Genomic DNA, 55,551 nt, shown 5'->3' on the forward strand with positions numbered 1-55,551 from the left:
TAATCTGTCCCTTTTGGTTTTTTTTTTTTTTTTTTTTTTTTTTGGTTAGTTATTTATGTTAGGTAGGTACGTAATAGATCAGTTGCGCTAACTTGGGTGATGATTCACAGTCATAGAGCAGGAAAAATGAGGACCAACGAAATTTTTCTTTTTCTTCTATGACTTCTAGATCCCGAGATAAATCGATTTAAAAAATACCGGTAAATCGTGAACTTTGACGTCACGGCATACGCTCCCGTAGGCGAAGACGTCACATCAAATGTCCCGAGCAAAGCTCTCTCGCAGGCAACGCATTAATATGTTTGTGCGCAGTTCTTTCTGCTCCTCCGCTAGAGCGCTTGCATAGTGGCGCTACCTAACAGACGAAAAAAAAAAACAACTGCGTAAAGTCTGACGTCACACATATTTGAACTCTTTCATTAGAACGGAAAATAAAAATTGAAATTTTCCACCTTTTACAGTTATTTTTTCGGAGTTTTGACCTCGGATTTGGATTTTTCCCAACTTTTTACATAAGAATTGACCATTTATTTATAATTTTTAGTTATTTTTTCGAAGTTTTGACCTCAGATTTGGATTTTTCCCAACTTTTTACTAAGGAATCGACTAAGTATTTATTTATAATTTTTACCCATTTGCAACGGCTCCATTTTTAGTCCGTCCTTCCTTTATTATTACAATAGTAATAAAAAGGTATAGTGGACGGACTATTGTATTCGCTTCGGTGTCTGTCTGTCTGTCTCCATAGAAGGACTTATCCAAACCTGGTCGACCTATAAATCAAATTAAAGGTCTTTTTACCAGGATCACGAAAATGGTGGTGCAAATTTTGTCCAGAGAACCATAAAGCCAATTTTTTTCACATTTTCTCACACAAATGAGCTCTGATCTTGAAATTTGTCGCGACAACCTATGAACTCAAAGCGAGAAAGTTTTAGATCATAATGTTCGTTCTCGGAACGGCTGGCTTTCTCCTATCCTGTCTTCCTTCTCTCTTCGATTTGGGGACGATAAGACCTTGGCTGCCTTAGTCGTGACAGTTCCCTCTATCAAGCTGTGGTTATGTACTGGGTTGAGATAGGCCATTCCCGTCCTTTCTTGGCGTGTGGAAAATGATGTGGTAACACAGCCTTCATGAGCGTGTAAAGTTGGCGGGAAATTCGAAATTTTGATTTTTTTCCGCAACTTGTACAATCTGAATTCATTTTTTACTTTTTATCTCGAGTTTGCACGTTTATATTATACTTTTCATTTATATTAGATATTACAAACAAGCAAATTACAAAGCAAACAAAAATAAATATAAAATAAATTTTAAACATGGCCGCCGGGACAGAGGGTTAGAAAAAATACCCAACACTCCCACGCTATCCTTGCTTAAGTTACCACTCCAATGCAAAATTGTAGAAACAATATCCTATCTCACCTCGTCCGAGCTCATCTCAACCCGGTACAAAACCACAGCCACAAACCTCTTTTTTTTTAAGAGGTTTGACAGAGGGAACCGTAACTGCTATGGTCTTATCGTCCTGAAATCGAAGAGAGAAGGAAGACAGGATAGGAGAAAGCCAGCCGTTCCGAGAACGAACATTATCCCATCAGGATAAACCCGCCCCGGGCGGGAATCGAACCCGCGGCCTAGCGCTTACAAGGCAGACGCACTACCAACTAAGCTAACTAGGCTGGCAAAGAGAGAAGGAAGACAGGATAGGAGAAAGCCAGCCGTTCCGAGAACAAACATTATCCCATCAGGATAAAATCCGCCCCGGGCGGGAAGACAGGATAGGTGAACCCGCGGCCTAGCGCTTACAAGGCAGACGCACTACCAACTAAGCTAACTAGGCTGGCTACACAAACCTCTTATCTCGCTCTCAAGTCAGATTTGGGTCAATTTTGGCCAATCAGATGTTTGGAATTTATGTTTCAAGTGCGACTTGAGAGCTAGTATTTTGTGTCATAAATATGGGTGTAAAAGCAGACTTGTTTCTGGTGAGGGACGTGGAGCACAATACTGAACGAACTAGAGTTACTAGTTACTACGGAGTGTAGAGTCAAGTTACCAATCAGTTAGTAACTAGTTACTAACGGGTTGAGTTTCTTCTCAGTAGCCTCGTGTGTACATACTGTACATGTACTAAAGGCCCGTTCCCACTTCTCGTGACTTTCATCCGATGTTTTTCCGAATATCCTTGCAGGTAGTGTGTAATTTAAATGGGAGTGTTCCCACTACACACGACACGATTTTTTTTTTTTTTTTTTTTTTTTCAAAAAACTCGAACATCGCACCCAAATCTGACTTGAGAGCGAGATAAGAGGTTTGTGTAGCCAGCCTAGTTAGCTTAGTTGGTAGTACAGAGGGAACTGTAACTGCTATGGTCTTATCGTCCTGAAATCGAAGAGAGAAGGAAGACAGGATAGGAGAAAGCCAGCCGTTCCGAGAACGAACATTATCCCATCAGGATAAAATCCGCCCCGGGCGGGAATTGAACCCGCGGCCTAGCGCTTACAAGGCAGACGCGCTACCAACCAAGCTACTAACTAGGCTGGCTGAGAGCGAGAATTATGTTCTAGAGTGGCAGGACCCGAATCACTAGTTCGCTCGATACATGCAGCAGCATATGCTGAAGATAAAAGTACAGATACGAGATTGGCAGTGAAAAAGGAAGACTTTGAGCGGCGCTTGTGATTCTACGAGCTAAAGTGAGTGTGAATACTAACTAGGCTGGCTGAGAGCGAGAATTTTGTTCTAGAGTGGCAGGACCCGAATCACTAGTTCGCTCGATACATGCAGCAGCATATGCTGCAGATAAAAGTACAGATACGAGATTGGCAGTGAAAAAGGAAGACTTTGAGCGGCGCTTGTGATTCTACGAGCTAAAGTGAGTGTGAATATTAACACAGTGATCACTCCTTAATATCTAGCTTAACATTGAAGTAGAATTTCTTGCTGAAGCCTTCCGTTTTCTTCACGTACATCTGAGTCCCATACTTGCGATCCTTCATTTTTCTCATCCGTCTATCCACCTCTTCCATCATGGTCTCCAGATCTGTGTCCTTGGCGTTCTCAGCGAACACTTCACACAGATTAGCCACAAACCATGAGCCATGTGTTGGGTGGCGCTTGGAATTATACCCATACACTGTACTGAATGCCATGAATATATCTCCAGTTAGAAATTTCTACAACAATAGACATGAAACATGCATTTGTTCATTCCACTGGCCTCAAAATCTATTCATAATGAAAGAGAGAGAAATAACTAAACTTGCACCCATAACCTACAAAACGCGAAATAAAGGTGCTTTGAAAGTTGATACACAGAGTTATAGCTGAGAAAAACAGATGTAAATACCGTAGTGTTATTTTACATGGAAAGGGAAACGGAGTTTTATACTTACTATCAAGGTCTGTAATACTGTAATAATAATAATTTTCTTTTTCTTCGCTTTTTCCCATGTTCAGACGGTGTCGGCATTTTTCGTCAGCCTCTCAATCAGCCCTGAGGGTGATTGCTCTGGGCTGACATTTGGTTTTATCTATAAAATTTTTAAGAGTGGATGCCCTTTGCACTCATGACTCAACCTTTGCTATTTCTTTAGCAAGGGAAATTTCAGGTTGGCATCCTCCCTGTTTAAAGTCTCCCAGCCAAACATCATCATAATAATAATATTTATTCGTGAGGAAAGACCTTGTAAACTTTACCTTATTCTTGATTTTGTTTGAACTTATGGTAGGGTGCTTTGAAAGTTGATACACAGAGTTATAGCTGAGAAAAACAGATGTAAATACCATAGTGTTATTTTACATGGAAAGGGAAACGGAGTTTTATACTTACTATCAAGGTTCTACTGTCTGTAATAATAATAATTTTCTTTTTCTTCGCTTTTTCCCATGTTCAGACGGTGTCGGCATTTTTCGTCAGCCTCTCAATCAGCCCTGAGGGTGATTGCTCTGGGCTGACATTTGGTTTTATCTATAAAATTTTTAAGAGTGGATGCCCTTTGCACTCATGACTCAACCTTTGCTATTTCTTTAGCAAGGGAAATTTCAGGTTGGCATCCTCCCTGTTTAAAGTCTCCCAGCCAAACATCATCATAATAATAATATTTATTCGTGAGGAAAGACCTTGTAAACTTTACCTTATTCTTGATTTTGTTTGAACTTATGGTAGGTGCTATTGGTGGTTTCATAATCTGAGGAGGAAGTTCAGAGTCCATGGCGTATTGTCCTTCTATAGAATCTGCACTGTCGGCGCCAGAGCGAGTATTCAATCTATATTTGCTACATGATGGCACCACACAGTTAAATCTCTTGGAAAACCACGTCGCACACCGGACCAGTCGATTGTTCTTCTTATCTTTCTTACCTGCAAATGACACAACATGAATGACATGTGCTATACCACACAAATTTTTGTGTTATTTGTAAATGTATGTTAATAATGTAAATGAAATGAATTAATGTTTATTGTTTTCTATAAAACTGTCCATAGGCATGTCCATGTTTGTAGGAAATCTTCTTATTCTTCCTAGCCTTTTCCTATTTAAATAGGGTCGGCGTTTCTTGTCAGTCTCTTCCAGGCAGCCTTGTTGTGTACCTACCTCATGTTCTGATTAATTTTTCTCACCTAGATCTTGATTCACACAATCTTTCCACCTTTTCTTCGGCCTACCCCCGCCCTTTTCTCTCCACTCTTTTCCCTCTGTAGCTCTCATCTCTTCTTTCAACATGTCCATACCATTGCAGTCTCCTTTCCTGGATCTTTCTCGACACTTCTGTTACCTTTATCCTATTCCTTATGACTTCATTCCTGATCCTGTCCAACCTCGTTACTCCACCTCAACATTCTCATTCCTGCTACTTCCAATCTCTTCTCATGTACCTTCTTCATCGCCCACGTTTCCGCCCCATACATCATTGCCGGTCTCACCACTGATTTGTACACTTTTCCTTTTATCCTCAAGTTCATCTTCCTATCACACAATACTCCGGTCACTCGCTTCCAGTTCATCCATGCTACAGCCACTCGATGCGCCATCTCACAATCCAGGTCTCCTTCCTTGTTCACTATTGATCCCAAGTACTTGAACTTATCTAGCACATTCAGCTGTTCTCCATCTATGTGTTCTCTCTGTCCTACCTCCATTGTACTGTTTTCGTCCTGTTAATTCTCAGTCCTCTTTGCTCCAAAGCATTCTTCCATTTCTCTAACTCTCTTTTCATTTCCTCTGCACTTTTTTCACACAACACTATATCATCCGCGGACATCATACACCAAGGGGCCTTTTTCCTGACATCTTCGGTTGCACATCCATACGGACATTACGGACTCAAGGCTGAGCCTATTTCCTGACATCTTCCGTTCGCACATCCGTACTTGTTTGACTTAATAATGGATGTGCAACCGAAGATGTCAGGAAAAAGGGCCTTTTTAGTCCGTCCTTCCTTTATTATTACTAATAATAAAAGGTATAGTGGACGGACTATTGTATTCGCTTCGGTGTCTTCTGTCGGTCTGTCTGTCAGTCAGTCAGTCAGTCAGTCAGTCAGTCAGTCAGTCTGTCTGTCTGTCTGTCTGTCCCCATAGAAGGACTTATCCAAACCTGGTCGACCTATATATCAAATTAAAGGTCTTTTTACCAGGATCACGAAAATGGTGGTGCAAATTTTGTCCAGAAAACCATAAAGCCAAAAAACCAAAAAAAACTGGTTTTTGGGGGATTTTTTTCACATTTTCTCACACAAATGAGCTCTGATCTCGAAATTTGTCGCGAAGACCTATGAACTCAAAGCGAGAAAGTTTTAGACAACACTTCAGTCGATCATTTAAGACCAGTTTTAGCGTCATCTATGTTAAGCTACGCCGAGCAAGGCCAAAAAATGGATGGGTGGCTTAAACCTTATATTGGGAATAAAGGGAGAACGGGCTCTAGTCTTGAAAAGGAGGCTCTTAGTAATGATGTGATATCCACAAAAAAATATGAAGAGGTGTTTATGTTCTCGACAAACAATAACATTATAAGGTAGTGCTAGTACAGTCGAACCTGTCTAATTGGAAATCCAAAAGAACGGCATTTTTTATTATTATTATTATTTTTAATCCAGGTTTCCCAATTATTTTAAAACTGTTTTCCATCAATATTACAAATGAATAGGCAACTATTTTTTTCTCCAATCTCCATTTATCCAGGTTTCCCATTTCTAAAACATACCATTGTACCATTACCCTTTTTTTTACCATTACCTTTTTAAAGATCGTTCCTTTTTTTATAGGGCAAAAATGGACTTTAAAAAAAAGAGGTTCCGGCTAGGGTCCAGAATTTTTTTCTAATTTTTACCAATAGTAAATTAATGTTTTGTGTTTTTTTTTTCTAAAGCACCTGGTTCAAAAATGGTGTAAAAATATTGAGGAGAAAAAAAAAAAAAAAAAAAAAAAAAAAACACCAAAATTTATTGGTGAATCTATGCCGTCGAGGCAGTGTAATCGTCCACAGTCGACATCAATCGATGGCCGGTCGCTTATGTGTGGACACACCTTTAGAGGGTGAGAGGGGATCAAAGGAAAGTTACCTAGAAAGAAGGAAAGATAATAATAATAATAATGATAATAATAGTGCTTATTTATACTACTCGCATAGGACTGAAAAGTCTCTTTACTCCAGCAGTAGGCTACTACTATTACTGTGGTCAAACTCTCAAATTATATGAGGATAAAATTCCATACCTCGGCTGGGATTGAACCCACGCCCTCCTGTTTACCTGGTCAAATTCTCAAATTATATTGAGGATAAAATTCCATACCTCGGCTGGGATTGAACCCACGCCCTCCTGTTTACCAGCGAGCGCCTTGACCACTACACCACCGAGGCAGATAGTACTTTTCAGGAATTTTTGTTGTTAGATTGAAAGCTTTACAAATTCTTACCCAACTTCCTAACATTAGCGAGGTAACACTCAAGTTTAGATGACACATCTGTGACTCTCACATTATTGTGTAGGGAAATCCTGTTAAACTTGTTGCTATTATTACCAAGTGCGTGATTATCCGAAGGTGCATCATTATTGTTGCTATGGTTACCAGGAAGTGCGTCATTATTGTTGCTATGGTTACCAAGAAGTGCGTCATTATTGTTGCTATGGTTACCAAGAAGTGCGTCATTATTGTTGCTATGGTTACCAGGAAGTGCGTCATTATTGTTGCTATGGTTACCAGGAAGTGCGTCATTATTGTTGCTATGGTTACCAGGAAGTGCGTCTTTATGGTTAACATTATACCCCAGTGCGTGATTCTGATTGTTAGAGTTTCCGTTCTGATAGTGGGTAAACACGGGAAGGGCATCAATTTCTGTGGAAGTGTCGGCTATGCTACCATCAATGTAAAGTGAGTGGTCCCGATCAGGGCCCAAATCAGCCTTCTTACCCCTGTGGAGTAAAAAATAAATGCAAATGTGTCATTTACGTGCTTGTCATTACTTTGTAAACAAGTTTGTTTTTTCTTTCTTTCTTAAAAATAACAATAAAATCCAACTGTGAAGAGTGTAATTTACTGGAGTTGTTCTTTTCAAAATGAATCTTTGTCAGAATGTATCCGTACAAATACTAGGTGTGATGGCGCTACCGTCCTATTTGTATTAACTCAAGGTGAAGTAGAGGAATGTATCACACTTACCTACACGTATTGAAGAAGAATAGCTTGGGTGTATTGGGTCGAATGGTAGAGCTAGAATTAATCTGTTCTACAATGTCATTACTATTGATGTGTTTATTGTCCTCCAGTTCTATGTCAACACTTTCTCGCCCAGGGGATTTTAGAGGAGGATCTTGGGGTTTGCGTTCACCTGGATCTCGGCCATGACTCATGATGAAGACAAACACACAATCTACATTACACAACTCCTCCATGTGACTGAACTTGTCCAATACTTCCTCTATTCCCTGAAACCGTAAAAATTAACTCGGTGCCTTATTGATATCTTCAAATTGTGTGATTCATACGGTTCCAAGGGCAAATTTAGATTTTAGTGTCAAAAGAAATGTGATGAGTTCTAATTCGAGAATATATTTATTTTAATCTCAAAGTGTGGTCGTGACCATTAGTGAGGTAGGAACCCACAACCCACTTTTTCCATTCTTAGTCTAGCAGGATGCCCACGCTTCGCCACAGAATTGAACATACCTAACTCGAGAGTGATTTAGATTTCTGCAAAATCCTCTGTTATGGCACATCTGAAACTAGGTATATTTCTACCAAACTTCAGCTTTCCAGGGTGTTGAAGTTTTCTAGATTCCCTTTCAGTCTAAACGGTTAATAAAACAACACAAAAATTAAATTCAAACGTCTATCATATCCGAAGAAAAAAAAAGGGGGGGGGAAGCCTAATAGAAAAAAAACGAAAATAATACCAGATCTCCCACGAAAAGAAGCGGTAGCTTCTTACTGGACATGATTGTCTTGCCCAACATCTCCACAGAACAGGATATAAGGACTCCCTTATACATATGTCATCTGTGTCCCCAACAAAGAGAAATGAATGCTGACCATTTCTTAGTGTGGTCAGATCTTCTAAATATACAAGATATTACTGGAAAATATTGGGATACAAGAAGAAAAATGACTGGATAGTCAATTTCCAGCATTTTAAACAAACGAACCATATTTAATAGTAAAAAGATATTATAACTTACCTGTAGCGTCAGATTGTGGCGCTCGACAATGTGGAATCCAAACTGGGTGAACAAATCTCGCAAATGTTTGACATCTACCTCTGAGCCAAGTCTTGTCTCAGAGTGATTGTATTCAAATTCATTATTGATGAGAAGTAAATAGCCAGGGGGTGAAGAATTAAGTAGATAACATAGTTCAGGATCACGTCTCCTGAAAATAAAGTGCAATACTTGGAGCTGGTAACTGGTATTTCATAAGAAAGGAGAGAAGAGTGACTGAAAGAGGAGCACACAAAACCATTACACTAGTATTGCTTGCAAGAGATAAATAAGATTTAGGGTGGGTTGGGGTAATTATGATCCACACAAATTTAGCCCAATTAGACTAATCCTGGAGAATCGGTTAAACAGACATTTCAAAGAACAATCTCTTATTCTTAACTTCAATTACTTGAAGATTCCGGAGCTTTTGGATATTTTTTTCATGTCTTTTTCAATCAAGTTCTCTTCTAGAAAGTTGAAAAAACTTTGTATCAAGATTTCTCCTGGGGTAATTATGAGCCACCCATATCTTTACATGTTGATTTTACATAAGCACTTGAGCGTTCAAGTACCTTTTCCCTATCAGTATAAAAATTACCTTATTATACATATGTAGTTCTAATTCTAATTATTATTATTTATTTCTAATTTATTATACAATGTTCAAGCATTAGATCCCAAAAGACCACTGATGTTAAGTAACTCCCACATGCAAATAATAATAATAATAATAATAATAATAATAATAATAATAATAATAATAATAATAATAATAATAATAATAATAATAATAATAATAATAATAATAATAATAATAATAATAATAATAATAATAATAATAATAATAATAATAATAATAATAATAATAATAATAATAATAATAATAATAATAATAATAATAATAATAATAATAATAATAATAATAATAATAATAATAATAATAATAATAATAATAATAATAATAATAATAATAATAATAATAATAATAATAATAATAATAATAATAATAATAATAATAATAATAATAATAATAATAATAATAATAATAATAATAATAATAATAATAATAATAATAATAATAATACTAATACTAATACTAATACTAATACTAATACTAATACTAATACTAATACTAATACTAATACTAATACTAATACTAATACTAATACTAATACTAATACTAATACTAATACTAATACTAATACTAATACTAATACTAATACTAATACTAATACTAATACTAATACTAATACTAATACTAATACTAATACTAATACTAATACTAATACTAATACTAATACTAATACTAATACTAATACTAATACTAATACTAATACTAATACTAATACTAATACTAATACTAATACTAATACTAATACTAATACTAATACTAATACTAATACTAATACTAATACTAATACTAATACTAATACTAATACTAATAATAATAAAATTAACCTTAGTTTTTGGAGACAGGTGTCAGTAGGGGTGCGCGAGATTGTCAAATTTTCTAGTTTAGGAGGCAGAGGAGTCTCGGAAGTGTGTTTACTGTTAAATCCTCCGTCCAGTCCATCCACATCATGGTTTAGTAATTTATTTTTCATAACAAGAAGACTGAGATGGTTGTGACCAGATGAGGAGAGAGATTGGATAAGTTTATTGTACGCCAGATGATGTGAACAGTTTGTGATGTGTGAATAGAAGCATTCATTCCTCTGCGAGTTGTCTGGTTTGGACTGAAAACATTGTTTATAAAATTTCGAGATATTTTTATTCTTCAAAAGGATAGGTAAGTATGGATTAAGCCAAGTCTATACAAGTTTTGTTGTAGAAAATAATAATAAATACGGTCGCGCTGCGCGCTCCCTATGAGCTGCATAGTTATCAAACTAAAAACATAAACGAAACTCAAATATTAGGCGAGCAAGGAAAAGTTTTCTCTCCCGTAGTCTCTGCACTCTGTGTATTTCTTATGGTGATTTTAGCGATCAAAAATTGATCATATCTCAGGATCGGTTTAGATTTCGCAAAATCCTTTCTTATTGCACACCTCGACCACAAAAGAAATATTCCTACCAAATTTCAGCTTTCTAGGTGTTGTGGTTCTGGAGATAGAGCGATCAGTGTGTGAAATGTGAATGGATCTTGTTCTTATAATATAAGATAAGATAGGAAGGAAAGTAATGTATTCGGGCAAAATTTTTGTTAGTCAGTTTTTAGTAGATAACTATGTCAGAAAGAGGTAAATAAGGCTCTTAGTAATTAATACTGTGTGATAATCACAAAAATTGTAAAGAAGCTCTCAGCTTCACCACAAATAAATCATGATTTAGATTTTTAATATCGCATAATCACACTCGTAATCATAGAAAAAATGTGATTACAATCATAATTATAATCATAATCACATCTTGGCGGTCTGTGACTACAAATCTTTTTTTTTTTTTAAGATGAGTGTTTCACCGCCATTTTTATTTCATAGCAATGAACCAACTGCTACATTAGACACATGTGGTCATGCCCATCCGGTAGTATGCCTCTCATCAGATGGGTGAGAAGAGACACAATACTTCTCATTTAGGTGCTGGGTCAACACGAGAACACCAGAAAGTAACCCGTTGAAATATTTGCAATCGAAAAACGAGTACAAATTTTTGTCGATGGTGGGAATCGAACCCGGGACCTTCTGCATGGCAAGCTAGTGCGTTACCACTATGATTATTTTCATGCTCATTGAATGGCTTTGCTTAAGCCAAGAGGTTTAGTGTTGATTACAGACCAGCACTACCAGCAGTCTCATTAATTGATTATAAACAGAGAGAAAAAAGTCAAACCCCAACAGCCTAACATACAATAGTAAACTAGCTAAAAATTTAATAAAAACGGATCATGCCCTTACATACCAAAATATCCTTTATAATTGAATCTGTGAATATCTCATCATCATGTCCATCACGGAATTTCTCCCACAGATCATCGAACCTCGTCTGATCTATTAAATCTTTCCAATGCTTCTCTATGTTATCTCGATGAAAAGCCTCCATCTGAAATTAAACAAGATGTATTGGTTTATGAGACCCCCAAAGATCAGATCAAGACAAAATCCAGAGGTACAAAATCGTACCACGTGACCGAAAAATGGCGCTCAAAGTCAAAGGTTTTTCATGTATATCTCGAAAGATTCAAATCGGATTAGAAAAATTTCAGACATATACTTAGAACTGATTTCATTTCTGACCTCAAAAAATATAGGGTTCCATTAACAAAAAAAAAAAGAAAAAAATAAATAAAATAAAATTGAGTTAAAATGACTTTGAAGGGGACACCTGGTAAAATTCCAGAGGCCACCATTAAATGTCCCCCAGAAAGTTAGGACAGTCAGCGAAAACACGAATTTTCTATCTTCATTAGTTTTCAAAATATTTGGATGTATCGTTTATTTTTGGACACCCTGTATACTTTTACCATGGTAATAGTGTCGGCTGTAGGTAACTTGCGTACTATTTCAAATTTCAATTCTAACCTTTTAGTTGCATACTAAAAAACTAAAATGAAAAGAAATAGAAAGTAAAAAATGTCTGACTTGCGTACTGGGTCTTTTTTATTTATTTTTCATAGGCTGAGGGATTTTTTTTTTTTTTTTTTTTAAAAACATTCCCCCGTTTTCCTGATTTCGCTCAAATAATTATGAAGTCCTTTTTATATGTATTCGAAACCTATACTAAAACCAATAACACACAAAAAGTTGATCATTTGTGAAAGTTTTTTTTGCGCGCTACTTAACCCTATATGTAATTCCTAGAAAGTTGATCATTTGTGAAATGAAAGTCCTTTCGCGTGCTACCTAACCCTATCAACCTCAGAAAGTTGATTACTTGCGAAAGTTCTTTTTGTGTTCTAGAATTCTGTCGTGGGATAAAATAAGGGATTTTTTCTGTGGGACCAAATTTTGAGTTGATTTTTTTTTTTTTTAAGAGGTTTGACAGAGGGAACTGTAACTGCTATGGTCTTATCGTCCCGAAATTGAAGAGAGAAGGAAGACAGGATAGGAGAAAGCCAGCCGTTCCGAGAACGAACATTATCCCATCAGGATAAAATCCGCCCCGGGCGGGAATCGAACCCGCGGCCTAGCGCTTACAAGGCAGACGCACTACCAACTAAGCTAACTAACTTTTAAAAGTGCGATAATAAGTTGTAATAATATCCACTTAATAGTTGTGAGATAATGTTACGTATAGGTACTTGGGAAGTAGGCATTGGTAGAAACATTATTATCAATCTATAACTAGGTATATTCTATAGGTATCCCAATACTTTTTGTGACCTACCTAACCCACCTACCTTCGAGTGTACTAGTCCTAATGGCATGACACACGGCCTACATTAAAATTAAATGTACACTAATGGAAAGGCACTAAGTCTGCGTAGTGTGTCATTGCTACTTCCAACCTACCTTTATAGCTTACCTACCTTTAAAAACATCAACAACAACAAGAGGTTTGACAGAGGGAACTGTAACTGCTATGGTCTTATCGTCCCGAAATTGAAGAGAGAAGGAAGACAGGATAGGAGAAAGCCAGCCGTTCCGAGAACGAACATTATCCCATCAGGATAAAATCCGCCCCGGGCGGGAATCGAACCCGCGGCCTTGCGCTTACAAGGCAGATGCACTACCAACTAAGCTAACTAGGCTGGCATTTTGAGTTTCGCTGTCTACCTGTTTTTATCCAGTACACAAGTAGTACATCTTTAGTACGCAAATAGTACTGTCTACATGAAAATTCAGTACGCAAGTAGTGTCTACCTGTTTTTATCCAGTACACAAGTAGTACATCTTTAGTACGCAAATAGTACTGTCTACATGAAAATTCAGTACGCAAGTAGTAAACACCGATAGTGTCAGTTGATAAGTATGGCCCACAAATTAATTAATGCAAGATAACCAGATAACACTTACAGAGTGTTATACATACAGGGTGTGGCAAAAGTCCAGCAAAGGCTGAATATCTCTGAGGACACTTTGAATTTTCAGACCATGAGGGCATGAGGCCTCAAGTCAATATTTTTTTTTTTTTTTTTTTTTTTTTTTTTTCAACCCCCCTGTTTAAAAAAAAAAAGATTAAATTTAATGTTATTTGTCTCATAGGGGAAGCACCAAAAACAATGAAAGCCTTCTGAAAGGTGACTTGAGCTTTAAATAGGTCACTTTAATGATACAGAATGAAATTTGGATCAGAAATTAATATTTTTAATTTTGGCCCTTATCAAAATAGCTCCGGCTCCTGAAATTGAAATCTCTCATTTGGGTCAGAGAAATAACATGGAAATAGGTATTTAATTTTTTTAAAAAAAGCCAGTTCCGGCCTTGGTTATGGAATTGACTTCAAACTTCTATCAAAGTTCTGTATTTTTCAAGGCCTTTCTTATAGTGTGTTGAAAGTTGGGGGTTCCAATTAAAAAAAAAAAAAAAAATGACCTGGGGCCCCTCGCCCCTACATCGGGTTTTCCCCGGAAAATCCAAAGTTAAAAAATGACCTGAGGCACCTAGCCCCTACATCGAGTTCTCCCCTGAAAATCCAAAGTGTTTCTCAAGTAGTTTTTTACAAACCATTTGATCATGCAAAGTTTCATTTTTGTAACTTGGAAGATATTCAGTTATTGTCGGATTTTTGCTGCACCCTATATATTATTAAGACCTAGATATCCTAGAGTAGGGGTGCTCAGACTCAAGGTGACCACAAACCGCATTGGACCTTAAATTGTTGGCTGTGGTCCACATTCATTTTTTGGCTGTAAAACAGGATATAATTTTGTAGACAGCATCTACCTAATCTTACCCCCTTCCCACGTTTTATTGAAAATGAATCAAAAGTAAATAGCGCCGCAGGCAATTTTTTTTATAATAATTTAACAAACAAACAAAGGTTGGTCATCATCATGGCTATACAAATTTTATTATTATTATCATTATTATAGATATATCCACTTGATTATTATTATTATTATTATTATTATGAGCTCAGCGGGCTGCACAAAACGAGTTGTTGGCCACAGTTTGTGCACAACTGTCCTAGAGGATTTCACATCAACACAAAAATAAACAACCAAGTACTTAAATTTATAGATATATAATATAAATAGGAAAAAATCTCATTTGGTACACACACAGGTAAGTAGCTAGGTGCCCATTAGATTACATAAGATGCTCTGGGTATTAATATAATATGGTACATGGGTTAGCTAATTAGGTGAGTACAAACAAGGATCTTGTCTCACTGTCAAAACTCAGTTCAGTTGAGATTTGAGTGAAATGAATGTAGTAAGATGTAGTGCAGTAAAAAGTAAGTAAAAAAAAGAAAACAACAACATCAACTTTTCTTCTTTTTGATGATATAATGTAGGTAAGTACTACCAAAGTGAGCCCAGCCACTCACTATCAGGTAGACCTGACATGTCTACCTGATACCTGATGAGCACACCAGTGAATGACAGATGCTGCCAGATGCACATATACAGGTTTTTTCTTTACTATTTTTGAATAATTTTTAGTCAAATTGGAATTGGTTGCAATAATTTCCCTTGTTATATTTTAGCAATTTCAATTCTTTCAACTCGCCAATTCTTTCTTCTTATTCTTATTATTAGAATTATTATTATCATTATCATTGTCATTGTCATTGTCATTGTCATTGTCATTGTCATTGTCATTGTCATTGTCATTGCCATTGTCATTGTCATTGTCATTGTCATTGTCATTGTCATTGTCATTGTCATTGTCATTGTCATTGTCATTGTCATTGTCATTGTCATTATCATTATTATTATTATTATTATTATTATTATTATTATTATTATTATTATTATTATTATTATTATTATTATTATTATTATTATCTTGCGAAAGTTCTTTTTGTGTTCTAGAATTCTGTCGTGGGATAAAATAAGGGATTTTTTCTGTGGGACCAAATTTTGAGTTGATTTTTTTTTTTTTTAAGAGGTTTGACAGAGGGAACTGTAACTGCTATGGTCTTATCGTCCCGAAATTGAAGAGAGAAGGAAGACAGGATGCGTTACCACTATGATTATTTTCATGCTCATTGAATGGCTTTGCTTAAGCCAAGAGGTTTAGTGTTGATTACAGACCAAAAAGAAAACAACAACATCAACTTTTCTTCTTTTTGATGATATAATGTAGGTAAGTACTACCAAAGTGAGCCCAGCCACTCACTATCAGGTAGACCTGACATGTCTACCTGATACCTGATGAGCACACCAGTGAATGACAGATGCTGCCAGATGCACATATACAGGTTTTTTCTTTATTATTTTTGAATAATTTTTAGTCAAATTGGAATTGGTTGCAATAATTTCCCTTGTTATATTTTAGCCAAAATTAACAAGTTAGGTTTGTCGGACAGCTCCAATTTTTACATTAAACGAACATCTACCCATCAGGAATCTAAAACTGTAAAAAAGTGAAATTCGAAAACATGTGACTAATCCCCTTTTTACTAATTTTACACTCAGCGATTCATATAGATGTTGAAAATGAAAAACAAGTAACTTCCGTTTAGCTTTGTCCACATGGTCGACTACCGTCAATTGACGAGGTGAATCAATGTTGAAAAACCAGTGTGGATGGTTTAGACATATATCGACTATGTGTGGACACAGCTTTAGAATGCATGATGCATTGACTCTCTTTATAACATTTTGCATAACTTTTAGCAACCCTAATCTGTCGGTTGTTTTCTCTTTGGGACTACACTACCTAAAGGAATAAATCAATAAACTACTGATTTTAGACGAGCTGAGATTTGATCCAGCATAGTTAGCTTGGAGGGTAGAGCACTTGCCTATAACTTGTAAGTGGGTTTGATTCCCACAGATTTTATTCTAAACACATAATTCAAGAAGAAATTGCAAAACTTCCACCAGAAAAGTCATGCAAAATATTATGAAAATAAGCAATACTTTTGGGCCACCCTATACAAGCAGCTCCAAAACCCAAATGCTGTAATTCCTATCAAATGCTCGAGCAGTAAAACATTGAAATCTACCTACAAAAATATAACCAAAAAGATAGCTGGCTCAAATTCTGGACAACTTTGAAATTAAGGAGCGCGGTAGCGCTCCGCCCCGCCAAGTCAATAAAGTTTGACCGCGCTACTAGAGATATTATACGCGACAGGGAAAGTAGCTAAATGCTCGAGCAGTAAAACATTGAAATCTACCTACAAAAATATAACCAAAAAGATAGCTGGCTCAAATTCTGCACAACTTTGAAATTTGTATTATCCAAATTATTTGAATAATTATTCGGATTTTGGATATCGGAAAACAGATAATTTGGATATTCGGATATGGATTTGAATCTGGATAACGGATATCTGGATATACAGCTCTATTTTGCATATATTGCCTATATCTTGCATGATATTGATGCAGCCAATGTCTTAAAGCAAAATGTGGGGTACCTATACTTGTTCAGAAGTCATATTATCAGTGGAAAATTATACAGCTCTATTTTGCATATATTGCCTATCTCTTGCATGATATTGATGCAGCCAATGTCTTAAAGCAAAATGTGGGGTACCTATACTTGTTCAGAAGTCATATTATCAGTGGAAAATTGCTACAAGAAGAGCTGTCACAAATGAGCAGTAACCAATATTATAGAGTTAGGTTAAACACAAATAAGTAGAAGCTTTCACAATTTGCACAGAGACCAGTGTTATTGTAGGGTTAGGTAAAACAAAACAAAAAGTTCTTTTTTATTTCATTGTTCTGGCTTCTGAACAATCACCAAGTTTAGTGTAGTTTGATTAGGGTCTCCAGATCAAATTTTTAAAAAGTAGGACATTTGGTTCCAAAAACCCGGACATTCCATCGAAAACCCGGACATTTCCCATAGAATGGGAGGCTGGAGTGGGTAGTGGGTACATCAAAATGTGGCGTACGGTAAAATACGGTAATTTCGACACATATGTACGGTAATCTCATGTGACAAATCTGGCAACACTCGCGTTTCAAAATCAGCTATCAGATCAAGCGAAGCGCGCCGGGAGGTGCGCGAACGTCAAGAGTTCGCACTTCGCAGCACCGCCCGGCCTATATTTGTCGTACAGTAACATCTGGCAACACTGTGGAGTTGTTGAGGTTAGTTGAAAATCTAACTAGAGAGCACATTGTGATTTTTGAACCTGGATTAAGTGCTATAAAAGACAAAATAAAAGTTTAGCTATAAGAGCTGTAAAGGTACTTTGTGTGACATATGTAAATGATATGTTCTTTACGGTGTAGTCTGCCAGACCTTTGTAAAAGGGGGGGATGTCGTACAGTAACATCTGGCAACACTGTGGAGTTGTTGAGGTTAGTTGAAAATCTAACTAGAGAGCACATTGTGATTTTTGAACCTGACTGTAAAATGTTAAGACGTCTTCTTTGTAATAATTGTGTTAAATGTTAATAAAGAATAAACGTAATTTGTGTAATTGAAACTGACTGTAAAATGTTAAGACGTCTTCTTTGTAATAATTGTGTTAAATGTTAAAAAGAATAAACGTGATTTGTGTAATTGAAATAAAGCTAAAGAAAGGATTGTTTTAATTTCCCCCTCACGACACACCCATCACACACCACACCTTCCTTCACAAAATCACAAACAATACCTACTACAACTACTATTGATACACGTAGGTAGGTACCTACGTAGATGTAATGTATAATAACTACATTCGATTACCTACCTATCAGCCAGCTCCTTCCCACCTACCACCTATCCTAACCTGTGCTGCGGACTAGGTACCTACCCTCTTCGCGCTCAATGTTCATTTGAATGGACAAATTTTTTCTAGTCGTAAGTGCCCGGGCTAGAAATAATTTTTGTAGTACTAAGTGCTCACAGTGTCTGTTTGAATGGGCATTTCACCTGGTCTACAAAAGTGGCGATTATAGATGAATAAAAAGTGCTTCACTTCACATTTTAGCGATCAAAAATTGATCATATCTCAGGATCGGTTTAGATTTTCGCAAAATCCTTTCTTATTGCACACCCAGACCAATCAGACCATAAAAGGAATATTCCTACCAAATTTCAGCTTTCTAGGTGTTGTGGTTCAGGAGATAGAGCGATCAGTGTGTGAACTATGAACGAATCTTGATTTTTTAATATAAGATTTTTTCATCGTTAAGAAACCTCCTTGGCTAGAGCCGAAATCGTACGAAAAAAAAAAATTGTCCATTCAAATGAACATTGGGCGCTTAGTACTACAAAACACTTTTTGAGCTTGAGCGCGAAGAGGCTACTTACCTTTTGTTTACACTTTTGTTACCATGGTAACTGGAACAAACACACCCCCACCTGAATATGTTTGAGTAATAAGTACCTATTCATGAAAATACTGACCTAGATAGAGCCAGCAGCCAGCCTATATGTTAGCTTGGAGGGTAGCGCGCCTGCCTTGTAAGCGCTAGGCCAAGGGTTCGATTCCCGCCCGGGGCGGCTGTATTCCCTCTCTCTTCGATTTTGGGACGATAAGACCTCAGGAGTTACAGTTCCCTCTGTCTAACATCTTGAGATTGCCCCTCCCCCTCCCCCCAATGGAGCAGTTGCAAATGGGTAAAAATTATAAATAAATGGTCGATTCCTATGTAAAAAGTTGGGAAAAATCCAAATCTGAGGTCAAAACTCCGAAATAATAACTGTAAAGTTCATTTTAGTTTGTTCCTTATTATGAGTGGGAGTGCTTTAATTTTAATAAAATTTTATTTTTTTATATAATTTTCATCACCCTATATCACGTTGAATAAACAGCTTTAAAAAAATAATAAATTAAAATATTTTTTAATTGCAAGTGGAAACAGGTCACGTCGCGCGACAAATGTTGCAAGTGAAAACAGGTCGCGTTGGTGAAAATCCATGTCTGACATCACACAAATTTGAACTCTTTCATTAGAACGGAAAGTAAAAATTGAATTTTCGACCTTTTACAGTTATTTTTTTCGGAGTTTTGACCTCAGATTTGGATTTATCCCAACTTTTTACATAGGAATCGACCATTTATTTATAACCATTTGCAACTGCTCCATTGCACATGCACGACGGATTAAGGTGCGTTTCGCACTGAGGTAACACGTCGCAAGATGCTACTGCTTACGTCCTGAATCTTGTTCAAAGAAACATGAACTTTCACATTGGAGTATTGGAGTAACAACTAACAAAAAAATGAACTGTGTAGGTTCAAAAAATAATTTTTCCCACAAACAATCACAAGTAGCAACTAACAAAACTCCAGACTGTTGGTGTTGAAGTAACACGTTACTTAAGTAACAATTGTTTCCAGGGTTCAAGTAGCAACATGTATCCTCAGTGAGGAAGGTTTCATTTGAAATAATGGTCTGAATGAACTGCGTAGGTTCAAAAAATAATTTTTCCCACAAACAATCACAAGTAGCAACTAACAAAACTCCAGACTGTTGGTGTTGAAGAACCACTGTTACTTAAGTAACAATTGTTTCCAGGGTTCAAGTAGCAACATGTATCCTCAGTGAGGAAGGTTTCATTTGAAATAATGGTCTGGGGGTTAGGTTAAACGCACGAATGAGCAGTGACCAGTGTTAGGTTAGGGTTAGGTTAAACGCACAAATGAGCAGTGACCATTAATTTATGTATTTATAATAAGAACATACATAACATACCTATTTATTTACGGTGACTTTAATAAGCAACCTTTGAATAGCATCCGTGAATCCATACCTTTTCTACCTCTGGACGTCAATTTAAATTAATTCCTCAAAGCCATAATGTAAAATATAAAATCTACCTTTCCTCCTATCTCCTACCACTCTCCTATCGTCCTCCCAGAGGGGTAGGAGAACCTAATACCTCGTACATTTTAATACCTCAAAGCGGAAAATGTACAACATGAAGGCTATACCCATAATAAATAATTATGTTGGTACATAAGAAGCTAATACCTACCTACAGGTACTGTCGAGGATTTTTTTCTTCTTCTTCTTCTTCTTCTTCTTCTTCTTCTTCTTCATTTCGCAGAATGTAGGTAGGTTTATGAGGAGGTATTTTTCCCCTTTCTTTTAATCCCCCGTATTGGAAATATAATTGAAAAGAGCGTTGTTTTTTAATTCAATCGAAATACGGATGCTGTTCGGAATGTAGACCTATGTTGTTACTACGTAACCTACATATAGGGTACACGGGGCTAAACAATACCCCACCCTTCTTAGTCCGTCCTTCCTTTATTAGTCCGTCCTTCCTTTATTATTACAATAGTAATAAAAAGGTATAAGGGAGGACTATTGTATTCGCTTCGGTGTCTGTCTGTCAGTCCGTCAGTCTGTTAGTCAGTCCGTCAGTCAGTCAGTCTGTCCCCATAGAAGGACTTATCCAAACCTGGTCGACCTATATATCAAATTAAAGGACCTATATATCAAACGGGCTCTAGTCTTGATTTTAAATCATTACATAAAAGTAAAATCAAAAAATCAAATCAAGAATAATAATAAACTGAATATTAAACAAATTAGGTAGGTACATATAGGTACTAATTTTCTCTAATCAATACGGGCTAAAAAAATTCCCGGAGGGACGGACCCTGCTTGTTAGGAGCTCTCTTGGATGGACTAAAGGAACTATTCCTGCAAGTGTTATCTTATGTTTTGATCTGTGGTTGATTCTTTTATCTTTTGTTTTCGAAGAGTACGGAGGTTTTTTCTATTTCACGAGTGCTTGCTGCAATTTTTGCATGATTTTCAAATCACTGTCGGTAATATTATTTTTCTTTTTTTAGGTCGATAGAGGGAACTGTAACTGTTAAGGTTTTATCGTCCCGAAACTGGACAGAGAACGAGGACAGGACAGGAGGAAACCAGTCGTTCCGAGAACAAACCTTATCTGTTTAGGATAAAGTTCGACTGAGGTGGGAATCGAACCTGCAACCTAGCGCTTACTAGTCAGACGGCCTACTTTCCAAGCTAACTAGGCTGGCTAAATTAGTTTTTTTTTTGGCATTGGTTTGGCACTAAGCCTCGACCATACAGCCAGAGTGAATGTGTTAGCGAAAAAATGGAATAGATGACCATAGGTTTTATCTGTTAGTAAAATGATTTTAAAATACTTAGCAATAACGCTCGACAAAAAAAGATACCTATTACCTACCCCACCGGATCTAGGTATCTAATGATTTGTTTTATATGTTTTTTATGTTTTATTTATTTGTAACAATAATTGATATAGATATATGTATATGTATGACAAGAAGGTAATAAACATCTTATAAAATAATAAAATATTACAAATATATAGGTATAGGTATAGGTAGTAAATATTACGCATTCTTTGGCGTTACTCTTCCACACTAAAGGAATGTGTACTTCATTTGCTTTTGTGGATAGCAGTCTGTATGACATTGACTGGTTGACATTGGCAAGCTTCAGGCTGTGTTTATGTACAGGGCTGAGATAGGCCATCGTCGGCCTTTTTGTGTGTAAAGTTGGCGGGAAATTCGAATTTTTGTTTTTTTTTCCGCAACTTGTACAATCTGAATTCATTTTTTACTTTTTATCTTTAGTTTGCACGTTTATATTATACTTTTCATTTATATTAGCTATTAAAAACAAGCAAATTACAAAGCAAACAAAAATAAATATAAAATGAATTTTAAAAATTGCCGCCGGGACAGCTATCTCACGTCGTCCGAGCTCATCCTAGCCCGTTACATAAACACATTAACACACCGCCAGCCACCTCACCTGGGGTATTTAGGGTAATATGGCGGTAAAAATCTGGGGTAAAATGGAGCAGTTGCATTTGAGTAAAATTTGAATAAAAGGTATGAAAAAGGTTGTGAAAAATTCAAATCTGAGGTCAAAACTCCGAAAAATAGCTCAAACACATCAATAGATCAGTTGCGCTTACTTGGATGATGTTTCAAAGTCATAGAGCAGGAAAAATGAGGACCAACGGATTTTTTTTTTCTTCTACGTTAAGGTGGATTTCCACCAACGCGATTTTTGCCGCATAGTGGAAACGTGTCGCGCGACACGAAAAAAAGTACTGTAAAATGACGAAAATTTAATTTTTAATTTCCGTTCCAATGAGTTTTAGAAAACGTGTGACGTCACAGTTCAGCATGTCGCCTAAAAATTCCGCTAGGTAGCGCCAGTATGCAAACACGCTGGCGGAGGAGCAGGAAAGAAATGCGCTCAAACACATCAATAGATCAGTTGCGCTTACTTGGATGATGTTTCAAAGTCATAGAGCAGGAAAAATGAGGACCAACGGATTTTTTTTTTTCTTCTACGTTAAGGTGGATTTCCACCAACGCGATTTTTGCCGCATAGTGGAAACGTGTCGCGCGACACGAAAAAAAGTTTGCAACAAATGAGATAGGTAGTGAAGCTTTAGTGCTGATGATGTGTAATGTGGTGTTATGTTACAGGTAGTGTTACTGGAGTGAAGAACATTTTACATCCTATAGCTCTTGCTCGGTTGGTCATGGAGAAAACACCACATGGAATTCTGTCAGGTGATGGTGCCAATGAGTTTGGCCGTCGCATGGGACTGCCACAAATACCCGATAGTGAACTTATCACAGAAAATGCCAAGCATGCACTGGAGAAATTTTTGTGTGAAGGTCAAGATCCCAATGTCACTGAAATAGGGTAAGAGTACAAAAAACCCAGATAAAAAATAATAATAGGTAATAACCTATGCCAAACTGTTCATAAACAGGGTTACATGGTGTCTATTGTATTTGGTACAAAAAACCCAGATAAAAAATAATAATAGGTAATAACCTATGCCAAACTGTTCATAAACAGGGTTACATGGTGTCTATTGTATTTTCAGTGGTGGAGGTGTAGGTACAGTAGGGGCAGTGGCTGTGGATACATGGGGTTACATGGTGTCTATTGTATTTTCAGTGGTGGAGGTGTAGGTACAGTAGGGGCAGTGGCTGTGGATACACGGGGTTACATGGTGTCTATTGTATTTTCAGTGGTGGAGGTGTAGGTACAGTAGGGGCAGTGGCTGTGGATGCAAGGGGTCACATGGTGTCATGTACATCCACTGGAGGAATCACCGGTAAAATGAAAGGCAGAGTTGGTGACACGCCCATACCTGGTGAGTTGTAGAATGTAAGGATCAGGAGGGTATTGAAATAATCGCAGCGGGACCGTAAACAAAGGAGCGCGAAGCGCGACCGCATGCACACCCCACAAAGCCCCTGGAGCGCGCAGCTCGATCGTATACAAGGGAGCGCGAAGCGCGACCGCATGCATTAGAAAATAGGAGTGAGATTCCCCACAAAAACACAAATGTGAAAAAAAAAAGGCCAAGTTCCTATCCAACAATGTCGTCCTATAAAAGTGGTGAGATCAGAAAATTAAGGCCAAGTTTGCACTCCCAGTTTTTCGTGTCTCCTGAAAATGCTGAATCGCAATTCCTTCAACCATCTCTCAATTTCAACTTGGCTATGTTTAAACGTGAAACCCCTAAGGAAAAACATAGCCAAGTGAAAATTGAGAGAAGGTTGAAGGAATTGAGATTCAGCATTTTCAGCAGACACGAAAAACTGGGAATGCAGACTTGGCCTTAATTTTCTGATCTCACCACTTTTATAGGATTACAATACAGGTAGTGGTGGATACTGTGATGATAACATACCCAGTGTTTCTACTACAAGTTCATATTCATGTTGTTCTGGTTTACAGGTAGTGGTGGATACTGCGATGATAACATACCCAGTGTTTCTACTACAGGTTCATATTCATGTTGTTCTGGTTTACAGGTAGTGGGGGATACTGTGATGATAACATAACTGCGATGATAACATAGCCAGTGTTTCTACTGCAGGTTCATATTCATGTTGTTCTGGTTTACAGGTAGTGGTGGATACTGCGATGATAACATAGCCAGTGTTTCTACTGCAGGTTCATATTCATGTTGTTCTGGTTTACAGGTAGTGGTGGATACTGCGATGATAACATAGCCAGTGTTTCTACTGCAGGTTCATATTCATGTTGTTCTGGTTTACAGGTAGTGGTGGATACTGCGATGATAACATAGCCAGTGTTTCTACTGCAGGTTCATATTCATGTTGTTCTGGTTTACAGGTAGTGGTGGATACTGCGATGATAACATAGCCAGTGTTTCTACTGCAGGTTCATATTCATGTTGTTCTGGTTTACAGGTAGTGGTGGATACTGCGATGATAACATAGCCAGTGTTTCTACTGCAGGTTCATATTCATGTTGTTCTGGTTTACAGGTAGTGGTGGATACTGCGATGATAACATAGCCAGTGTTTCTACTGCAGGTTCATATTCATGTTGTTCTGGTTTACAGGTAGTGGTGGATACTGCGATGATAACATAGCCAGTGTTTCTACTGCAGGTTCATATTCATGTTGTTCTGGTTTACAGGTAGTGGTGGATACTGCGATGATAACATAGCCAGTGTTTCTACTGCAGGTTCATATTCATGTTGTTCTGGTTTACAGGTAGTGGTGGATACTGCGATGATAACATAGCCAGTGTTTCTACTGCAGGTTCATATTCATGTTGTTCTGGTTTACAGGTAGTGGTGGATACTGCGATGATAACATAGCCAGTGTTTCTACTGCAGGTTCATATTCATGTTGTTCTGGTTTACAGGTAGTGGTGGATACTGCGATGATAACATAGCCAGTGTTTCTACTGCAGGTTCATATTCATGTTGTTCTGGTTTACAGGTAGTGGTGGATACTGCGATGATAACATAGCCAGTGTTTCTACTGCAGGTTCATATTCATGTTGTTCTGGTTTACAGGTAGTGGTGGATACTGCGATGATAACATAGCCAGTGTTTCTACTGCAGGTTCATATTCATGTTGTTCTGGTTTACAGGTAGTGGTGGATACTGCGATGATAACATAGCCAGTGTTTCTACTGCAGGTTCATATTCATGTTGTTCTGGTTTACAGGTAGTGGTGGATACTGCGATGATAACATAGCCAGTGTTTCTACTGCAGGTTCATATTCATGTTGTTCTGGTTTACAGGTAGTGGTGGATACTGCGATGATAACATAGCCAGTGTTTCTACTGCAGGTTCATATTCATGTTGTTCTGGTTTACAGGTAGTGGTGGATACTGCGATGATAACATAGCCAGTGTTTCTACTGCAGGTTCATATTCATGTTGTTCTGGTTTACAGGTAGTGGTGGATACTGCGATGATAACATAGCCAGTGTTTCTACTGCAGGTTCATATTCATGTTGTTCTGGTTTACAGGTAGTGGTGGATACTGCGATGATAACATAGCCAGTGTTTCTACTGCAGGTTCATATTCATGTTGTTCTGGTTTACAGGTAGTGGTGGATACTGCGATGATAACATAGCCAGTGTTTCTACTGCAGGTTCATATTCATGTTGTTCTGGTTTACAGGTAGTGGTGGATACTGTGATGATAACATAGCCAGTGTTTCAACTACAGGACATGGAGATTCCATCCTCAGATATTGTGTAGCACATCGTATCCTGCACTACATAGAACAAGGTGAATAAAAATATCAACTTAACTTTTTATTATTATTATAAGTTTTATTTACAATCAGTCAGTGAACTATAAGTAAATGATATGACAAGGTAGATAACATGTATATGGTTGTTGTCCCATAATAATGAACAACTTGGGTAACACAATATCGAAATAATAAACAATCTTATGCTATCCTGTTACTACATGTATATGGTTGTTGTCCCATAATAATGAACAACTTGGGTAACACAATATCGAAATAATAAACAATCTTATGCTATCCTGTTACTATCAGAGATATAGCTAACCTAAGCAAAAAGTTTTTCATGGTCGCACTATGAGTATGAGTACTATGACCTAACTCAAGTCCAAGATATGCTGACGTTTCAGCCTTCTAACTGTTTCACTATTATCAAGTAAATTGATAGCCAGGTGATTGAAATGGCCTTGAAGCCTGTCTTGATACTTAGAGCTAAACTTTTTGATTTCATCTTCAACCAGCGGAATGTTCAAATAATCATGTACTTCCGAGTTTCTGGTGTACCACGGGGCATTTGTAATAACCCGAAGTACTTTGTTTTGAAATCGTTGGATGATTTCAGTATTTGATTTACTTGCTGTTCCCCATAGCTGAATTCCATAGGTCCAGATGGGTTTCAGGATCGTCTTGTATACGAGGAGTTGGCGTGGGGGGCAGTATGTAGCTGATACTACTAGGGGCCCGTACCAATCTTGGTCTTCGATTGTTGTAGCCTGCAGGTGGTATGTCTTGTACTCTTGAAGTTCATGATGTCTGAGTGTACTCTTAAAAATAATGGCAGAACCTCCGTGTGCATTATTACTTGGGTGTAGAGTGACATAAACTGTATAGCCACTTATGACAATATAGCTCATTGGGGTTGTAATGTTGCGAAATTCTGATACCGATCATCTCATCGAATATTAGCGAACACGCGACTGTATACACCCCTTTCTACGCTTCGACACTGCGCAACAAGTTAAAATGTTACGAAAACTAGAAAGCGAACTACTTTTCCTCCGCGGATGAATTTGGTAACATTGGGTAGGGCTACATTGAGCCTAGGTCACTTTACTGCACGAAAACTAGAAAGCGAACTACTTTTCCTCCGCGGATGAATTTGGTAACATTGGGTAGGGCTACATTGAGCCTAGGTCACTTTACTGCCGACCGTCATGAGGTTTCTTAGTACAAGATCAAATTGTGTAAAACATAAAATTAAAATTGTCTTTTAAATAGTATTTCTTCCTCGTGATTTTTTTTCCCCTATAAAAATATGGATTTAAAGATTCCTTTTAGAGGTAAGTTTTCTATTATTTTAGTGAAGTTATTTGAGAAATAATAAAATTAAAATTGTCTTTTAAATAGTATTTCTTCCTCGTGATTTTTTTCCCCTATAAAAATATGGATTTAAAGATTCCTTTTAGAGGTAAGTTTTCTATTATTTTAGTGAAGTTATTTGAGAAATAATAAAATTGTTTTTGTCAATTTTTAATTGTATGCTATTCCTTTGTAGGTTAACTATACCAATATCAAAATTTTTGTTTTACCTAGGGCACATGTGTTTCCTTTCAAATTGCCTTTGGTATAATGTGTTTCATAGTTCTAATTTTCACAGGGTCTTAGTATGGGTGTGATGAGTGGCTAAAAGCCATGACAGCGGCCTCAAAATTGCACCATGTGCATCTCAAATGCACCATCTCAAGCACCAGGCGCTTCACCACCAAGCACCAAGGGCATTATTTTGCCTAATGGACCTAATATGTAGCCCATCATCCACGCCCCATCACTCAATAACTTCCGGACCACTCAACAGCAATCAAGTTTCCAAGTTCTCCAATTTGATGTTCAAGTTTCATTTCTCCAGTGTGATTTTCAAGTTAGTTCTCCAGTTTGATGTTCAAGTTTCCAAGTTCTCCAATTTGATATTCAAGTTTCAATTCTCCAGTGTGATTTTCAAGTTTCCAAGTTCTCCAGTTTGATGTTCAAGTTTCCAAGTTCTCCAATTTGATGTTCAAGTTTCCAAGTTCTCCCGTCACGATTATGAAAGTGTTCCAGAATCTATTAAGCTCATCCTGTAGATCAACATTCCAGCTTACCAGAAACCAGAGGAGTGATGTTTTACCATATTAACGCGGTAAAATATCACTCCCCTTACCATATTAACGGGGTTTATTTTAATTTTCCTTTGGTTCTTTTTTCTCTATTACATACCCATTGTCACATAGCGTGTACAATGTACAATTGATTGCATATACATACATAATCTCAAGTGGTCCGCGAGATTATAGAGCAGCCATTCTTAACCTATGGTCCGTGGACCACTAGTGGTCCGCGAGAAGGTTTCAGGTGGTCCGCGAGAAGGTTTCAGGTGGTTGTTTTTCTCAACAAACAAAAAAATAAATAAATAATAATGTTAATTTTTCTCATTTTCTATCTCTTTTCCTACAGGTAGATATAGGTCCTCTAATACATACCCATTGTCACATAGCGTGTACAATGTACAATTGATTGCATATACATACATAATCTCAAGTGGTCCGCGAGATTTTTGGTTTATCAATAGTGGTCCGCCAATTCTAAAAGGTTAAGAACCCCTGCTGTAGATCAACATTCCAGCTTACCAGAAACCAGGGGAGTGATGTTTTACCATATTAACGCGGTAAAATATCACTCCCCTTACCATATTAACGGGGTTTATTTTAATTTTCCTTTGGTTCTTTATATTCAGGCCAAAATTCTGTTTCCAGGATGTCTTTGTATTTCCTTTCCTCTGGACCAATGATGTGTGAGTGTTATGCTGGAAGTACTGATTTTCTATCTTCTAGTTGTTCTGGTACTTACCTTATTTCAGCCTGGGATCAACTGATTAAATGTCCTAATTCTTTTGGGGCTTATTAACTGGAGATACCTACCAATAACTCATGGAAATTTGACTGCAATGATTTGGTTTGCTTATTATTTTATTATTATTATTATTTTTTTTTTTTTCAATTGATTATAATCTTTTTTTTTTAGATGTTTAATAAATAATTCATATATTTCTTGTTATCTTTGGACCTATACCAAAGACCTTTTAAAATGCAATACCTATTCTCATTTTACTTAGCTAGGTTCCTTTTCAGCTTGGTAAGGACTACTCAGTCCTGGGTAGATGTTTTATTTTATACAATATTTCTGTATCTCTGATCTGTTCTGTTACATTGGTTTCTTCATTGAAACCTCATTTGGTACGCTTTTGGTTTGGTCAACTATGGTCAAGACAGGCCCTCGAATGGGTTAAAAACTCCCATTGTAAATTGTAAATTTTATTTATTGTAAATACAAACCAAATTGGTATCTTACATTGTCAATACAGAGTTAGAGACAGAAAGAAGGTTATGTATTAATTCATACTATATTTTTGTATCTCTGATCTGTTCTGTTACATTGGTTTCTTCATTGAAACCTCATTTGGTACGTTTTGGTTTGGTCAACTATGGTCAAGACAGGCCCTCGAATGGGTTAAATTCCCATTGCCCTTGGGGTGAAAGCAAGTGCTCTCCTGTTATTTTATTTCAGCTTCCTTGGACGGTTATCCGGCTAATATCAAACCAAGGTACAGCTACAGTTTTTTTTTTTTTTTTTTTTTTTTTTTTTTTTTTAAAAATTTGGAGGGACGGACCCAGCTTGTTGTAAGAGATTTTTAATTTGACGGGATTGTTTTTCTAATATGACTTCTAGCTTGCTTGGTCCATGTTGCTGTGTTGAGGGGGGTGGGCCCTGGCTCGCCTGGGCGTATGTACGTTCTCCGTGTGGTGTGTTTTAGCGATGTGCCGATGCTTGTGGTTGATTTGGTGGTAAGGAAGTTTTGTGTTGGTTCTAGGGTAGGTTGATGCCGAGGAGGTTTTACGTTCCTTGGTTTTTCTCTTAAGGATTTCCAAGTAGACAGAGCATCCTTTAAAGTTGGCGGGGTGTTCTTCAAAAAAAAAAGAGCACATGTTGCTGGTGTGTTTCTATCTGTTTTAGGACAATCTGTTGTTTTGTGATTGCTTGCGCATTTAACACATCTCCAAGGGCGCATACAATTATTTTTGGTATGCCCATATTGTTGGCAGCGCATACACTGCACGAGGCCTGTCTTCTTTTTTGGCGGCTCGATGATAGCTTTTGTATGATAAATGTATTTCATACCATACACTTCTTTGTTATTTTCTTTTTGTTCTAGGTTAACAAAAAAAGTTGATGTAGGCTTTTTTTTCTTTGCCATACTTACAATTAATAATTGGACCTTTAAGGACATGACCTCGTGCTTCAAGGGCTGTTTGGATTTCGTCCACAGGAGTGGAGTGATGGAGATTTCTAATCACAATTCTGAAAGGTCTGTCGTTTTTTGGGGTAAACGTGTGACCAATCAGATTTTTGGATCTGATAAAGTCCATTAATTTCTTTTACACTTCAGCATTGAGAGTTGTCACTCTCAATTGCTTTGTTGTAATTATTTTAAAGGTAAAAGTATCAATATTAATTATCTCTTTTGTGGTTCGGTACAATTTTCCGACATCCGATATTCCATATAAAATAACGGGTGGCGGTTTTGATGTTACTCCTTCGTTTTCATCTTGGTCCATCAAATTGTTGAATCAATTGTTGAGAGGTATTTCTTCTTCATCCTCAGATAAGCTGACTCTCATCCTTTTCTTTTTTCTAAGGGTTGGAATCATTTGCCAACCGTAGATGGGGTTTACTTTTTTTACCCCATTTGATGTTAGAGAATTGGGCAATGTTAGCGTTGGAGTTGCTGGTCTTGATGAAGAGTTTTGCCCATTTTGGGGGTCCGAGTTTTCGTTGTTCTGCATTGGTAGGTAGATTCATCTACGGACAATGCCACCAGTATCTGACATTGAACCTAAGCCATTACACTTACGTCTTGGCATTACGTCCAAGCATATAATCAATATTGGACAACAGGTGCTGAAAGATTCTGTACGGATGCTTAATCTATATCTCTTCCACTAACTTACATCTCTCCATAAACGTCTAAATCAACTGCCTATAAGAACTATCCCCCCAAAAAATACCACTTCGTGGCATAAAAAAAAGCCCCGCCAAGTTCTCTCACCCCAAAAAATTTTTGAAATCAATTTTGTACCCCGCCTTTTATTCACCTTTAAGTGCAACACTATTCTTTTAACTCTACTCCCATCTTTATCTAGAGGACACCCCATTTATTAATCCAGAGGACACCCCTTTAAAAACCACATTTGTGTTCTCCTGCCAACATCAGATTCGGAAAGCCGGACTGTTGTAGTCAAGCAACGTCATCGTTGCACGGCCGAACAAGTCTCTCTTCTTCTTCTTCTTCTTCTTCTTCTTCTTCTTCTTCTTCTTCTTCTTCTTCTTCTTCTTCTTCTTCTTCTTCTTCCTTGAGGTGCCGTCTCCGTTCCGGAGGTTGGCAAACATCATGGTTATTCTACACGTTATCCATAACGTATAGAAGTATTAGATGATGTTTTCACTTAGACACAATACATGTTGATAGCACAATAAGATTGTTTATTTTCCGATCAGAGATTTTACTACACTCTATGCGTCCGCACTGAACGAAATCTAAACAAGAACTGAGAATATCAAGTTAACGCTGCCGCAGAAAAAATGAGGACCTAGAGAATTTTTCTTTTTCCTCTACGACTTCTGGATCTTTCAAAGAGATGTAATATGGCTGAGGGAATTTGAAATTTAAGTTGGAAAAAACTACAGGGTGGTCCAGAGTTACCTGACGGTTTTGATTTGCCCATTACTTTGTTATAACTTGTCGTAGCTTGTTGAAATTAATATCACCTTTAACTCTTTAGGTATCTATCTTTCTATTTAGTTTCTTCACCTTAGGAGGATAGGTTTAAAGTGTTACAGGGTAAAGCGTGCTTCTGAGATTAAAAGGATGTCAATATTGTGTAAATGGATAAATAACTCAACCTCATGTTTTCTGTGCACGAGGCCGTTGATGTTCCACTGGGCTATTCTGAGAGGATTCATTTGCATAATTTGGTAACAAGTGTTGTGAGTAGACCCATTAGGTTACCCATTTGTTAGTCCGTCCTTCCTTTATTATTACAATAGTAATAAAAAGGTATAAGGGACGGACTATTGTATTCGCTTCGGTGTCGTCTGTCTAACTAAATGAGCTTTTGGTACAATGTTTGACAAAAGACAGTATACCTGACGATTTTTAAAGAATTTTGTTTGTGATGGTGATCAGGTGTGGCAGACAACGCTATCCGAAAAATTGCCCTCATTTTGAAAACACTCAATCTGTGTGCAAAATCGACATACTGTCTTTAGCCTTTCCTGGGCTATAGCACGAATTTCGCGATAACAAGCACCCGTTAACTCATCCAGAGTCCTTGTCTTATAAATATACACCTTGTTTTTAACATATTTCCATGAAAAAAAGTCGGATGAGCTTAAGCACCCGTTAACTCATCCAGAGTCCTTGTCTTATAAATATACACCTTGTTTTTAACATATTTCCATGAAAAAAAGTCGGATGAGCTAAGATCCGGTGAGGAGGGAGGAAAATCAAAATGGGCGCAAAACTTCCTCTGAGCATTAGTCGAAAATTCACTACTTTTAAGAAATACCACCACAGCGAGAGCTCGATGTTGTGGGGTCCACGACTACATTGTAACAAAAGCTCATTTAGTTCTGAACTTAGTGATATTAATTTCAACAAGCTACGACAAGTTATAACAAAGTAATGGGCAAATCAAAACCGTCAGGTAACTCTGGACCATCCTGTAGTTGTATGTATAATGTTATATTTACAGGCTTATCAGCTACAGAAGCATCACAGAAAGCACTGGATGGCATGAGGACCAGGGTTGGGAAAACTGCAGGCGCTATCACGGTCACTAAGTGCGGTAAAGTGGGTGTCTATTTCAACTCTCCCAAGATGGCGTGGGCTTACATTCGTGGTACTAAACTACACTATGGCATTTATCCTGGACAAGACATCGAGGAAGACTTGGCTCAATCCTAATCAGGTTCAATGTTGTACAGGTTAGAAAAACACTATATCTCATCATTTCCAACTATGTATATTTCTACAGTTATGAAGATATACAGGGTGTCCCAGAATTTATGCTTTAATTGATTTTCTCGGAGCCTGTTCGAAATTTCGAAAAACAAAAAAACCCGTAACTTTTTGATTTTTGAAGCGGACATTTTGGCAATATCGCGATTCGCGAAAAATTTCGCGAAGTCCGCGAATCGGGTACCAACTTTGGATTTTTAAATTAGAACCCCTATTTTTTATTGCATATACCTACCCTGAGCGGTCGTCGGTGTTAATACACGTATACACGAGACAGAATAAACGTTTCCCAATACTTTTTGGGAGCAGAAAGGGGAAGCCTCGAGTGTGTTGATGGGTATTGCTGGAGTCGTCTCGATATAAGATCAGCTAGTACGTGACGAAATTTACTGAAATGGAGTTATTAAGGATAATAACAATGCCTATGTGATACTACGTCTTAGGTTTATGGATAATGTACCATTTCTTCTTTAAGACATAAGCTCATAGTGAACTGATGAAAAATCGAATGACTGATTTTTTATTATTATTAATTGATAAATAAAGCATGGATTTCCATGACAAAAAATAGATTTCTCACGTGATTTGAGAAGTAAACATTCTGAAAAAAAAAAAAAAAAAAAAAAATGAAGGAACAACAATGGGGCAAAAACTTCCTCGAATTTGATGGTACATTCGTTCTCTTTTGACAAAATTTGAGGAAATCAGGCTGGATCTCGTTGATGCAGCGTTCAATCTCATCTCTCAATGCTTCAGTGTTTGTGGGATTGTTGGTGTCCATTTTATTATGCTAAAGCCTTTTTGAACAGTTTAGTGCTCCATGATGACTAAAATTTTATTTATTTATTTACACGCTAAGCAGCAAGGCCATGTGTGATAAAATTTGATTTGTTTAGAATCAATATTTGAAAGATTGGGAATTATAAAAGACAAGTCATAACAGAGTTATGACCGTTTCAAATCTACATTCCATAAGTCATCTACATCAGTTCACATCGGATTTTGTACCACAATCAAAAGTTTAGAGCAAGGTCGGGAACTTGGAAAAAATGAAAAATGTTCTCCCAGAATATCTCCGTTATTCTGGAGATTTCGAAAAAGTTGTCGGGAAACTTTTTGTAGCCCTTGACTAGTATTCGCCATTTTCGGGTCGACATTGATTAATGCAACACCCTATATCTATGCATGCTTCTTAGCTAGTTCAAAGATCATAATAATTATAAGGATGGGTTTTCCTCTTTGAACAGGGAGGAATAAAACATGTTTCTTCCTCTGCCGTTGTCATGGTTGGCACTTGGATTCAAAGTGATTGAATGTGAATAGATTATTGTGGTGGGGCCCGTGGTACATGCGTAGTCTAGTGGAGTTTGAATGTAAATAGATTATTGTGGTGGGGCCCGTGGTACATGCGTAGTCTAGTGGAGTTTGAATGTAAATAGATTATTGTGGTGGGGCCCGTGGTACATGCGTAGTCTAGTGGAGTTTGAATGTAAATAGATTATTGTGGTGGGGCCCGTGGTACATGCGTAGTCTAGTGGAGTTTGAATGTAAATAGATTATTGTGGTGGGGCCCGTGGTACATGCGTAGTCTAGTGGAGTTTGAATGTAAATAGATTATTGTGGTGGGGCCCGTGGTACATGCGTAGTCTAGTGGAGTTTGAATGTAAATAGATTATTGTGGTGGGGCCCGTGGTACATGCGTAGTCTAGTGGAGTTTGAATGTAAATAGATTATTGTGGTGGGGCCCGTGGTACATGCGTAGTCTAGTGGAGTTTGAATGTAAATAGATTATTGTGGTGGGGCCCGTGGTACATGCGTAGTCTAGTGGAGTTTGAATGTAAATAGATTATTGTGGTGGGGCCCGTGGTACATGCGTAGTCTAGTGGAGTTTGAATGTAAATAGATTATTGTGGTGGGGCCCGTGGTACATGCGTAGTCTAGTGGAGTTTGAATGTAAATAGATTATTGTGGTGGGGCCCGTGGTACATGCGTAGTCTAGTGGAGTTTGAATGTAAATAGATTATTGTGGTGGGGCCCGTGGTACATGCGTAGTCTAGTGGAGTTTGAATGTAAATAGATTATTGTGGTGGGGCCCGTGGTACATGCGTAGTCTAGTGGAGTTTGAATGTAAATAGATTATTGTGGTGGGGCCCGTGGTACATGCGTAGTCTAGTGGAGTTTGAATGTAAATAGATTATTGTGGTGGGGCCCGTGGTACATGCGTAGTCTAGTGGAGTTTGAATGTAAATAGATTATTGTGGTGGGGCCCGTGGTACATGCGTAGTCTAGTGGAGTTTGAATGTAAATAGATTATTGTGGTGGGGCCCGTGGTACATGCGTAGTCTAGTGGAGTTTGAATGTAAATAGATTATTGTGGTGGGGCCCGTGGTACATGCGTAGTCTAGTGGAGTTTGAATGTAAATAGATTATTGTGGTGGGGCCCGTGGTACATGCGTAGTCTAGTGGAGTTTGAATGTAAATAGATTATTGTGGTGGGGCCCGTGGTACATGCGTAGTCTAGTGGAGTTTGAATGTAAATAGATTATTGTGGTGGGGCCCGTGGTACATGCGTAGTCTAGTGGAGTTTGAATGTAAATAGATTATTGTGGTGGGGCCCGTGGTACATGCGTAGTCTAGTGGAGTTTGAATGTAAATAGATTATTGTGGTGGGGCCCGTGGTACATGCGTAGTCTAGTGGAGTGAAAAAAGGTTTGGATCCAAACTCTGTAATTAACGAAGAAAAGTTAAAAAGATAGAACATGGTGGAGAGGCTTTGTTCACAGTCGACCCATTTCTGGAATGACTTAAGATTTGATGATGATTACTAGGGGACATCCCAAAAATTGTTTCCAATCATATGTGCTTCATTTTGTTGGACAAAATGTTTATTAAGTTTCATTTTTATGGCTTCTCTTCGTTCAGGACCTTTCAGTAAGAATTCTGCTATCCTGGATAATCTTGTTTTTCTTCCTCTAGTGCAGAAGTTCTCAATCTGTGGTACCACTAATGGTACGCGAAGAGATTTGAAAACCCCATTTTTATGATTTATCTCGGAAATACGAAAATTAAATCTGGTAATCCTGGTTGGGAGAGAAAAAATCTACAATCAATGCACCAAAAAATTGCGACACCGTACTACAATTGAGGTGTCTCATATTTTTTTTTTTTTTATATCGCTTAAAACGATAGAACGTAAAATTAAAAAAAATATTGAAAAAAATGAGGTTTCGAAGATACGACGATAGAAATCCGGACCGAGTCATTTGACTCGTAGCCGGCAACACTGTATATATATCGCTTGAAACGATAGAACGTAAAATTAAAAAAATATTGAAAAAAATGAGGTTTCGAAGATACGACGATAGAAATCCGGACCGAGTCATTTGACTCGTAGCCGGCAACACTGTATCGGGCGCTGACGTCATACCTACATATCGCTAACCCATACGCGTAGGAATCAAGGCTGTGGATATCCCTATCACTGTTATCAGCTCCCGTTTTGAGGTTTAAATGGGATACTACAGGTTTAAATGGGAAAAGGTGATATCTCAAGAACGGTTTGTCGTAGAACGATGAAATTTGGTATGCTCTCTCGGTATGGTCCAAGGTCCAAGACTGTAACAATTTGGTAAAAATCGGACAGTCACGCCTATATGGCGGCCGATTTTTAGTCGGAAATTTTCTATCTCAAAATACTCCCCATGTAATAAGGGGTCGTTTAAAATGTTAAAAAATTGAACTTTTTTAATGTCAAGTCCCGAGCCTGAGCCGCCTATATGGCGGCCGATTTTTGGTCGAAAATTTTCTATCTCAAAATACTCCTCATGTTAATGTCAAGTCCCGAGCCTGAGCCGCCTATATGGCGGCCGATTTTTGGTCGAAAATTTTCTATCTCAAAATACTCCTCATGTAATAAGGGATCAAAAAATCAAATCAAGAATAGTAATAAACTGAATATTAAATAAAATAGGTAGGTACATAAATACTGATTTTCTTTAACCAAGATCTAATAACCCGTTATATAGTTTTGTTATTTCTTTTAGTTTTATTTTGAGGTAAACGTTTCATACTTGGAAAATGAGAATAATTTATGTATAAATAGAATTATCTTATTTATTTATATATGCTACATTTTTGTAATTTGTAATTTCTTAAACTAATACAGGAAGGAGTGAGAGAAAGGTACAAACTAATACAGAAAGGAGTGAGAGAAAGAAAGGAAAATTGAAAGTAATAAAACGAAAAAATAATGCAGGACATATTATCTACACTCACACACAAAATTACTTGGATACAAAATTCAATACGGATGATATGTACCTCCGAAATGTAAGAGAGCGCTCTTCAAAACATATTTTGTTCCAATTATCACATATGCTGCAGAGACGTGGGTTATGAAGAGGAAGGATGAGAGTAGACTCCAAGCTGCTGAAATGCGCTTTGTACGAAGTATGAGAGTCGACCTGTTCCACCAAACAGAACGACTTAGGATATGTATGTATATAGGTCGACCAGGTTTGGATAAGTCTCTATGGGGACAGACGACACCGAAGCGAATACAATAGTCCGTCCCTTATACCTTTTTATTACTATTGTAATAATAAAGGAAGGACGGGACGGGTCAATGTTTTTTCGGCTCTGTGCTTGGAGTTCGAGGTGCACTCAGTGGAAACAATTGAGTAGCTACATCAATCGGGTAGCGATCAGTGGCGACGGCGGCTCTGTGCTTGGAGTTCGAGGTGCACTCAGTGGAAACAATTGAGTAGCTACATCAATCGGGTAGCGATCAGTGGCGACGGAGACATTACCAGTGTAAAGAGATGGTTGAAATTGATTGCAAAGGGGTAAAAAGGCTCTGCTTTACCACAAGTAAATCATGATTGATCTATCAAGAATCATAATGTAATCATTTTACCTTTATCGTCAAATCCATGTGTTATCTCATGTCCTATGACAACTCCGATACCTCCAAAGTTCAAGGATTTGGGAAAACTCTGACTGTAAAACAAAGGCTGGAGAATACCGGCTGGTAGAACTGAAAAAAATCCAACACAGATCATTTACTTTAGTGTCTTGAATAATAATAATAATAATAATAATAATAATAATTTAAATCTGGTAATCAATAATAATAATAATAATAATAATAATAATAATAATAATAATAATAATAATAATAATAATAATAATAATAATAATAATAATAATAATAATAATAATAATAATAATAATAATAATAATAATAATAATAATAATAATAATAATAATAATAATAATAATAATAATAATAATAATAATAATAATAATAATAATAATAATAATAATAATAATAATAATAATAATAATAATAATAATCTTTGTTCACAGTCGACCCATTTCTGGAATGACTTAAGATTTGATGATGATTACTAGGGGACATCCCAAAAATTGTTTCCAATCATATGTGCTTCATTTTGTTGGACAAAATGTTTATTAAGTTTCATTTTTATGGCTTCTCTTCGTTCAGGACCTTTCAGTAAGAATTCTGCTATCCTGGATAATCTTGTTTTTCTTCCTCTAGTGCAGAAGTTCTCAATCTGTGGTACCACTAATGGTACGCGAAGAGATTTGAAAACCCCATTTTTATGATTTATCTCGGAAATACGAAAATTAAATCTGGTAATCCTGGTTGGGAGAGAAAAAATCTACAATCAATGCACCAAAAAATTGCGACACCGTACTACAATTGAGGTGTCTCATATTTTTTTTTTTTATATATCGCTTGAAACGATAGAACGTAAAATTAAAAAAATATTGAAAAAAATGAGGTTTCGAAGATACGACGATAGAAATCCGGACCGAGTCATTTGACTCGTAGCCGGCAACACTGTATCGGGCGCTGACGTCATACCTACATATCGCTAACCCATACGCGTAGGAATCAAGGCTGTGGATATCCCTATCACTGTTATCAGCTCCCGTTTTGAGGTTTAAATGGGATACTACAGGTTTAAATGGGAAAAGGTGATATCTCAAGAACGGTTTGTCGTAGAACGATGAAATTTGGTATGCTCTCTCGGTATGGTCCAAGGTCCAAGACTGTAACAATTTGGTAAAAATCGGACAGTCACGCCTATATGGCGGCCGATTTTTAGTCGGAAATTTTCTATCTCAAAATACTCCCCATGTAATAAGGGGTCGTTTAAAATGTTAAAAAATTGAACTTTTTTTAATGTCAAGTCCCGAGCCTGAGCCGCCTATATGGCGGCCGATTTTTGGTCGAAAATTTTCTATCTCAAAATACTCCTCATGTAATAAGGGATCAAAAAATCAAATCAAGAATAGTAATAAACTGAATATTAAATAAAATAGGTAGGTACATAAATACTGATTTTCTTTAACCAAGATCGAAAAATTCCCGGAGGGACGGGCCCCGCTTGTTAAAAAATCACAGACCTTGTGTTAGTTTTTAGGTCAGGACTTTTTCATTTTAATCGATAAACTATTTCTGAACCACGAACCAGAGAACAAAATTTCGATCCGAATACATCTAAGACCCGATTTCCAAAATTCAGCTTTGATGTTTTTTTTAAGCTCGAAAAAAATTTACTGTGCTTTGTCCGATTTTTACGTTACGAAACACGCAGTTTTCATCCGGGAAAATTTTTGCGCAGAGATCTCCATTTTTCAGGAAAACTTGCGCTTTATTCAAGGATCATAAAGAGACCTTATTTGCCTTTTTAACCAAAGTTCTTCCCAGAGAAATGACCACTTGACTACCTGGAAAACACTCGTGAGGCTAGAAAACTACTGACCGTGTAAGGGTGTCTTCGGGTATTTTGAATGCTAGGAATAACTTCAACATTAATTATTGAGGTGAAGCCACCACATATTGAATTCTTTTCTCCGGTGGTGCTGTTTACATTTTCTTTGGAAAAAGATTTCCCCTGATTGGTTAAAATAAATCTTTTTCCAGCGGAAAATTGAATTTTATTTTCACACCCCCGGCGGCGACGTCTCCAACAAAACAACAACATTGCACAGGCACCCACACACGGTCAGTAGTTTTCTAGCCTCACGTGTGTTTTCCAGGTACTTAAGTGGTTATGTTATTTCTCTGGCAAGGACTTGAGTTAAAAAGTCAAATAAGGTCTCATTATCATCCTTGAATAAAGCGCAAGTTTTCCTGAAATATGGAGATCTCTGCGCCAAAATTTTCTCGGAAGAAAACCGCGTGTTTCGTAACGTAAAAATCGGACATAGTAACGTAATTTTTTTTCAAACTTAAAAAAAAAAAAAAAAAAAAAAAAAAAAAAAAAAAAAAAAAAAACTTGAAAAAAAAAAAAAAAACAAAAACAAAACAAAAAAAAAAACAAATCAAAACTGAACTTTGGAATCCGGGTCTTATCAAAATATTCGGATCAAAAATTTGTTCTCTGGCTCGTGGTTTTAACGAAAACAGATTATCGATTGAAATGAAGAAATTTTGACCTAAAAACTGACACAAGGTCTGTGATTTTTTAAAAAGTAGTTTTTTGAACTTTTCTCGGAAACGAAGCCGAAGTTAGGAAAATGACAGAGCCTTGTTGGAAATGATGAGATCTACCTACCCTGAGCCGTTGTCAGTATTTTTCTGGCGCACCCTGTATTTAAAAAAAGTGTCACCTAAAGGGGAAAAATAGTTGTGATTTTGAATGTATATAATAAAATGGGTAGGTATATAAGAGCATTAAATAGAAGGTATAAGGTTGTTACTAAATAAAATAAAATTTGTTTGATTGTCTGGAGTCAATGTACATTACTTACAAGTTATAAAATTTGCACATCATAAGTAGTTCTCATATAAAATTCAAATCATGGTTTATCTAAAACACTCAAGGAGCATTGGATCCTACTCCTAATTTACCACACGGAACATTTGGCCACAGGATTCATGCGAGTCCCAAGGGGGCAGTTGTAGGCCTCTGAAAAGTCGCGGGAATTGGACAAAGGGCCCAATATTCGGAATTTTCCTGGTGGATGATTGGCAGAGCGAACTTTAGTCAGGGCGTCCTCAGGTCTCATCTGTCCACACCAGATCTGTGCGTAGTTGAGGAAGAAGAGCTGATTGTGCGTCAAGTTTAGTCCGGGCAACAGGGGTTCCGCACCGTACGCCGCTACCCACTTTCTGTACGCCTGAAATGTTCATAATCAGAAAACAAATTTAGAAGAAAAACTCTCCTAAGTAAAAACAAGTAACAAGTGACCCCCACTCCGATGTCATGTTGGATCTTATAGAAGCCGTACAGACGGGCATGGCAGAGGTTTAGTTCTGGCACTGGTTGGATACATAATAATTATAGTATACCGGTAAGAATAGTTGTTTGTATAATCTACTTACTCGGAAGGACTGCTTGAGGCCTCCGTTGTCTGCTATATTCTCGCCTTGAAAGGTTTGGATCCAAACTCTGTAATTAACGAAGAAAAGTTAAAAAGATAGAACATGGTGGAGAGGCTTTGTTCACAGTCGACCCATGGATCTTATAGAAGCCGTACAGACGGGCATGGCAGAGGTTTAGTTCTGGCACTGGTTGGATACATAATAATTATAGTATACCGGTAAGAATAGTTGTTTGTATAATCTACTTACTCGGAAGGACTGCTTGAGGCCTCCGTTGTCTGCTATATTCTCGCCTTGTGTCATTCTTCCGTTGATATGCATATCTACCTCGTCCAGTTTGTACCGAGAATATTGGTCTATCATACATTGTGCTCGCTCTCGGAACGCCCGTATCGTGGCGTTATTCCACCACTCTATCATGTTCCCATCCTTGTCAAACTGGCGACCTGGAGATTAGACGATATACCTTTGGGTGAAAATCATAAATGAAGGGTCGATTCTTCTGTAAAAGTTGTGAAAAATCCAAAGTCAAAACCCCGAAAAAGTAACCTTGAAAAGTCGAAAATTCAGAGTTGTGACGTCACGATCACGATATAAGATTTCTCCACGAAATTTCGCTAGGTAGAATCCTCTGCTCTTTTACTCTTTACTCTTTGTGTGAGAAAATGTGAAAAAAATCCCCCAAAAACCAGTTTTTTGGATTTTTGGCTTTATGGTTCTCTGGACAAAATTTGCACCACCATTTTCGTGTTCCTGGTAAAAAGACCTTTCATTTGATATATAGGTCGAATCATAAAAGAAATCATACATCAAAAGAAATCAAAATCCCAGTCTCATTGAAAACCAACAAAAATTTAATGATAGAACTTGGTGGAGAGGTTTTGTGAATAGTCGACCTGTTCCACCAAACAGAACGACTTAGGATATGTATGTATATAGGTCGACCAGGTTTGGATAAGTCTCTATGGGGACAGACGACACCGAAGCGAATACAATAGTCCGTCCCTTATACCTTTTTATTACTATTGTAATAATAAAGGAAGGACGGACTGGGTCAATGTTTTTCGGCTCTGTGCTTGGAGTTCGAGGTGCACTCAGTGGAAACAATTGAGTAGCTACATCAATCGGGTAGCGATCAGTGGCGACGGAGACATTACCAGTGTAAAGAGATGGTTGAAATTGATTGCAAAGGGGTAAAAAGGCTCTGCTTTACCACAAGTAAATCATGATTGATCTATCAAGAATCATAATGTAATCATTTTACCTTTATCGTCAAATCCATGTGTTATCTCATGTCCTATGACAACTCCGATACCTCCAAAGTTCAAGGATTTGGGAAAACTCTGACTGTAAAACAAAGGCTGGAGAATACCGGCTGGTAGAACTGAAAAAAATCCAACACAGATCATTTACTTTAGTGTCTTGAATAATAATAATAATAATAATAATAATAATAATAATAATAATAATAATAATAATAATAATAATAATAATAATAATAATAATAATAATAATAATAATAATAATAATAATAATAATAATAATAATAATAATAATAATAATAATAATAATAATAATAATAATAATAATAATAATAATAATAATAATAATAATAATAATAATAATAATAATAATAATAATAATAATAATAATAATAATAATAATAATAATAATAATAATAATAATAATAATAATAATAATAATAATAATAATAATAATAATAATAATAATAATAATAATAATAATAATAATAATAATAATAATAATAATAATAATAATAATAATAATAATAATAATAATAATAATAATAATGATAATAATAATAAAGTCAGAATGCATGATAAAAAAATGGAATGAAAATATCTAAATTTGAAAATAGGTATAGTTACCTATGCTGATATTGAAAAATAGTGATAACAAAATGCGTAGATAGGTAGGTACCTATTAATTGAATTTGAGCCCCTAACTCTAATCCCTATGGTGATAAGCTCACAGCGTGTCGTACGATATTGGTAGATGACGTCATCACGGGACGTACATTGTTGCCGCTATGTATGATATCGGCGTGTTTGAGACTCTCATGTTCCGAGAGCTATATCTCGCGATCTAGTGAACGCATTTTCTTCGTGTTAATCTCAATATTTTTTTTTTTTTAATTTTTATAGTTTTTTCTGAGATAATAAAAAAAAATCATGAGAATCACCAATTTGAGGTACCGGGAAAGCATACAAAATTTAACCGCTCTACTGTGTGATATTTTGTATATCAAGTAGCAACGTATACACATACATATGTATGTATCTAGAGACCATCGACTAAAAGACATTTTTTTTTTTTTTTTTTTTTTAATCACGGGACCCTAAAAAAAATATACTAGAAAGATGCGGTTTTCACCATTGGATTCCTTATTTTTTGTAGGTACTGGGAAAAATCGGAAAATCCCGAAATTCCATAACTACGTAGTAGTGCTTAATATAAATAAATGAATATTTGTTTGTGTGTGTGTTTGTTCGAACTTTATGCCTGGCCAAACCGCTCATCCGATTGCTATGAAACTCTGTGAACTTATTGCTTGCACTCCCGTGAAGGTTATAGGCTATTTTCCGGTTCGTTTTTGTTAAGCTACGCCGAGCAAGACCACTAAATGGATGAGTGACATGAACGGCTATGCTTTATTGCCTTAAGGATTTACTTCGCTCCGGATTTCGGCTGGTAAAAAATAAAATAAATAAAAATTAATAACGGGGCGTATTACGATTCGTCTCAAAGAGATAAAAACAAAAACCTTCCCCTGTTTTTCTAACTTTGCTGAGATATTAAAATCCTTTTTACACGCATTTCCTTGCGTGTAAAAAGCATAAATATGTGAAACTGGAACTTTTTATTCTTTTTTCCCCCTACTTGAGCTTGAGATTCAAGCTTGAATAAGATACTCAGATTTGACGTACCGATTTCGTTTTTGTTGGGGTTATAGATCCCCCTACTTGAGCTTGAGATTCAAGCTTGAATAAGATACTCAGATTTGACGTACCGATTTCGTTTTTGTTGGGGTTATAGAATGCATTGACAATGGCTGGATCTGTAGTCCACTGGTCCTTGTTGACAGGCTGACGTAGCTTCTGTAGGTTCTGATAGGCGTCAAACTTGAGTAGATTGAAGATGTTCTCTAGGAAATGATCTTTCGTTATGTTGAGCTAGAGGAAAAGCCATTTGTAAATTTTATTTGCAGCGAAAATAAAAACCTCACAATATTATATACCAATTTAAAAGGGGTACCAAATATTGTGAAACTTGTAGGTACCAAGCAAAGTTGCCCTCTGAAAGCAACAAAGTGGTCCACTTTTTTTCTCTCTTCTTCTTTTCATATATACATATACAAGTATTTTTAAATGTATGGGACAATGTTATCTTCAAGGTATGTACCTAACTTGAGATGTCATCATTTGAAGTGAACATTTCAATTCAATATGTTTATTTAATGTTTATAAATTTGACAAAAAATTATAAAACACAAGTCTTGATAATATCTTAGAACTACATAGGAAAGTGATAGGTAAAAGTAAGAAAACAGACAAAACTTAACTACACAACAACATAGGGCTGCTCCGGCGCAGCGATACCGGACACGTAAGTGCCGCGACATCAGACGGGCGGATGCCCACCGCGTCCATACTCATGGGCACGCAGAACACCCGACCCACCCAACACCACAACACAGAGGTACACAGCATCGCCGCACAACAACACCCCAAGATAGTCTCAAGCTTATACATATGAAAAAATCATGGCATTAACACGACCTACAAGAGAACTTATTCAACCTGGTTAAATTGAAACTCAGATATGCTGAAACATGCATTCTTTTTCAAATGATCTGTTAAGAGAGATTTAAATCGGTTTGTGGGCAACTCTCTAATTTCTCGGGGGATTGTATTAAACAAAGTGACAGCGTAATAATTAGGTCCATTGCGGGCATTATTTACCCGATGTATTGGAAGTACAAGTACTAGGTTTTCTTTGTTCCTGGTATCATAGGTATGTACCTCAGTGAATGATAGAATACTGAGACAGGTTGTTTTTAACATGCATGACACACTGTAATATGTATAGGCTAGGAAGAGTTAGTATACCTAGCTTTACAAATGATGGTTTGGCATGGCTATTGTAGGGTAATTTATCCAATACACGTACAGCTCTTTTTTGTAATACAAATAATTGCTCGCTATGCGTTGAATGACCCCACAAAAGCACGCCGTATGATAACAACGAATGGAAAAGGCCGTAATAGGCGCTCAACAAAGTAGATGGGGAGACTTCGTTCCGAAGTCGAGACAAAAGAAAGAGGCGACTTGCCAGTTTTTGAGCCACAGAGTTAATATGGATTTGCCAATTGAAATGGGGATCTAAAAGAAAACCCAGTAACTTCACATGAGGAGGATTTTCAGGGAAGCTCACATGACGGAGAGAAAATAAAATGTGGTTAGTTTTATTTTGGTTAAGAAGTGACCGGTTTGAAGCAAACCATTCCTGTGCCCCGTCCAACACAAGCCAACTCTTAGCAAGAACAGAGTCCTCACTATCACCCTGTATAAATAACGTAGAGTCATCTGCAAACAACATAGCTTCCGCGCCCACAGGTAAGTTCACACCGGGAGATCATTTATATATAATAGAAATAGAAGTGGTCCCAAAATTGAACCAGTTGGGATTCCAGTAGTTACATTTCTAGGGTCTGATAAATGTAAATGCAATTTCTTTGTGCATGTTATTATGTCACAACTTTGGTGCTCACTGCAGCATTGTAGGATTTTTTCCCAATATCTCAATGATCCTATCATCCAGTTTATACCTACCATGCTGGCACCGGTCGCTATGCACATTTTTTACATGTCATAGCTACTCATTTTCCTCACGAGGCTGAGTGGGCCCCGCAACAGCCAGTCACGGAATCAATAAATTATCTGCATGACACAAATTTCTTGATCCCGCCGGGAATCGAACCCGGGTCTCCCGCGTGCAAGGCGAGTGCAGGGACCACTACGCCATGGGAGTAGGCAACTTTGAAGAGTCATTGAACTCGAAATTTGGTTGAACTTTATGGGTCCTTCCCTCCAGATAAGAGGTCAAAAGTTTTATGCTCACAGAATCAAACCTGTAGGTAATGTTTCAACTTTCCCAGAAAAATGTCATGATTCAAACGCACGGCTAAGATCGCACATGGTTGCGTGAAGGTAAGTTCTTTCATTAAATGTCTGAGAGATGAATCTAGAGAAAAAGTTGACTGCATCGGTCGTTGAAAGGGACTTACGAAAACCAAACTGATTCTGGGAAAACAAGTTGAAATAGGATAAGAAGGCTATAATTTGGTCGAACCCGGGTCTCCCGCGTGCAAGGCGAGGGTCTCCCGTGTGCAAGGCGAGATAGGGTCTGATAAATTATCTCCCAGTTGAACTTTATGGGTCCTTCCCACGTACAGACCATGGGCTAAAAACGACTTTTTTGAATCAGGGGACCCCAAAACGGATATTTCCACCCATTTCCCGATTTTGAAAATTTGGACCGATTGCAATACAAACCTGTAATGTTTCAACTTTCCCAGAAAAATGTCATGACTCAAACATTCAAACGCACGGCTAAGATCGCACATGGTTGCGTGAAGGTAAGTTCTTTCATTAAATGTCTGAGAGATGAATCTAGAGAAAAAGTTAACTTGATAAGATAACGAAAATTAGCTGACTGACCTCATAGCCATATGCAAAACGGCGGTTTACGTCGTTTGGCGAAAGAAAATTTCGGAAAAGTCGTACCATTTTCTAGTAGTACAGGAAAAACCACTTTCGGGATCATAAAACTCAACTGATTGGCAATAAGGTATACGAAAATTAGCTGACTGACCTCCAGGCAATGTGCAAAACAGCGGTTTACAAGGTTTGGTGAAAGAAAATTTCGGAAAAGTCGTACCATTTTCTAGTAGTACAGGAAAAACCACTTTCGGGATCATAAAACTCAACTGATTGGCAATAAGGTATACGAAAATTAGCTGACTGACCTCCAGGCAATATGCAAAACAGCGGTTTACAAGGTTTGGTGAAAGAAAATTTCGGAAAAGTCGTACCATTTTCCAGTAGTACAGGAATCGTACTCCTTATTGCCAATCAGTTCAACTGATTAATTTGTTCAGCAATGACCTTCTCAAAGATTTTTCCTAGAATAGGGAGAATAGAGATCGGTCTAAAGTTGGACGGGTCATTAATATCACCCCTTTTATGCACCGGAAGGATAAGCCCATGCTTGAGACTATCTAGAAATACACCTGTAGTTAGACATTTATTGATGAGTTTTGTTAAGACAGGTAAAATGAGATCTTCAATTATTAGGACGATATCTAAATTAAGCCCATAAAGGTCTTTGCCCTTCTTATTAGGAAGTGAACGAATTATGTCACGAAGTGTAGAGTCCGAGATCTGGCAGAAATAAAAGTTCTCGTCAACATGACTCACGTCTAATTTTGTCACAAGAGATAGAGGGCTACTGGAAGTAGGTGGAATATTATTAACAATATTAAGGGGTGCATAGCTAAAATTATTGTCAAACTCGTTAGGTGTAAGAGAGCTAGCTTTCATCATATTCTGTTTTTCGGAGTTTTTTTAATTATATTCCACATGGCTTTATTAGGGTTTTTGAATTTGCCCCTATGATCAGAAATTATTTGGAAAACATGTCATTGAGGCAATAAATACAGGGTGCCCCAGAAAAACACTGACAACGGCTCAGGGTATGTAGATCTCATCATTTCCAACAAGGTTCTGTGAGTCAGTCCTAACTTCGTTTCGTTTCTGAGAAAAGTCCAAAAAACCACTTTTTAAAAAATCACGGACCTTGTGTCAGTTTTTAGGTCTTTTTTTCATTATAATCTTGATAAGTTTGATAGGTATACCTAAAAAACTGATTACACAAAATTCAACTGATTGGCCATAAGGAGTGCGAAAATTAGCTGACTGACCTCATAGCCATATGCAAAACGGCGGTTTACGTCGTTTGGCGAAAGAAAATTTCGGAAAAGTCGTACCATTTTCTAGTAGTACAGGAAAAACCACTTTCGGGATCATAAAACTCAACTGATTGGCAATAAGGTATACGAAAATTAGCTGACTGACCTCAAGGCCATATGCAAAACGGCGGTTTACGTCGTTTGGCGAAAGAAAATTTCGGAAAAGTCGTACCATCGTAAACCGCCGTTTTGCATATGGCCTTATAGGTATACCTATACCTAAAAAACTGATTACACAAAATTCAACTGATTGGCCATAAGGAGTGCGAAAATTAGCTGACTGACCTTAAGGCCATATGCAAAACGGCGGTTTACGTCGTTTGGCGAAAGAAAATTTCGGAAAAGTCGTACCATTTTCCAGTAGTACAGGAAAAACCACTTTCGGGATCATAAAACTCAACTGATTGGCAATAAGGCTCCGGAATTCAGCTAGTCAGTTTATAAGGTCTATTGTGAAGAGAAAACTTTACTTATACATACATTATTGTATACATTATTTCAACTCTACTCACCGTCGACTTGTTTTCTCTAGTATCTTTCCCATTTCCATAAAGTAAGGCGTTGAATAGCTGACCAGAGATTCATTGCTATCAATTTTGATGGTAAGGAAGGATGACAGATATTGGAGCCAGTTGAACTGAGGCACCAGATCTTGAAGTTGCTGCAGAGTTAGCTTATGATACCAGTAGGCATTGTCATGTCGATCTACCTCGGTAAGAGTCGCCTGTTACACAATAAAATCATACAGAAAAGCGTTGTTTTCTACTTGCGTACTGCAGTATTAGTTGCGTACAAAATTTTCAGGTAAATAACTACTTGCGTGCTAAAGATATAGTTTTGATTCACCCTAAATAATAAAAAAAAAATACCTGCTTCCCTTTTTTTAAAAATAAGCACAAGTAAATACTTTTTTGATTTGAAATTTTGGGTCGAAAAAACCTTGGGTCGATAAACCTTTTTTTAATCGATTTTGAGCGCATCTGTCATTCACCGATCTTTAGTATGCAAGTATTACTGTCTACCTGTAAATATAGTACCTACGCATTACGCAAGTAGTACACCCGGGTACCTACTCTGGTTGTTTAGATGTTCTTCCACCAATGGTTGAATCACCAAATGTAGGAAATTAATTTCAATCCCTGATTTGTGCTCCAAATAGATCCCACTAGTGACTCAAAAATGAAATTTAGAATATCGGTCCTGATTTAACAAATACAAAATTTCAAGGTAGGTAGGTACTAAATTCACACTGTCGAAAATTTAAGAGGAGAACTTTATGAACACAGTGTATAGGTACTTTATTAGATGTACATAAGTACTTACATTAGCGAGTTGTATCTCAAACTTGACTACATCTAACAGCTCTGTGGCAGCTGTCTTACTGTCTGCTCCTAGCAAGACGCAAGTATTACTGTCTACCTGTAAATATAGTACGCATTACGCAAGTAGTACACCCGGGTACCTACTCTGGTTGTTTAGATGTTCTTCCACCAATAGTTGAATCACCAAATGTAGGAAATTAATTTCAATCCCTGATTTGTGCTCCAAATAGATCCCACTAGTGACTCAAAAATGAAATTTAGACATTATAATCGCTGAACTGTTTTTGTTAAAACTACAAGCCAAAGCACAAAATTTAATCCGAATACACCTGAGACGATTTCCTCATTATAATCGCTGAACTGTTTTTGTTAAAACTACAAGCCAAAGCACAAAATTTAATCCGAATACACCTGAGACGATTTCCAAAGTTCGGTTTTGATACGTTTTTTTTTTTTTTAAGCTCGAAAAAAATTTACGTCGTCAACTCGTCATGTCTGATTTTTACGTTACGAAACACGCGATTTTTGTCGGAGGAAATTTTAAATTCCTGTCCAGCACTAAAGTCCAGCAACAATATCGTGGAAAAATATTGGGATGCACGTGGTAGAATGACCTAATGGCCAAGTTCCCGACATTTGAAAACAACAACAAAAACAACGGTCAGTAGTTTTCTAGCATCACATGTGTTTTTCAGGTAGTCAAGTGGTTATTTCTCCGGGAAGTACGTGAGTTAAAAAAGCAAAAAGGTCTCATTCTGATCCTTGAATAAAGCGCAAGTTTTCCTGAAAGATGGAGACCTCTGCTCCAAAATTTCCTCGGACAAAAACTGTGTGTTTCGTAACGTAAAAATCGGACATGACGACGTAAAAATTGGACATTCGAGCATTCAAAATTTTGTGCTCTGGCTCGTGGTTTTAACAAAAACAGTTTATCGATTAAAATGAAAAAGTTATGACCTAAAATCTGACCCAAGGTTTGTGATTTTTTAAAAATTGTTTTTTTTTTTTTTTTTTTTTTTTTTTTTTTAATATCCCCACAGAAGGTGGGGCACAAAACACAGAGGTGGTTTTTTGGACATTTCTCGGAAACGAAGCTGAAGTTAGGAAAATGAGCCTATCTTGAATTGTTGGAAATGATGAGATCTACCTACCCTGAGCCGTTGTCGGTGTTTTTCTGACGCACCCTGTATACTGTCACTACTAGGTATGTCTTACATTCAAATACTCCTTAGTAAGTTCCACAGGATTAGTTAGAGTTTCCGGATAGCCTATCCTCTCCATCATGGCGTTTGCTTTCTCCTTAGCCACACTTCGTGTGTCGTTGTCCATCCAATGGTTCTCATCTAGTAACTCGTTGAATGCTTCTCTTAGGGATTTGATCATCTCGGATGCTGTTTCCTAAAAATCCATTGCTAGTATTAGAACATAATTGAGATATCATAAACCCCTGACCCTAATTCTAGGTAAATCTTTTAAATTTGTCCAAATTGAAATAGGCACCAAGTTAAACAAAACAATTATGGATATGAAAGGACATTGTTGTTAAAGTCTCTGCTTAGGGCTTAGGCAAAAAAAAATCTAAGTGAGGTCTACAGTTCACAAAACCACTAGTAATAAATGTATATACATATAGGTACATTTATTATTCATATATGTATTTAGGTAAATCTTTTAAATTTGTCCAAATTGAAATAGGCACCAAGTTAAATGGATATGAAAGGACATTGTTGTTAAAGTCTCAGCTTAGGGCTTAGGCAAAAAAATCTAAGTGAGGTCTACAGTTCACAAAACCACTAGTAATAAATGTATATACATATAGGTACATTTATTATTCATATATGTATGTTTACATACGTATACATTTTAAGGTACCTATATATAAAAGTACCTATATATAAAAGAAGTATATATAAACCTAGCAAGACCGCCACATCCGTCATATAACGGTGATACGCGAGGAGCGCAGCATCACTTTTACCCTTGAGGAAATAATCCCGACTTGGCAATCCCAACGCCATCTGATCAATCTAAACACACAAACATCATTCAAATACACCGAGCTCGGTAAAAAATAACCATTAGGTACCTAAGTATATATAAAAGTACCTATATATAAATCTACCTATATATAAAAGAAGAAAAAGCATCAATTAATTACCTTGCTCTCTTGATTGAAATTGTCCCGTATAAACAAAGATCCGACAGCCAAAAAGCATCAATTAATTACCTTGCTCTCTTGATTGAAATTGTCCCGTATAAACAAAGATCCGACAGCCATTCCCATTTTCTTGTTGGTCCACTCGACACAATCCCGCCATCTTGCTTTTTCACTCTGAACACCCAATAGTATTCGCTTGAATTCAATCTTTTTCTCCTGGAATTCACCAATCATGTGAGACCCGACTGTAGCTAGCACCAGCTTCCATAGCGCGTAGTTGTGAATTACCCTGAGAAAATCAATCTTTGCTATAGCTCGCTCATTTGTTTTTAAACTCAATACCTATCAAACGTCAAGAGTTCCAAGTAGATTTTAGAACTTAGAAACATACGGAGTGTTCGAAAAGTCTCGGAACCCCTGAATATTTTTTGAACGGCTACAGGTGAGAATCTGGAATTTGGGTTAGTGTTCTATTTTTGAAATTCATTTTTTTTTTTTTAGTAGTAGTAGTTATAGTAGTTACCAAATTTCGGCCAGAGTCAAGGTCAGCCCCACGGGGGCCTACTTCGAAATCTTAAATGAAAACCCCCTAATTGTAATACATCATTTAGAATTTCAATTCTAATGGCTTCTGGGGGATGAAAATGGATGACGCTCCCTATTACTGCATAGTTATCAAACTAAAAACATAATAAACATATACGAAACTCAAAATGTTGGTCGAGAGCGGAACTTTTCTCTCTCGCAGTCTCTGCACTCTGTGTATTTCTTATGGAGATTTTAGCGATCAAAAATTGATCATATCTCAGGATCGGTTTAGATTTTCGCAAAATCCTTTCTTATTGCACACCTAGACCAACCATAAAAGGAATATTTCTACCAAATTTCAGCTTTCTAGGTGTTGGGTGTTGTGGTTCTCGAGATAGAGCGATCAGTGTGTGAACTGTGAAATGTGAATGGATCTTGTTCTTATAATATAAGAAGATATAAGATAAGATTTAGTTGAGATTTTCATTTTGAGAGATGGAAAAATTAACGAATTTTGGAATTTTTCTTTTCCTTCTATTGATTCCAAAATAAATCGAATTGAAAAATACCGGTAAATTTTGTATCCTGACATCAGAACATACACATATACTTACGATGACGTCATAGCAAAGCTCGCTGGCAGGCGACACTAGAGCTGTTAGTGCTTTGTACCGTGACGTCACCATTGTTTAAACTTTTTGTTTGGAACGGCAAATAAAAATTAATTTCTCAGCTTTTAAATATTCTTTTTCGTCGTATTGAGTTCTATTCTGTTCAAGTAAAGGTGGAAACATACCTAGTACCCTCACGTCACGTGCTCTCATGTGATGTCACACCCAGTCTCACCTCACGTGATATCATGTGTCGAAACACACAAGTATCACGCCCAATCGTCAGTTGTTAATCAGGCTCTGAACAGTACTTACCAGAGGAAACAATAAAATATCAAACATTCATAGATTCATACCTCATGGGTATCAACTTACGTCACGCCGGGATGTGGTTGTCTGGAGTTTGTAGTACGTGATATCAACGCGTGCGCCCCACGGTGTGAGCGTGCGGTATCGTGAACGAAATCGCTTTTTTATTTATTTATTTATTTACAATATAAACGGTTTCCCTTTACTATCTAATATAAATCAACAACCTAACTATCAAAAACGTAAGAACCGGGGACGCAACTCGGATGACCTTTTTTGAATTGGGACCCAAATCGGACGATTTGGGATTCTCGGACTCATCTGGTGTTCTTCCAAAAATAGGAAATTAATTTTGATCGGTGATTTGTGCTTGACAGAGGTCCAGACAAAAAATCAATTCAGAAACATCCATTTTCATCCCCCAGAAGCCATTAGAATTGAAATTCTAAATGATGTATTACAATTAGGGGGTTTTCATTTAAGATTTCGAAGTTGGCCCCCGTGGGGCTGACCTTGACTCTGGCCGAAATTTGGTAACTACTATAACTACTACTACTAAAAAAAAAAAAAAAATGAATTTCAAAAATAGAACACTAACCCAAATTCCAGATTCTCACCTGTAGCCGTTCAAAAAATATTCAGGGGTTCTTGGAACCCCTGAATATTTACAGTCATTTGAAAAGTGGTGCAAAGCAAAATACTTGGCACCACATCATTATTTCCTGGGAAATTAATACAAAAAAAATAGTAAGTTGTGCACAGAATACACCTGTATTGCATTATCCTGTACCTAGGGACCCTAGGGTCTATTCAGGAATAAACCAACCATTAAAAAAAAACCCTTTGATGTTTAGAATATGGTTAGCTAAGAAAAATGTTTTTTTGCAAAAATATCAATACTTTTTTATGTCCTTTTCAGTACTTTTAAAGCAGAAAGGTGAAATCTGGTGTGAACATCACACGACTTTCCTGATCCTATTGAATGATGCTTAGTTGGGTGTTGTATTATTTTTTTCTTGTACGTCATTTTCCACTACGACTTTTTCTCCAATGAGGCCACACCCTTTTAAAGCAGAAAGGTGAAATCTGGTGTGAACATCACACGACTTTCCTGATCCTATTGAATGATGCTTAGTTGGGTGTTGTATTATTGTAACTTTTACAATATCTCTAACCGTTTAGTCAGTATCGCTGAAAACCGCCAAAAAACGGTCGAAAACCGCCAAAAAGCGGTCAAAATACCGCCAACCACAGCACCTATTTTAACCAAACGTTTTGTGTTGCATCCTTGTCAAATTTGTGGAGTACGTACCAAATTTCAAGTCTCTAGCTCATACCGTCCCCGAGATATTATTGAATTACACCGAAAACTGCCAAAAAGCGGCCGAAATCCCGAAATGCCGCCAAGCGTTGCATCGATCTTAACCAAAAGTTTCGTGTCGTATCCTTGTCACATTTGACAGTTTCATACCAAATTTCAAGTCTCTAGCTCTTACCGTTCTCGAGATATTTTGTTTACAGACAGACAAAAGGACAGACACACACGGACCAATGGCTGAAACTTTGTATTTAGGCTCTAGGGACCTCAAAACGTGTTTTGGCACTAAAAACTGACCAGAACCCGATTACATTACTTTCCTTTTCCTTCCTATAGGATAAGGAAAGTAAAAATGTATGTAGGTAATTCCAGATAAGTACAAATAATGGAAAAAAAAAAAACAATTTTAACACATGACATTGTATAAAAATATCAAAGTTGATACATTTTCCAGCCTTTTGGTTAGGAAATATAGTGGTGCAAAGTATCCCGATTATTAATTTATTATTATTATTATTATTATTATTATTATTATTATTATTATTATTATTATTATTATTA

The 55,551-nt window shown here is 37.0% G+C and overlaps 3 protein-coding genes and 1 long non-coding RNA gene across 8 annotated transcripts; 2 read left to right on the plus strand and 2 right to left on the minus strand.

Annotated features, from left to right (window-relative positions):
* Positions 1–2,732: 2,732 nt before the first annotated feature.
* Positions 2,733–11,751, minus strand: LOC103511907 (putative uncharacterized protein DDB_G0282133). 3 transcript variants are annotated; one of them, XM_017445179.2, is made up of 8 exons: positions 11,611–11,751; positions 10,166–10,443; positions 8,687–8,876; positions 7,671–7,936; positions 7,245–7,423; positions 6,927–7,211; positions 4,141–4,367; positions 2,733–3,180 (listed from the first exon to the last, which is right to left on the minus strand). In XM_017445179.2, exons 1-8 carry the CDS (start codon positions 11,749–11,751, stop codon positions 2,905–2,907), a joined length of 1,842 nt encoding a protein of 613 aa, XP_017300668.1. In that variant the 3' UTR covers positions 2,733–2,904. The 3 variants fall into 3 exon arrangements, with proteins under 3 accessions (XP_017300668.1, XP_017300669.1, XP_017300667.1); XM_017445180.2 differs by having other exon boundaries at positions 7,032–7,423; XM_017445178.2 differs by having other exon boundaries at positions 6,927–7,423.
* Positions 11,752–23,132: 11,381 nt separating this feature from the next.
* On the plus strand, positions 23,133–33,377 carry LOC103511908 (isoaspartyl peptidase/L-asparaginase-like). Of its 2 annotated transcripts, none has more exons than XM_017445181.2 (4): positions 23,133–23,389; positions 23,725–23,849; positions 26,151–26,261; positions 33,069–33,377. In XM_017445181.2, the coding sequence occupies exons 1-4, from the start codon at positions 23,148–23,150 to the stop codon at positions 33,278–33,280; spliced, it is 690 nt and encodes a 229-aa protein (XP_017300670.1). In that variant the 5' UTR covers positions 23,133–23,147; the 3' UTR covers positions 33,281–33,377. The 2 variants fall into 2 exon arrangements, with proteins under 2 accessions (XP_017300670.1, XP_026681326.1); XM_026825525.1 differs by lacking the exon at positions 33,069–33,377 and adding an exon at positions 27,881–28,020.
* Positions 33,378–36,040: 2,663 nt separating this feature from the next.
* LOC113468543 lies at positions 36,041–36,938 on the plus strand. Its single transcript, XR_003392263.1, has 2 exons — positions 36,041–36,558; positions 36,679–36,938. It is a non-coding gene; the product is annotated as an uncharacterized LOC113468543 (long non-coding RNA).
* A 4,139-nt stretch (positions 36,939–41,077) lies between these two features.
* LOC103511909 (neprilysin-1-like) lies at positions 41,078–52,671 on the minus strand. 2 transcript variants are annotated; one of them, XM_026825526.1, is made up of 7 exons: positions 52,294–52,671; positions 51,282–51,464; positions 44,725–44,887; positions 42,958–43,077; positions 41,987–42,139; positions 41,694–41,737; positions 41,078–41,488 (listed from the first exon to the last, which is right to left on the minus strand). In XM_026825526.1, exons 1-7 carry the CDS (start codon positions 52,456–52,458, stop codon positions 41,216–41,218), a joined length of 1,101 nt encoding a protein of 366 aa, XP_026681327.1. In that variant the 5' UTR covers positions 52,459–52,671; the 3' UTR covers positions 41,078–41,215. The 2 variants fall into 2 exon arrangements, with proteins under 2 accessions (XP_026681327.1, XP_017300671.1); XM_017445182.2 differs by lacking the exon at positions 41,694–41,737 and having other exon boundaries at positions 41,943–42,139.
* Positions 52,672–55,551: the final 2,880 nt, after the last annotated feature.

This window comes from Diaphorina citri, unplaced genomic scaffold, assembly GCF_000475195.1.
Source record: "Diaphorina citri unplaced genomic scaffold, Diaci psyllid genome assembly version 1.1 scaffold765, whole genome shotgun sequence".
NCBI lineage: Eukaryota > Metazoa > Arthropoda > Insecta > Hemiptera > Psyllidae > Diaphorina > Diaphorina citri.

Bases quoted from the DNA above. Each gene is read 5' to 3' on its own strand.
- LOC103511907 (XM_017445178.2), bottom strand. From the start codon at position 11,751: ATGGAGGCTTTTCATCGAGATAACATAGAGAAGCATTGGAAAGATTTA. The intron at 10,444-11,610 runs GTATGTAAGGGC...CAATGTTTTCAG, and splicing joins CAATTATAAAGGATATTTTG to TCCAAACCAGACAACTCGCA. The intron at 7,937-8,686 runs GTAAGTTATAAT...TTACGGTTTCAG, and splicing joins GCCACAATCTGACGCTACAG to GGAATAGAGGAAGTATTGGA.
- LOC103511909 (XM_026825526.1), bottom strand. From the start codon at position 52,458: ATGATTGGTGAATTCCAGGAGAAAAAGATTGAATTCAAGCGAATACTA. The intron at 44,888-51,281 runs GTAAGACATACC...CTTTTCCTCTAG, and splicing joins TTACTAAGGAGTATTTGAAT to CTCAACATAACGAAAGATCA. The intron at 41,489-41,693 runs GTAAGTAGATTA...TGAACATTTCAG, and splicing joins GCCTCAAGCAGTCCTTCCGA to GCGTACAGAAAGTGGGTAGC.
- LOC103511908 (XM_017445181.2), top strand. From the start codon at position 23,148: ATGTGGTGTTATGTTACAGGTAGTGTTACTGGAGTGAAGAACATTTTA. The intron at 23,390-23,724 runs GTAAGAGTACAA...TTGTATTTTCAG, and splicing joins CCCAATGTCACTGAAATAGG to TGGTGGAGGTGTAGGTACAG. The intron at 26,262-33,068 runs GTGAATAAAAAT...TTATATTTACAG, and splicing joins CCTGCACTACATAGAACAAG to GCTTATCAGCTACAGAAGCA.